Source organism: Pelophylax lessonae, assembly GCF_965119305.1.
Source record: "Pelophylax lessonae genome assembly, chromosome: 1".
NCBI lineage: Eukaryota > Metazoa > Chordata > Amphibia > Anura > Ranidae > Pelophylax > Pelophylax lessonae.
Genome location: NC_138768.1, coordinates 67,083,440 through 67,155,528, shown reverse-complemented (window position 1 = coordinate 67,155,528; position 72,089 = coordinate 67,083,440). Strand labels below are relative to the sequence as shown.

Below are 72,089 nucleotides of genomic sequence, written 5' to 3'. Positions count from 1 at the left end.
ACAGAAGCACACTAGGCCCCAATTACTATTGTTTGTACCCCTAAAAGGCTGGATGAGGAGTAGGAGGAGTATGGAACAGGCATCACCCTCAAATCTTCAGAAGTATGAGATGAACCCCAAAATCTTGGAAAGGTGGATCTCACGCGTACCAACACAGACTATCCGGCAATTTAATTGATCCCCAAAGGTTTTTATTGAATAGCGAAATAGGAAATATGATCAAAAAAAGTGTATGTATCTCACACGTACAGAAGCACACTAGGCCCCAATTACTATTGTTTGTACCCCTAAAAGGCTGGATGAGGAGTAGGAGGAGTATGGAACAGGCAGCACCCTCAAATCTTCAGAAGTATGAGATGAACCCCAAAAACTTGGAAAGGTGGATCTCACACGTACCAACACAGACTATCCCGCAATTTAACTGATCCCCAAAGGTTTTTATTGAATAGCGGAATAGAAAATATGATCAAAAAAAGTGTATGTATCTCACACGTACAGAAGCACACTAGGCCCCAATTACTATTGTTTGTACCCCTAAAAGGCTGGATGAGGAGTAGGAGGAGTATGGAACAGGCAGCACCCTCAAATCTTCAGAAGTATGAGATGAACCCCAACAACTTGGAAAGGTGGACCTCACACGTACCAATGCAGACTATCCCGCAATTTAACTGATCCCCAAAGGTTTTTATTGAATAGCGGAATAGAAAATATGATCAAAAAAAGTGTATGTATCTCACACGTACAGAAGCACACTAGGCCCCAATTACTATTGTTTGTACCCCTAAAAGGCTGGATGAGGAGTAGGAGGAGTTTGGAACAGGCAGCACCCTCAAATCTTCAGAAGTATGAGATGAACCCCAAAAACCCCAAATATCATTCAGCTCTGCTGCAGGCCACAATTTAATTTTTTTTTAACCCAAGGCTGTATATTGTATAGTGGAATAGAAAAAAAGTGTATGATTTTTGAAACCACTCAATAATAGCACATGTGAACTGAACACAGCAGTGTATGATCAGTCAGCACAGCACAGCTGAAGGAAAAACGCTGCACACAGTGCCTGATAGAAAAATACTTTTCTCCCTCCTCCTCAGTGGGCAAAAAAGATTGTGTTCACTGCACCCCAAAAATATTGTGTTCACTGCACCCCAAAAAGATTGTGTTCACTGCACCCCAAAAAGATTGTGTTCACTGCACCCCACACACAGCAAAATGGATGTGGACCACTGACACCTGCCTATCTCCTATCCCACCCCACACAGCAATATCGATTGTAGTTTGTAGAACACACTGACCCTAAAAATCAGCAGACTCTCTCCATAAAAGGATTGATAAGATCATAGATCGGGTGACTGCAAACCCCACCCCACACAGTAATATCGATTGTAGTTTGTAGAACACACTGACCCTAAAAATCAGCAGACTCTCTCCCTAAAAGGATTGATAAGATCGTAGATCGGTCACTGCAAACCCCACCCCACACAGCAATATTGATTGTAGTTTGTAGAACACACTGACCCTAAAAATCAGCAGACTCTCTCCCTAAAAGGATTGATAAGATCGTAGATCGGTCACTGCAAACCCCACCCCAAACAGCAATATCGATTGTAGTTTGTAGAACACACTGACCCTAAAAATCAGCAGACTCTCTCCCTAAAAGGATTGATAAGATCGTAGATCGGTCACTGCAAACCCCACCCCACACAGCAATATCGATTGTAGTTTGTAGAACACACTGACCCTAAAAATCAGCAGACTCTCTCCCTAAAAGGATTGATAAGATCGTAGATCGGTCACTGCAAACCCCACCCCACACAGCAATATCGATTGTAGTTTGTAGAACACACTGACCCTAAAAATCAGCAGACTCTCTCCCTAAAAGGATTGATAAGATCGTAGATTGGGCGACTGCAAACCCCACCCCACACAGCAATATCGATTGTAGTTTGTAGAACACACTGACCCTAAAAATCATCAGACTCTCTTCCTAAAAGGATTGATAAGATCGTAGATCGGGTGACTGCAAACCCCACCCCACACAGCAATATCGATTGTAGTTTGTAGAACACACTGACCCTAGACAAAGGAGTGCGCATGCTCCACCACGGCATTCAGCGCAGACTCCGAAACATGTTGTGAGAACCGGACACGCCCACCAGACCAGGACTGCCCGTGACGTCAGACGCTGCCGGCCGCCGCCATCACAAGCTCTCTGCATCTCCCCAGCTGTCCCGACTCGGAAGCCGCCTGAGCTCAACCTCGGACTCCTCCCGGACGATCGGACGCTACAAGGGCACAGAGAAGGCGACCAGCCACCTGACCATCCCACGGAGGGCAACACAGTGTCCACTTTACTCTACCACAGATGTGAGTTTTCCCTTACCCAGCCTGTTGCTAACTAATAAAACTACTTTTTTATACAGCACTCCAGTGGCGCTTCTCCCCCTCATTCCTTATGCACACTACGAGCCGCTTCGCTCAGCCGGATAGCAGCCCTGAGTGCTGCCCTGCCCAGTAACTGTTTTTATTTCCCCCTCCCCCCACTCATCCACCGGGACAAGTGGATTCTACTTCCCAGTCCCCTCCCCTTTGCACCGAGGACAGCCTAACATCGACCAGCACAGAGACTGGAATATCTCACCCCATCCCAAGGCTCCTCCAACGTGCTTCCCCTTTTATGTGCCAGTATCCTACCGCCTCTTATCCGACTGTCAACCCCCACCACCTGCCACTACAGAGAGTCGCACCCCCTGTGAGCGCTGATTTACATATATTTTTACTAATACATTTGTAGGCATGGCTGGGATGGCTTAGGCACACCAGTTAGAAAAAGAGCAAAAGGTTGGGACTTTGTGTGAGAGACATGACCATGACAAGGCTGATAGGGCAGAGTATAACATTTATTGTTGTATACATATATCAGATAAATATAATGTACAGGACAACACATATTGTATGGCATATATAAAAACTGACATGGTGCAAATAATAAATAAACCCCAAGCCAGCTTAAAAGAACCAGCATAGCAATGGACAATCATGTAGGTAGTTTGAGTAAAATCATAACATCTGTAACTGACGCGTTTCGTGGACTTAGTATTGCCACTTCTTCAAGAGTAGGTGTATGATCCATATCTATAGACAAAAAAAAAATATAAGAACATTGCATGACATGGTGGCTGTTAAAAGCTGAGAGGGGGAGGGGGGGAGAGGGAGGGGATAGCCCCCGCAGTCCCACAACTTACATGGTAGCCCCGGCAATAGCTGGCAAAGATGGCAAGGCATAGACCCAAATGCCTCCCACGGGAGCTGAGGACGCAGAGGGTCAGCGGCAAGGGCGAATAGCGCCACACACAGGAAAAATTGTAAATTGAAGAAATTGCAGTAATATAAGTAGTAGCGTATACCTGTATCAAATGAGTAAGAGAGTATGTTGTATATGAAATCACATGGTATTACTTATATTGAATCAGTAAAAGATGGAAGATTGAAGCAAAGTTTTGAAGAATATGAAAAGAACTGTAAAGTAGAAAAAGAAGATTATAATATTATGAATAGTGGCGTGTGACTATATCAATTGAGTAAAAGAGTATGTGGTATATGAAATAACATAATATTGTTTGTATAATGTCAGTAAGAAATAAGATAGTAATTGACTATAGTATGTAATAAAAAATTAAATTACAAAAAAAGGGGGGTTAAATTGTGTAGAAGTGGACTGTGAAGTGAGTGAAGAGAGTTGTGCATGAAATGTGGAAGAAATTAAATTGAATAATGTAAAGATTATGTATGTGGATAATAAGGTGTAAATGTGAGAACCAAGAGAATAAGGATACGAGTAAAGAAAGAAAAGGAGTGGAGTTGAAGACCCAAATAGCCAAGTGCCTGAAGGAAAACCAGCAGTGTGCATAATGATAGGGGGGATGTTGCAAAGTGCAAGACAACTAATGATGGTGGAAAATGGACATGAAAAGGTGAGTACCAGAGAATGAAGTTTAAGGGAGTGAGCCTTGCTTCCGCCAGAGACCGCCGATCCTGTAGCGTCCAGCGTCACGTCGGTGCATATGAATGGGAGGACCCGCGGGAACGGCAGGCAGTGCCGACCGTCCGGCGGGCTCCCTCTTATACACTAGGATGTGAAGCAGTCGTCGGCATGTCGGCGCCAATAGTGACGTCACACGCCGGCGCAGGACGTGGCGCTGATGCGTGGTGGCCCCGCCCACCCGGTCCCCCGTACTCAAAGGAGCCTGGGGAGAGGGGGAGGACATACAGCACGCATCGCAGCTCCCGGGAAAACAAAGGGGGAGCCATACCAGCCAGACAGCAATGTCAGGGCATCCATGCCAAACAACATAGGTAAATCACTAATCAGCAATAGATGACAATCATATATCCAAAGAATACATATATCTCAGACATAATAAAAATTATATAAATCAGCCTGTCCGTATGACTCCAGTACATAGAGCCCTCAACTGGTCCAGAAAAAGTCTGTAATGACACAGTATATGAGGCTAGGGGACATAAGCCATCGTACACAGTCAATGCACAAAAAAAGGGGCAGAGGTGTGTGGTCCTGTCAATAAAGAGTCATGTCTCTCCATCCCTAATTAATTGGGAAAAGGGGGGAAGGGGGCGGGACTTTAATTGAGGCGCACGGTAGGATAGGCCGTGCGTCTCCATCCCTAATTTCATGTAGAAAAAGAGCAAAAGGTTGGGACTTTGTGTGAGAGACATGACCATGACAAGGCTGATAGGGCAGAGTATAACATTTATTGTTGTATACATATATCAGATAAATATAATGTACAGGACAACACATATTGTATGGCATATATAAAAACTGACATGGTGCAAATAATAAATAAACCCCAAGCCAGCTTAAAAGAACCAGCATAGCAATGGACAATCATGTAGGTAGTTTGAGTAAAATCATAACATCTGTAACTGACGCGTTTCGTGGACTTAGTATTGCCACTTCTTCAAGAGTAGGTGTATGATCCATATCTATAGACAAAAAATACATATAAGAACATTGCATGACATGGTGGCTGTTAAAAGCTGAGAGGGGGAGGGGGGGAGAGGGAGGGGATAGCCCCCGCAGTCCCACAACTTACATGGTAGCCCCGGCAATAGCTGGCAAAGATGGCAAGGCATAGACCCAAATGCCTCCCACGGGAGCTGAGGACGCAGAGGGTCAGCGGCAAGGGCGAATAGCGCCACACACAGGAAAAATTGTAAATTGAAGAAATTGCAGTAATATAAGTAGTAGCGTATACCTGTATCAAATGAGTAAGAGAGTATGTTGTATATGAAATCACATGGTATTACTTATATTGAATCAGTAAAAGATGGAAGATTGAAGCAAAGTTTTGAAGAATATGAAAAGAACTGTAAAGTAGAAAAAGAAGATTATAATATTATGAATAGTGGCGTGTGACTATATCAATTGAGTAAAAGAGTATGTGGTATATGAAATAACATAATATTGTTTGTATAATGTCAGTAAGAAATAAGATAGTAATTGACTATAGTATGTAATAAAAAATTAAATTACAAAAAAAGGGGGGTTAAATTGTGTAGAAGTGGACTGTGAAGTGAGTGAAGAGAGTTGTGCATGAAATGTGGAAGAAATTAAATTGAATAATGTAAAGATTATGTATGTGGATAATAAGGTGTAAATGTGAGAACCAAGAGAATAAGGATACGAGTAAAGAAAGAAAAGGAGTGGAGTTGAAGACCCAAATAGCCAAGTGCCTGAAGGAAAACCAGCAGTGTGCATAATGATAGGGGGGATGTTGCAAAGTGCAAGACAACTAATGATGGTGGAAAATGGACATGAAAAGGTGAGTACCAGAGAATGAAGTTTAAGGGAGTGTGCCTTGCTTCCGCCAGAGACCGCCGATCCTGTAGCGTCCAGCGTCACGTCGGTGCATATGAATGGGAGGACCCGCGGGAACGGCAGGCAGTGCCGACCGTCCGGCGGGCTCCCTCTTATACACTAGGATGTGAAGCAGTCGTCGGCATGTCGGCGCCAATAGTGACGTCACACGCCGGCGCAGGACGTGGCGCCGATGCGTGGTGGCCCCGCCCACCCGGTCCCCCGTACTCAAAGGAGCCTGGGGAGAGGGGGAGGACATACAGCACGCATCGCAGCTCCCGGGAAAACAAAGGGGGAGCCATACCAGCCAGACAGCAATGTCAGGGCATCCATGCCAAACAACATAGGTAAATCACTAATCAGCAATAGATGACAATCATATATCCAAAGAATACATATATCTCAGACATAATAAAAATTATATAAATCAGCCTGTCCGTATGACTCCAGTACATAGAGCCCTCAACTGGTCCAGAAAAAGTCTGTAATGACACAGTATATGAGGCTAGGGGACATAAGCCATCGTACACAGTCAATGCACAAAAAAAGGGGCAGAGGTGTGTGGTCCTGTCAATAAAGAGTCATGTCTCTCCATCCCTAATTAATTGGGAAAAGGGGGGAAGGGGGCGGGACTTTAATTGAGGCGCACGGTAGGATAGGCCGTGCGTCTCCATCCCTAATTTCATGTAGAAAAAGAGCAAAAGGTTGGGACTTTGTGTGAGAGACATGACCATGACAAGGCTGATAGGGCAGAGTATAACATTTATTGTTGTATACATATATCAGATAAATATAATGTACAGGACAACACATATTGTATGGCATATATAAAAACTGACATGGTGCAAATAATAAATAAACCCCAAGCCAGCTTAAAAGAACCAGCATAGCAATGGACAATCATGTAGGTAGTTTGAGTAAAATCATAACATCTGTAACTGACGCGTTTCGTGGACTTAGTATTGCCACTTCTTCAAGAGTAGGTGTATGATCCATATCTATAGACAAAAAATACATATAAGAACATTGCATGACATGGTGGCTGTTAAAAGCTGAGAGGGGGTGAGTAGGCACACCAGTTAAACGCTTGTTGATTGGCTGTTGAAAGCCCGCCATAAAAAGCGCGCCAATGCATGCAAAACCCAGAAATAAAATGACCGAACACGGATTTTTACCCGAACATACAGTAAAGTTTTCGGGTCCGTGTTCGAGTAACAAAAATCCAATTATTCGGTACGAACACGAATAATACAGTCCGTGTTCGCTCAACCCTAGTCTTTGGTAAAAAAAAAATAACCCAAATAAGTGTGTATTGTTTAGTCTGTGTGAAAGGTATTGAGTCTACAAACTATGATATATACTTGAAAAATCAATTTCTTGAGGACCTAAAATGTCAGGACAGTACAAATACCCCCAAAATGACCCCTTTTGGAAAGTAGACAGTCCAAGGTATTTAGTAAGAGGCATGGTGGGTTTTTTGAAGTTGTAATTATTTGTCACAATTTTTTGAAAATGCAAGAAATTAAATAAAATGTGTGTTTTTTTCACCGACATTTTTTTTCCCCCTTACTGTCACCAGTGCAGTACAGCGTAATCATATAACTGGTGTGGCAGTGATCAAGGATACTGACTGGTGACAGCAAGTAAAAAAAAAAATAATAAAAATAATTTTTTATTTACATTTTTAAACATTTTATTTTCAATTTTTTTAACCAGTTGCCAACTGCCTTATAGCAGTTTTACTGCTATAGGGGTGCTGCACTGCGCAGGATCATGTATATATATATATATATATATATATATATATATATATATATATATATATATATATACGTGATCCTGCACTTCAGGTAGCAGGCATGAGTGCACATCGCTGGTGGCTCACTCCCGTTGCAATTCTATACAGTGGGAGCCGATCAGTGGGTCTCGCGGGCTCGATGTCCCCCGGCACCCGCTGATTGTCCGGTGCACAGACAGAACTTTTTTACATAGGCAGATCGCTGTACTGTCAGTAAAGAAAACATGGATCCTGTGTTCCTGCAAAGCAGGGACACAAATCCATGTCTTCCCCTAGTAAAAGCACCTCCCCAACACTACAACACCAGTTAGGCACACAGTTAACCCTTTGATCCCCCTGATGTTAACCCCTTCCCAGCCAGTGTCATTACTACAGTGACAGTGCATATTTTTAGCACTGATCATTGTATTAGTGTCAGTGGTTCCCAAAAAGTGTCAAAAGTGTCAGTTATTGTCCAATTTGTCTGCCGCAATGTTGCATTACCGCTATAAGTCGCTGATCACCGCCATTACTAGTAAAAGAATAAATAAATAATTCCATAAAAATATCCCATAGTTTGTAGACGCTATAACTTTTGCGTAAACCAATAAATATACGCTTATTGGGATTTTTGTAACAAAAATATGTAACAGAATACATATTGGCCTAAACTGAGGAAGAAATTAGATTTTTTTACATTTTTATTATTGGATATATTTTATAGCAGAAAATTATAAAAAAAAATTTTTTGTTTTCAAATTGTCAGTTGTTTTTTTCTTTTAGCGAAAAAAAAAAAAGAAAAGCAGAGGTGATCAATGTCGTATGACCACGCAATTGTCAGTTACAGTAATGCAGTGCCGTATCGCAAAAAAGGGTCAAGAAGGGGAATAAATCTTCTGGAGTTGAAGTGTTTTTTTTTGTTTTTGTTTTTTACATCCTGTCATCAGAGTAGTTCACTGTCAATACTGCCAATAACAGTGATGATCACTGTACTGTAGTTTTAACTGTCATGAATGGCTTACATTCCCGCAATGTAAATTTTAGCCCATTTTTGGGCTGCCTGTAAATGGCCGTTACGGGCAGCGGCGCTCGTAAAAAAGATGGCAGAAGGGCCGCCGCACAACTGCACATGCGCCGTTCTGAAGCCTGTCGGGCTCGGGAAAGCTCGCCTATTTCTGGCTGGGTGGGCGCATGCGCAGTGACGGACTGGTGACGGTTGGCGCCATTTTTAAAAGAAAGACAGTGAAACTGTCTCGCTGGTGCCGCGGCTAGAGAAGAGGAGGACACTCATGTGAGAACTGGGGGCAGAGAAGGAAAGTGCTGTGGGGGCTGAAGTGGGGGCAGAAAAGGACAGTGCTGTGGAGGCTAAAGGCAGGGGGCAGAGAAGGACAGTGCTGTGGGGGCTGAAACGGACAGTGCTGTGGGGGCTAAAGGCAGGGGGCAGAGAAGGACAGTGCTGTGGGGGCTGAAGTGGGGGCAGAAAAGGACAATGCTGTGGGGCCAGAGAAGGAAAGTGTTGTGGGGAAGAGGAGGACAGTGTTGTGGGGGGCTAAAGGCAGGGGGCAGAGAAGGACAGTGCTACAGTGGGTACGGAAAGTATTCAGACCCCCTTAAATTTTTCACTCTTTGTTATATTGCAGCCATTTGCAAAAATCAATTAAGTTTATTCTTCTTCCTCATGTATGTACACATAGCACCCCATACTGACAGAAAAACACAGAATTGTTGACATTGTTGCAGATTTATTAAAAAAGAAAAACTGAAATATCACATGGTCCTAAGTATTCAGACCCTTTGCTCAGTATTTAGTAGAAGCCCCCTTTTGATCTAATACAGCCAGGAGTATTTTTGGGAAAGATGCAACAAGTCTTTCACACCTGGATTTGGGGATCCTCTGCTATTCCTCCTTGCAGATCCTCTCCAGTTCTGTCAGGTTGGATGGTAAACGTTGGTGGACAGCCATTTTTAGGTCTCTCCAGAGATGCTCAATTGGGTTTAAGTCAGGGCTCTGGCTGGGCCATTCAAGAACAGTCACGGAGTTGTTGTGAAGCCACTCCTTCGTTATTTTAGCTGTGTGCTTAGGGTCATTGTCTTGTTGGAAGGTAAACCTTCGGCCCAGTCTGAGGTCCAGAGCACTCTGGAGAAGGTTTTTGTCCAGGATATCCCTGTACTTGGCCGCATTCATCTTTCCCTCGATTGCAACCAGTTGTCCTGTCCCTGCAGCTGAAAAACACCCCCACAGCATGATGCTGCCACCACCATGCTTCACTGTTGGGACTGTATTGGACAGGTGATGAGCAGTGCCTGGTTTTCTCCACACATACCGCTCAGAATTAAGGCCAAAAGGTTCTATTTTGGTCTCATCAGACCAGAGAATCTTATTTCTCACCATCTTGGAGTCCTTCAGGTGTTTTTTAGAAAACTCCATGCGGGCTTTCATGTGTCTTACACTGAGGAGAGGCTTCCATCGGGCCACTCTGCCATAAAGCCCCGACTGGTGGAGGGCTGCAGTGATGGTTGACTTTCTACAACTTTCTCCCATCTCCTGACTGCATCTCTGGAGCTCAGCCACAGTGATCTTTGGGTTCTTCTTTACCTCTCTCACCAAGGCTCTTCTCCCCCGATAGCTCAGTTTGGCCGGTCGGCCAGCTCTAGGAAGGGTTCTGGTCGTCCCAAACGTCTTCCATTTGAGGATTATGGAGGCCACTGTGCTCTTAGGAACCTTAAGTGCAGCAGAAATCTTTTTGTAACCTTGGCCAGATCTGTGCCTTGCCACAATTCTGTCTCTGAGCTCTTCAGGCAGTTCCTTTGACCTCATGATTCTCATTTGCTCTGACATGCATTGTGATCTGGAAGGTCTTATATAGACAGGTGTGTGGCTTTCCTAATCAAGTCCAATCAGTATAATCAAACACAGCTGGACTCAAATGAAGGTGTAGAACCATCTCAAGGATGATCAGAAGAAATGGAAAGCACCTGAGTTAAATATATGAGTGTCACAGCAAAGGTTCTGAATACTTAGGACCATGTGATATTTCAGTTTTTCTTTTTTAATAAATCTGCAACAATGTCAACAATTCTGTGTTTTTCTGTCAGTATGGGGTGCTATGTGTACATTCATGAGGAAGAAGAATGAACTTAAATGATTTTAGCAAATGGCTGCAATATAACAAAGAGTGAAAAATTTAAGGGGGTCTGAATACTTTCCGTACCCACTGTATGGGGGCTGAAGTGGGGGCAGAAAAGGACAGTGCTGTGGGGGCTTAAGTGGGGGCAGAGAAGGACAGTGCTGTGGGGGCAAAGAAGGACAGTGCTGTGGGAGGCTAAAGGCAGGGGGCAGAGAAGGACAGTGCTGTGGGGGCTAAAGGCAGGGGGCAGAGAAGGACAGTGCTGTGGGGGGCTAAAGGCAGGGGGCAGAAAAGGACCATGCTGTGGGGGCTGAAGTGGGGGCAGAGAAGGACAGTGCTGTGGGGGGCTAAAGGCAGGGGGCAGAGGACAGTGCTGTGGGGGCTAAAGGCAGGGGGCAGAGAAGAACAGTGCTGTGGGGGTTGAAGTGGGGGCAGAAAAGGACAGTGCTGTGGGGGTTGAAGTGGGGGCAGAAAAGGACAGTGCTGTGGGGGCTTAGAAGGACAGTGCTGTGGGGTGCTAAAGGCAGGGGGCAGAGAAGGACAGTGCTGTGGGGGCTAAAGGCAGGGGGCAGAGAAGGACAGTGCTGTGGGGGACTAAAGGCAGGGGGCAGAGAAGGACCATGCTGTGGGGGCTGAAGTTGGGGCAGAGAAGGACAGTGCTGTGGGGGGCTAAAGGCAGGGGGCAGAGAAGGACAGTGCTGTGGAGGCTAAAGGCAGGGGGCAGAGAAGAACAGTGCTGGGGGGGTTGAAGTGGGGACAGAAAAGGACAGTGCTGTGGGGGTTGAAGTGGGGGCAGAAAAGGACAGTGCTGTGGGGGCTTAGAAGGACAGTGCTGTGGGGGGGGGGGCTAAAGGCAGGGGGCAGAGAAGGACAGTGTTGTGGGGGGCTAAAGGCAGGGGCCAGAGAAGGACAGTGCTGTGGGGGCTGAAGTGGGGGCATAGAAGGGCAGTGCTGTGGAGGCTGCAGTGGGGGCAGAGAAGGACAGTGCTGTGGGGAGCTAAAGGCAAGGGGCAGAGAAGGACAGTGCTGTGGGGGCAGAAAAGGACAGTGCTGTTGGGGCAGAGAAGGACAGTGCTGTGGGGGCAGAGAAGGACAGTGTGGTGGGGGGCTAAAGGCAGGGGGCAGAGAAGGACAGTGCTGTGGGGGGCTAAAGGCAGGGGGCAGAGAAGGATAGTGCTTGGGGGGGCTAACGGCAGGGGCAGAGAAGGACAGTGCTGTGGGGGTTGAAGTGGGGGCAGAGAAGGACAGTGCTGTGGAGGCAGAGAAGGACAGTGCTGTGGGGGCAGAGAAGGACAGTGCTGTGGGGAGCTAAACGCAGGGGGCAGAGAAGGACAGTGCTGTGGGGGGCTGAAGTGGGGGCAGAGAAGGACAGTGCTGTGGGGGCTGAAGTGGGGGGCAGAAAAGAACAGTACTGTGGGGGCTGAAGGGACTGAGTAGGACAGTGCTGTGGGGGCTGAAGGGGGTGGAGAAGGACAGTGCTGTGGGGGCTGAAGGGGGCAGAGAAGGACAGTGCTGTGGGGGGGGGCTAAAGGGGGCAGAGAAGGACAGTGCTGTGGGGGCTAAAGGGGGCAGATAAGGACAGTGCTGTGGGGGCTGTAGGGGGCAGAGAAGGACAGTGCAGTGCTGGCTGAAGCCAGGGAGCAGAGAAGGAAAGTGCTGTGTCGGTTGAAGGGGGCAGAGAAGGTCATTGCTGTGGGGGCTGAAGGAGGCAGAGAAGGACAGTGCTGTGGGGGGCTGAAGGGGCAGATAAGGATAGTGCTGTGTGGGCTGAAGGGGGCAGAGAAGGACAGTGCTGTGGGGGCTAAAGGGGGCAGAGAAAGACAGTCCTGTGGGGGCTGAAGGGGACATTGAAGGACAGTGCTGTGGGAGCTGAAGGGGACAGGGAAGGACACTGCTGTGGGGGCTGAAGGGGACAGGGAAGGACAGTGCTGTGGGGGCAGAAGGGGACAGGGAATGACAATGGGGTGGGGACTGAAGGGGGCAGAGAAGGACAGTGCTGTAGAGGGAATATGAAGGTGGGGAGAGGAGGACTCTGCTGTGGGAGGGTGAGGTAAAGGGTGGCAGAGGTGGACACTGATGTGGAGGGTGAAGGGGGGCAGATTAGGACATTAATGCTGGGGGGGAATGGGGGTGCTCTGACCCCCTCCTGTACCATGTCCGCATCCTCTGACCACCTCCTTTAGTATGTCCGCAGTCTCTGACCACCTCCGGTATCATGTCCGCAACCTCTTACCACCTCCCGTATAATGTCTCCAGCCTCTGACCACCCTCAGGTAAGTGACAGCGCCGCCAGGCCAGTCTAAGGGGGGGTCACTGATGTAAGGGCTGGGTGAATACAATAATGTAAGGGGGAACAGATATAAAGGTTCCCCCCTTATAGCAGGGAATCCCCCCACCCTTACCTTAGTATAATTAATCTGCGGAAGGTGGTCTCTGGTCACCAGAGTCCCCCCTCCCCCCCCTCATCAGAGTTCCCGATATTCCTCTCTACATCATAGTCTGCAGGATTCTCCCCCTACAGTGCAAGGGGGAACTCTGCGGACCCTGATGTAAAAGGGAACTCTGATGTAAAGGGCAATGCTGCAGACCCTGATGTAAGTGGGAACTCTGATGTAAAGGGGAATGCACTGGACTCTGAAATAAGGTGGTTTCTGGTCACCAGAGTCCCCGTTTACATCAGAGTTCCCCCTTAAATCAAGATCTGCAGCATTTCTCTTTATGTCTGAGTTACACTGTAAGGGGGAATCCTGCAGACTCTGATATATGGGGGAACTCGGTGCTTGCTGCGTTTTATTAATCTGACCTTCGTGTAAATGGAGAAATATGGTTTTTGACTTTTGTTTAACTTAAACACATTGCTAATAGCACTATCTACATGTTTATAGTTTAAGTATTGATATTTTTCGGTTTAGCACTGAAAACGGCCATTTTATGTACATTTTTGCAGTGCCAGTAAAAAATTGGTGCCGTTTGTAAATTTTGGCATTCTGGCAGTAAATTTCACTCAGGGGGGGGATGGGATTTGGCAACACTGTTACTATTACCTGTTATGGGGAGGGTTAGTGGTAGTGTTATAGGGAGGGTTAGTGTTAGGGATAGTGTTAAAGGGAGGGTTAGTGTTAGGAGTAGTGTTATAGAGAGGGTTAGTGGTAGGGGCAATGTTATAGGGAGGGTTAGTGTTAGGGGCAGTGTTATAGGGAGGGTTGATGTTAGGGGTACTGCTATAGGGAGGGTTATTGATAGGGGGTAGTGTTATAGGGAGGGTTAGTGGTAGGGTAGTGTTATAGGGAGGGTTAGTGGTAGGGGTAATGTTATAGGGAGGATTAGTGGTGGGGGCAGTGTTATAGGGAGGGTTAGTGGTAGGAGTAATGTTATAGGGAGGGTTAGTGTTAAGGGTAGTGTTATAGGGAGGGTTAGTGGTAGGGGTAGTGTTATAGGGAGGGTTGTAACAAGGTTGATTAGAATTACAAGGAGGGTTAGTGCTAGGGTTACAGGCAGGGCTAGTGTTAGGGGTAGTATTATAGGGAGGGGTTGTGGTAGGGGTAGTGTTATGGGGAGGGTTAGTGTTAGGGGTAGTGTTATAGGGAGGGATAGTGTTATGGGGAGGGTTAGTGGTAGTGTTTATAGGGAGGGCTAGTATTAGGGGTAGTTTTATAGGGAGGGGTAGTGGTAGGGGCAGTGTTATAGGGAGGGTTGATGTTTGGGGTAGTGTTATAGGGAGGGTTATTAATAGGGGTAATGTTATAGGAAGGGCTTGTGTTAGGGTAGTCTTATAGGGAGGGTTAGCGGTAGGGGTAATGTTATAGGGAGGGTTAGTGGTAGGGGTAGTGTTATAGGGAGGGTTAGTGGTAGGGGTAATGTTATAGGGAGGGTAAGTGGTAGGGGTGGTGTTATAGAGAGGGGTAGTGGTAGGGGTAGTGTTATAATGAGGGGTAGTGGTAGGGGTAGTGTTATAGGGATGTTTAGTGTTAGGGGTAGTAATATAGGGAGGGTTAGTGTTAGGGGTAGTTTTTTTGGGAGGGGTAGTGGTAGTGTTATAGGAAGAGTTAGTGTTAGGGGTACTGTTATAGGGAGGGTTAGTGTTAGGGGTAGTAATATAGGGAGGGTTAGTGTTAGGGGTAGTTTTATAGGGAAGGGTAGTGGTAGGGGTAGTGTTATATAGAGGGTTAGTGTTTTGTCTTCTGCAGGTAATTATTAAACTAATTGTAAAGTCCAGTTTTTTTTCCCTATAAAAATAATAAACATGTTATACTTTACCTGCTCCGTTGCAGTGGATTTGCACAGAGCAGCCCGGATCCTCCTCTTCGCAGATATATATCAGATTTGACCACAAGATGGAGCCAGTGGTAAATTTACTGTTTTTGCAGAATCTAGAAGCAGTTCACCTTTTACAAAAGTTCCCATCATTCTTCAGTCTAAGGAAGAGAAACAGGTGCATCCTGGAAACTCAGACTTCATCTTAGAGACTGAAAGAAGGAACCAGCTATCATAGCACATGTTGGACTAAACCTTGCATCTGCTTACATCTCCGAAATGCAGCATCACTGGTGAGAAATACTTATTGCCATCTACAGCCTAGCCTATTCATTGTATCTTCTGTATGTTCATATACTGATTATATGTATCTGTATTTGTTTTTTCTTGATAGTTTCACCTGACTCTGTTTTGTTAATAAAGCTTCAAAATTACACTCAGTCTGGCTTATTGCAGAATAGGGGGGTTTAGCTGCATGTCAAGCTACACACAGGGAAACGTGTAGCAGGGACAGTGGCTGCTAAAACAGAGACTGCTAGCAATACAGCAGCTACCCAGCGGGATACACGGTGGCTACACAGAGGCCTGCTATACTGTCAGCGCAGCCACTTGCAAAAGTCAACACAGCAGTCTCTACATAGTCAAGCACCTCCACAAGCAACATGTCATAGAGTCAACCACCTTCACTTAAAACAAGGTCCCAAGTCTTTGGTTCCTCTAGATCCTCATCCTCAAGTAATGCACTCACTATTGCTCATGCAAAAGCTAAAGCCGCAAAAGCCAGAGCAGCCTTTGCTCAGCAAGAAATGTAGATAAAAAAATGAGAGAGCATGATTAGAGGCTTAGAGAGCACAATACAAAATGAAACAAGCTCTTCTAGAAGCAAACCTAGAGAAGCTTACTGTAGAGAAAGAAGCGGCAGTCACTATAGCTGAAGCAGATGCCTTAGAATTAACAGTAAATCCTGAGGGTGAACACAGTAGAATCAGCAGTGTACTCGGTCCAGAAGCTGAACCTCAAGATTCTGTACAATGCACTTCGAAAATCATCTATCAACACTCTAGGCCAAGCAGCAACAAAGACAATGTCGAGGAGACAATCCAAAGATGCTACATAGCAGCACCACAAGTCAGCAAGGAACCTCAAATCTGCAAACAAGAGGACCCCAAGCAAAGTGAAACTTCCTATGGCAGACATCTTACATGCAAGACATCAGAATCTACAAATTACTCCAAGGTAGTATTTTCCGAAATACTACCTGTACCTCGAGCCACACCAGAGAGGCAGCGGGAGATTAGGGAAGTTAACGAGTGGCTGAGGAGCTGGTGTAGTAAGGAGGGTTTCGGGTTCCTGGAGAACTGGGCCGACTTCTCAGTCGGTCACCGGCTCTTTGGTAGGGACGGATTGCACCTAAATGGGGTGGGTGCAGCCGTACTGGGTGCGAGGATGGCCAAAAAGTTAGAGGGGCTTTTAAACTAGGGAATGGGGGGGAGGGTACAGATGTAGAATTAGCCAGTGGAAAGCAAGTTTCAGAGGGCAGAAATGGGGGCATTAGCGGTAGGGTGTTCGGAGCTCCTATACCCAGGGTGGGTACGGGGAAAAATCAAGAGAGCAGCCTAAAAACATCAAATGAAGATATATGTAACCGATCAAAATTACGAGGCTTGTATACCAATGCCAGAAGCCTGGCCAACAAGATGGGAGAGCTGGAGCTGCTGATGTTTGAGGAGGACTTAGATTTTGTGGGGATAACTGAGACTTGGTTTGACAGCTCTCATGACTGGATGGCGACCATTCAGGGGTATTCCCTTTATCGCAGAGATAGAGAGGGTAAAAAAGGGGGAGGGGTATGTTTGTATATTAAGAACAGTATACAGGTAAATATGAGGGATGATATTAATAATGGAGCTATGGACGAGGCAGAATCCCTATGGGTAGAGCTTCAAAGGAAAGGCACGGTGGGGAAGGTAATATTGGGCGTATGCTATAGGCCCCCCAACCAGAGGGAGGAGGGTGAGGCGGACTCATGTTACAGATAGGATTGGCAGCAAGGATGGGAAATGTCATTATAATGGGGGACTTTAATTATCCTGATATAGACTGGGCAGAAGGAACCGCGCATTCAGCCAAAGCTCGGCAGTTCCTAAATGTTTTGCAGGACAATTTCATGGGTCAGATGGTGAATGCACCGACAAGAAACAATGCGGTACTTGACCTACTGATTACCAACAATACAGACCTGCTCACGGATATAGAAATACGGGACAACTTAGGGAACAGTGACCATAGGTCAATTGGTTTCAGTATTAATTACAGTAATAGGAAACACAAGGGTAATATAAGGACACTGAATTTCAAAAGAGCCAATTTCCCTAAACTGCGCTCGCTGCTAGAAAATATCAAATGGGATAGAACCCTGGGAACAAAGAACACGGAGGAAAAATGGGAGTGCTTCAAGAGCATACTTAACAAGGGGGTGGGCCAGTGCATTCCACAGGGAAATAAATTTAAAAGAGCAAAACTAAACCCTGGGTGGCTAAACTCCAACATAAAAATGTATATTAGAGCTAAAGAAAAGGCCTTCAAAAAATACAAGACTGAGGGCTCATTGGCAGCATTTAAGCACTACAAAGAGTGTAATAAGAAATGTAAAGACGAAATCAGGGCGGCTAAAATAGAACACGAGAGACATATAGCGGAGGAGAGTAAAAAGAACCCCAATAAGTTCTTTAAGTATATAAACAGTAGGAAAGTGAGGCCAGAGCACATTGGCCCCATAAAAGATGATAAAGGAAAAATGGCCACAGAGGACAGAGAAAAGGCGGAAGTGTTAAATAATTTCTTTTCTTCAGTCTTCACAAAGGAATCGGGGGGCTACACGAACCCCGCTTGTAAGGCCGAACTAAATAATACACCTCAGGAAGTGCCGCCATGGCTAACAGAGGATAGACTTAGAGCTAAACTAGAGAAACTTAACATAAATAAATCCCCGGGACCGGATGGCTTGCTCCCAAGGGTTCTTAATGAGCTCAGCCAGGTGATTGCCAGACCATTATTCTTGATCTTTAAGGATAGTTTACAGACGGGTATGGTGCCAGCTGATTGGAAAAAAGCCAACGTGGTACCAATATTTAAAAAGGGGCCGAGATATATCCCGGGTAACTATAGGCCGGTCAGCCTAACATCAGTAGTCTGCAAAATTTTGGAGGGGATGATAAGGGACCACATACAAGACTTTAGTAATGAAAACGGTATTATAAGTAGTAATCAGCATGGATTCATGAAAAATCGTTCGTGCCAAACCAATCTATTAACCACTTAAGCCCCGGAAGATTTTACCCCCATTCCGACCAGGGGGTATTTTGCGATTCGGCACTGCGTGACTTTAACGGACAATTGCGCGGTCGTGCGACGCTGTACCTAAACGAATTTGGCGTCCTTTTTTTCCCACAAACAGAGCTTTCTTTTGGTGGTATTTGATCACCTGTGCGATTTTTTGATCACGCGCTATAAACAAAAAAGTGCGTCAATTTTGCAAAAATAGCAATATTTTTCACATTTTTTTATATGAAATTCCCCAAAAAAAAAATTTAAAAATCAAAATTTTTTTACTTTTTCAGCCAATTTGTTTTATGCTACCTATGTTTGGTAAAAAAAATCGCAAAAAGCGTATTTTGATTGGTTTGCGCAAAAGTTATCGCGTTTACTAACAAAGGGAAAGATTTCTGTCATTTTTGTTGTTTTTTTTTTTAACGTGTAATGGCGGCGATCTGCGATTTTTTTTGCGGTACTGCGACATTGGGGCGGACAGATCGGACCCTTGACTGACATTTTTGACACTTTTGGGGTTACCAGTGACATTTCTACAGTAATCAGTGCTATATATATGCACTGTTACTGTAAAAATACACTGGTAGTGAAGGGGTTAACTTTATTTGGGAGGGAGGGGCTGTGTGTATCCCTAGGGGCGTGCTTTCTACTGTGATTGGCTGGGGCTTGAGCTGTATGGACACTGATCAACGGATCTACATACTAGATCCGAGTGATCAGTATCCTAACAGCAAGGAGAATGACAGGTGGCTTGTTTACACAAGCTGCCTGACATTCTCCCTCTCCCCCGCCGATCGCCGAGTGACCGGCTGACATCGGGTCCGCCGGTCACACGCGTGGGGGGGTCCGTGACCACGCGGGAGCGGGAGCGCGCCTCCGGGGGCGCGCGCTCGCTCCCTAGACCCTCACAAGCTAGTGACGTAGCCCTACGTCACTTTGCCTGTGAGGGGCTGACTGCCGACGTAGATCGGCGTTAGGCAGTCGGCAAGTGGTTAACCTTCTACGATGAAGTGAGCTGCCACTTAGATAAAGGTAAGCCTGTGGATGTGGTGTATCTGGACTTTGCAAAGGCCTTTGACACCGTTCCCCACAAACGCTTACTGTACAAACTAAGGAAGGTAGGTATGGACCATAAGGTGAGTACCTGGATAGAGAACTGGCTCCAGGGGAGAGTACAGAGGGTGGTGATTAATGGGGAGTACTCGGATTGGGCGGGTGTGGAAAGTGGGGTCCCCCAGGGTTCTGTCCTGGGACCAATCCTGTTTAATTTATTCATAAATGATCTAGAGGAGGGGATATCTAGTACAATCTCAGTATTTGCAGATGATACTAAATTAGGCATGCCAATATCTTCTATGCAGGATGTGGAAATCTTGCAAGCAGACCTGAACAAAATAACGGGGTGGGCAACTACATGGCAGATGAGATTTAATGTAGAAAAATGTAAAGTAATGCACTTGGGGGCCAGAAACCAGAAAGCAAGCTACTCACTAGGGGGGGAACCTCTGGGTGAGTCTAGGATGGAAAGGGACCTGGGGGTACTGGTAGACAACAGGCTTGGCAGTGGCATGCAATGCCAAGCCGCCGCAAGCAAAGCCAACAGAATACTGGGTTGTATAAAAAAGGGGATTCACTCCAGAAATAAAGAGATTATTCTACCACTCTACAAGACTCTGGTCCGGCCACATCTGGAGTATGCTGTCCAGTTCTGGGCACCGGTCCTCAGGAAGGATGTGCTGGAACTGGAGAGAGTCCAGAGAAGGGCAACAAAAATAATTAGGGGAATGGAGGACATCAGCTATGAGGAAAGACTACAAGCACTGAACCTATTCTCTCTGGAGAAGAGACGATTGAGGGGGGATATGATATCAATGTACAAATACTGTACTGGCGACCCTAGCATAAGGAACAAACTATTCAGAGAAAGGAGATACAATAAGACACGTGGCCACTCACTAAAACTTGAGGAAAGGCGGTTTAACCTTAAAGTGCGTAAGGGGTTCTTCACTGTAAGAGCGGTAAGGATGTGGAATTCTCTTCCACAAGCAGTCGTATCAGCGGGGAGCATTGATAGTTTCAAAAAACTATTGGATGGACACCTTAAAGACCACAACATACAGGGGTATACAATGTACGGTTAAAAGCAAACACACACACACATCATAGGTTGGACTGGATGGACTGATGTCTTTTTTCAACCTCGCTAACTATGTAACTATGTAATTATCCTCCAGGTCCTGCCTTCACTCAAGAATGGAATGCCAAGTACTGGGTTAAACCAGAAACTCTTAGATGGTATGATCACACCTCACCTTTCCACCATTAAAATACACAGCCAACTAATCAAGCCACAGTAGACTTTTCCAAGTTTTTTGCATGACGAGAGGTAGTCAAAAAAGGGCTTGAAAATGAATGTCTGCCCTAAAAGCTACAGAGCCTGGTGATCTTCTTTCCAAAACACTATCAGTGGCTTAGACCTGTCATGTATTAAAGAGATAGACCTCCTGATCAAACGCGCTAGGCGAATCCAGACTATAAATATAAACTACCCAGACACTGGACTTAAATTGATCTGGGATAGACTTGACGATACCTAACAAGGCTTATCAGAAATGCAGGGAACTAATTGACTTACTAATGGAACTTCAGGTAGCCAAAGCCAAAGGGGACTTACAAGGACTTGCCTTCCTTGGCACAGTCAGAGGTGTCAACCCTATTGTACAAAAGCTACCCTATAACTTACAAGAGCAGTGGATCACACATGGCTTCAAATACACTGCTCAAAAAAAAATTAAAGGAACACTTCAAAAACACATCAGATCTCAATGGGGAAAATATCATGCTAAATATCTATTCTGATATGGACTGGGTAATGTGTAAGGAAGGGAAGGATGCCACATTATTTGATGGAAATGAAAATGATCAACCTACAGAGGGCTGAATTCAAAGACATCCTGAAAATCAAAGTGAAAAAATGATGCAGTAGGCTAGTCCATTTTGCTGAAATTTCATTGCAGCAACTCAAAATGGTATTCAGTCGTTTGTTTGGCCCCCACGTGCTTGTATGCATGCCTGACAACATCGGGGCATGCTCCTAATCAGACGACGGACAGTGTCCTGGGGGATTTCCCCTAAGCTCCTCAACATACTGAGGTGCAACCTGGCAGTGTTGGATGGACTGAAACATAATGTCCCAGATGTGTTCTTTTGGATTTAGGCGACCGTGGGGGACATTCAATGGTATCAATCCCTTCATCCTTGAGGAACTGGCTGCATACTCTGCATACTCTTGCCACATGAGGCCGAACATTGTCATGCACCAGGAGGAACCCATGACCCACTCCATCAGTGTAGAGTCTGACAATGGGTCCAGGGATTTTATCCTGATACCTAATGGCAGTTAGGGTGCCATTGTCTAGCTTGTAGAGGACTGTGCATTCCTCCATGGATATGCCTCCCCAGACCATCACTGACCCACCACCTGACCGGTCATGCTGAAGGATGTTACAGGCAGCATAACATTCTCCCCGGGTTCTCTAGACCCTTTTATGTCTGTCAGTTGTGCTCAGGGTGAACATGCTCTCATCTGTGAAAAGCACAGGGTGCCAGTGGCAGAGCTGCCAATTCTGGTGTTCAATGGCAAATGACAATCGAGCGCCAAGGTGGCAGGCAGTGAGCACAGGGCCCACTAGAGGATGTCGGGCCTTCGAGCCACCCTCATGAAGTCTGTTTATGATTGGTTGGTCAGAGAAATTCATACCAGTGGCTTGCTGGAGTTCATTTTGTAGGGCTCTGGCAGTGCTCATCCTGTTCCTTGTTGCACAAAGGAGCAGATACCAATCCTGCTGATAGGTTAAGGTCCTTCTGCGGCCCTATCCAGCTCCCCTAGAGTAACTGCTTGTCTCCTGGAATCTCCATGCTCTTAAAACTGTGCTGGGAGACACAGCAAACCTGGCAATGGCACGTATTGATGGCAGTGTCTGATATGGTCTTACTATTTTCTTCTGTGGGCTCAAATAGTGGTATCCGTTGATACCAGGCGGAGAGTGCAGGATAAACATTAGGTTATTTTGCCTGCAATATTAGATTTGACCACAAGATTGAGCCAGTGGAAAATTTACTGTTTTTGCAGAATCTAGAAACAGTTCACCTTTAACAAAAGTTCCCATCATTCTTTAGTATAAGGAAGAGAAACAGGTGCATCCTAGAACTCAGACTTCATCCTAGAGACTGAAAGAACCAGCTATCAGATCACATGTTGGACTGAACCTTGCATCCGCTTACATCTCCTAAACGGAGCATGACTGGTGAGAATTACTTATCGCCATCTACAGCCTAGCTTATTCATTGTATTTTCTGTATGTTCATATGCTGATTATATGTATCGGTGTTTGTTTTTTTTCTTGATAGTTTGACCCAACCCAATTTTGTTAACAAAGCTTCTAAATGACAGTCTGGCTTATTGCAGTTATAAGGAAGGTTAGTGATAGGCGTTGTGTTATGGGGAGGGTTAGTGGTAGGGGTAGTGTCATAGGGAGGGTTGATGTTAGGGGTAGTGTTCTAGGGAGGGTTATTGGTAGGTGTTGTATTATAGGGAGGGCTGATGTTAGGGGTAGTGTTATAGGGAGGGTTAGTGGTAGGGGTGGTGTTATATGGAAGGTTAGTGATAGGGGTAGTGTTATAAGAAGGGTTAGTGGTAGGGGTAGTGGTATAGGGAGGGTTCATGTTAGCGGTAGGGGTGGTGTTATAGGGAAGATTAGTGATAGGGGTTGTGTTATAGGGAGGGTTAGGGGTAAGGTAGTGGTCATAAGGAGGGTTGATGTTAGGGGTAGTGTTAAAGGGAGGGGTAGTGTTATAGGGAAGGTTAGTGGTAGGGGTAGTGTGACATGAGTCACTTTGGGTTGGGGGCTTGTGGAACCCAGATTACTTCAGAGAGTGGGAAACTCCTTGTCCAGCTTACCCAGCCCCTGTGTCTATTAGGGGCGTTGTGTTATAGGGAGGGTTAGTGGTAGGGGTAGTGTCATAGGGAGGGTTGATGTTAGGGGTAATGTTATAGGGAGGGTTAGTGGTAGGGGTTGTATTATAGGGGGGGCTGATGTTAGGGGTAGTTTTATAGGGAGGGTTAGCGGTGTGGGTTGTGTTATAGGGAGGGTTAGTGGTAGGGGTGGTGTCATAGGGAGGGTTGATGTTAGAGGTAGTATTAAAGGGAGGGTTAGTGATAGGGGTTGTATTATAGGGAGGGTTGGTGTTAGGGGTAGTGTTATAGGAAGAGTTAGTGGTAGTGGTTATAAGTAGGGTTGATGTTAGGGAAAGTGTTATAGAGAAGGTTAATGGTGAGATAGTGTTATAGGGAGGGTTAGTGGTAGGGGTAGTGTTATTGGGAGGGTTAGTGGTAGGGGTAGTGTTATAGGGAAGGATAATGGTGAGATAGTGTTATAGGGAGGGTTAGTGGTAGGGGGAGTATTATAGGGAGGGTTAGTGGTAGGGGTAGTGTTATGGGGAGGGGTTAGTGGTAGGGGTAGTATTATAGGGAGGGTTAGTGTTAGGGATAGTGTTATAGGGAGGAGTATTGGTAGGGGTAGTGTTAGTGGTAGGGGTAGTGTTATAGGAAGGGTTAGTGGTAGGGGTAGTGTTATATGGAGGGGTAGTATTATAGGTAGGGTTAGTGGTAGGGGTAGTGTTATAGGGAGGGGTAGTGGTAGGGGTAGTGTTATAGAGATGGTTAGTGGTAGGGGTAGTGTTATGGGGAGGGGTAGGGGTAGTATTGTAGGGAGTGTTAGTGGTAGTGGTGGTATTATAGGGAGGGTTAGTGTTAGGGTAGTGTTTTAGGTAGGGGTAGTGTTATAGGGAGGGGTAGTGGTAGGGGTAGTGTTAAAGGAAGGGGTAGTGGTAGGGGTAGTGTTATAGGGAGGGGTAGTGGTAGGGGTAGTGTTATAGGGAGGGGTAGTGTTATGGGGAGGGTTAGTGTTAGGGGTAGTGTTATAGGGAGGGGTAGTGGTAGGGGTAGTGTTCTAGGGAGGAGTAGTGGTAGGGGTAGTGTTATAGGGAAGGATAATGGTGAGATAGTGTTATAGGGAGGGTTAGTGGTAGGGGGAGTATTATAGGGAGGGTTAGTGGTAGGGGTAGTGTTATGGGGAGGGGTTAGTGGTAGGGGTAGTATTATAGGGAGGGTTAGTGTTAGGGATAGTGTTATAGGGAGGAGTATTGGTAGGGGTAGTGTTAGTGGTAGGGGTAGTGTTATAGGAAGGGTTAGTGGTAGGGGTAGTGTTATATGGAGGGGTAGTATTATAGGTAGGGTTAGTGGTAGGGGTAGTGTTATAGGGAGGGGTAGTGGTAGGGGTAGTGTTATAGAGATGGTTAGTGGTAGGGGTAGTGTTATGGGGAGGGGTAGGGGTAGTATTGTAGGGAGTGTTAGTGGTAGTGGTGGTATTATAGGGAGGGTTAGTGTTAGGGTAGTGTTTTAGGTAGGGGTAGTGTTATAGGGAGGGGTAGTGGTAGGGGTAGTGTTAAAGGAAGGGGTAGTGGTAGGGGTAGTGTTATAGGGAGGGGTAGTGGTAGGGGTAGTGTTATAGGGAGGGGTAGTGTTATGGGGAGGGTTAGTGTTAGGGGTAGTGTTATAGGGAGGGGTAGTGGTAGGGGTAGTGTTCTAGGGAGGAGTAGTGGTAGGGGTAGTGTTATAGGGAGGGGTAGTGGTAGGGGTAGTGTTATAGGGAGGGTAGTGGTAGTGTTATAGGGAGGGGTAGTGGTAGGGGTAGTGTTATAGGGAGGGGTAGTGTTATGGGGAGGGTTAGTGTTAGGGGTAGTGTTATAGGGAGGGGTAGTGGTAGGGGTAGTGTTCTAGGGAGGAGTAGTGGTAGGGGTAGTGTTATAGGGAGGGGTAGTGGTAGGGGTAGTGTTATAGGGAGGGTAGTGGTAGTGTTATAGGGAGGGGTAGTGGTAGGGGTAGTGTTATAGGGAAGGGTAGTGGTAGGGGTAGTGTTATAGGGAGGGTTAGTGTTGGGGGTAGTATTATAGGGAGAGTTATGTTAGGGGTAGTGTTATGGCGTTAGTGGTAGGGGTAGTGTTATAGTTAGGTTTAGTGATAGGGGTAGTGTTATAGGGAGGGGTAGTGTTATAGGGAGGGTAGTGGTAGTGTTCTAGGGAGGGGTAGTGGTAGTGTTATAGAGAGGGGTAGTGGTAGGGGTAGTGTTCTAGGGAGGGGTAGTGTTATAGGGAGGGGTAGTGGTAGGGCTAGTGTTATAGGGAGGATTAGTGGTAGGGGTAGTGTTATAGGGAGGGGTAGTGGTAGTGTTATAAGGAGGGGTAGTGGAAGGGGTAGTATTATAGGGAGGGTTATGTTAGGGGTAGTGGTATAGGGAGGGGTAGGGGTAGTGTTATAGGGAGGGGTAGTGGTAGGGGGTAGTGTTTTAAGGAGGGGTAGTGGTAGGGGTTTTGTTATAGGGAGGGGTAGTAGTAGTGTTATAGGGAGGGGTAGTGGTAGGGGTAGTGTTTTAAGGAGGGGTAGTGGTAGGGGTTTTGTTATAGGGAGGGGTAGTGGTAGTGTTAAAGGGAGGGGTAGTGGTAGTGTTATAAAGAGAGGTAATGGTAGGGGTAGTGTTATAGGGAGGGGAAATGGTAGGGGTAGTGTTATAGGGAGGGGTAGTGGTAGACGTAGTGGTATAGGAAACATTGTGTGATGTGGACAATTGAGTGATTCTTTTTTGGTTCATAAATAGGAGGGGAACCATCTTTCCAGTTTCTAACTAAAACCGTGTTAATAATTATGTTCAGGGTTTAAAAAATAATCAAAACCTTTGTCCAACAAATAAAAATAACTTGCTATTCATTTTTCATATCCACATATTCAGTCAGCAGATGGCAATGAATTAGTCAGATGAGTGACCGTTCCCGTTTCCTCCTCCATCCTGCCTGCTCTAACCATACCATACATACAAAGTTTTCATAAGAAGGAGATACTACTGTGCCCTCTGTTCAGAAAATCCATAATGCTCTGTAATATAAGTATCATGGATGCACCCTAAAACAAGATAATATAAAGATTTTATATGAATAGCATGATATAAAATATTTTTAAATATAAACATGTAGCACTGCCCCCTTGAGGGTGCTACAAACAAAAAATTTAAATATAGACCCAAAAGCATTATAGCCTGGTAAGAGAAAAATATGGAGTCTTCCATTTCTCACCTATCCAAAAAAAGCTAGATGGTTGCCTGTCAGGCGGATGCTCCCTTTAACTAGGCTATTACAATCGGGATTGGGAAGGTCTGCCTTACAGAGGTTTAAACCTTCACAACCCTATTTAGTAGCTAGACGCACACTTGAACCCCTTGCTAGTTCTAAACAATGGGAGGCGAAGGCAGAGTTCCTAATCATGTGACCACTGTCATTGACTGCCAGAGTGATCACATGATCGGGAGCTCCTGATTATTACTAGAGATTGGACGCTGTACATGTATATATTTTTCCAATAATCCTTGATGTTACATTATAGATTCTACAAACGGAAATCCCATGTAGTTCAACCAATAGGGAAAAAAAATTATGACATTGAAATTCTCCATATACAGAACTGTATGTACAGTATCTCACAAAAGTGAGTACACCCCTCACATTTTTGTAAATATTTTATTAAATCTTTTCATGTGACAACACTGAAGAAATGACACTTTGCTACAATGTAAAGTAGTGAGTGTACAGCTTGTATAACAGTGTAAATTTGCTGTCCCCTCAAAATAACTCAACACACAGCCATTAATGTCTAAACCGCTGGCAACAAAAGTGAGTACACCCCTAAGTGAAAATGTCAGAATTGGGCCAAATTAGCCATTTTCCCTCCCCAGTGTCATGTGATTCGTTGGTGTTACAAGGTCTCGGGTGTGAATGGGGAGCAGGTGTGTTAAATTTTGTGTTATCGCTCTCACTCTCTCATACTGGTCACTGGAAGTTCAACATGGCACCTCATGGCAAAGAACTCTCTGAGGATCTGAAAAAAAGAATTGTTGCTCTACATAAAAATGACTTGGGCTATAAGAAGATTGCCAAGACCCTAAAACTGAGCTGCAGCACAGTGGCCAAGACATTGTTGTCAAGAAGTTGAGTGTACGTGATTAGCGTCATATCCTCATATCAGAGGTTGTCTTTGGGAAAAAGATGTATGAGTGCTGCCAGCATTGCTGAAGAGGTCGAAGGGGTGGGCGGTCAGCCTGTCAGTGCTCAAACCATACACTGCACACTGCATCAAATTGGTCTGCATGACTGTCGTCACAGAAGGAAGCCTCTTATAAAGATGATGCACATAGAAAGCCTGCAAACAGTTTGCAGAAGACAAGCAGACTAAGGACATGATTTACTGGAACCATGTCCTGTGGTCTAAAGAGACCAAGATAAACCTATTTGGTTCAGATGGTGTCAAGCGTGTGTGGCGGCAACTAGGTGAGGAGTATAAAGACAAGTGTGTCTTGCCTACAGTCAAGCATGGTGGTGGGAGTGTCATGATCTGGGGCTGCATGAGTGCTGCCAGCACTGGGGAGCTACAGTTCATTGAGGGAACCATGAATACCAACATGTACTGTGACATGCTGAAGCAGAGCATGATCCCCTCCCTTCAAAGACTGGGTGCAGGGCAGTATTCCAACATGTTAACGACCCCAAACGTACCTCCAAGATGACCACTTCCTTGCTAAAGAAGCTGAGGGTAAATATGATGGACTGGCCAAGCATGTCTCCAGACCTAAACCCTATTGAGCATCTGTGGAGCATCCTCAAACGGAAGGTGGAGGAGCGCAAGGTCTCTAACATCCCCAGCTCTGTTATGTCACCATGGAGGGGTAGAAGAGGACTCCAGTGGCAACCTGTGATGCTCTGGTGAACTCCATCCCCAAGATGGTTAAGGCAGTGCTGGAAAATAATGGTGGCCACACAAAATATTCACACTTTGGGCCCAATTTGGACATTTCACTTAGGGATGTACTGACTTTTGTTGCCAGCAGTTTAGACATTAATGACTGTGTGTTGAGTTTTTTTCAGGGGACAGCAAATGTACACTGTTATACAAGCTGTACACTCACTACTTTACATTGTAGCAAAGTGTCATTTCTTCAGTGTTGTCACATGAAAAGGTATATTAAAATATTTACAAAAATGTAATGGGTGTACTCACTTTTGTGAGATACTGTATGTATAGATGTATTAAAAAATAAATAAAAACAAATGATATCTGCGCTTAGTTAAGATAATAATATAAAAAAAGGCCGCCAGCATCAATAGGTTTGATTGTGCACCCACAGTAAAAATATATAGCAAAAGGGTGCAGCGCCAACTAAAATGACAAAGTCCATAAACTTAAAAGACACTTGATGTTAGAAGGGATTCCCATACCGACTGCTGTGAGCTGGAAACACACGTCACCACCGTGAGGGAAAAAGCAATCTTGCTTACCAGATCACATTGACCCTCAAGTTATAGAGAGGTCAATGAAAGCATATGGAAAGCCGAAATACAATCAATCATTTGCTAGGCCAGGTACACTATGTCCTCCACAGTGGTCCAAAGGCCAAAAATATGCTTCCAATCCAGAAGCAGTAGGCAGGACAAATAGCTTAACTCTATATTGCCATTGTCATGGTGCTTCTGAGCTGTGTTGCTTCAATGTCGCTAATGAAATGCAAGCATGTGTGTGCCTAATGACAGGTACCTGAATAACTTTTGCGCAAACCAATCAATATACACTTATCAGGATTTTTTTTACCAAAAATATGTAGCAGAATACATATTGGCCTAAAATGATGAAAACATTTGATTTTTTTATATTTTTTATTGGGAATGTTTTATAGCAGAAAGTAAAAAATATTGTTTTTTTTTTTTTTTCCAGAATTGTCGCTCTTTTTTGTTTATAGCGCAGAGGTGATTAAATACCACCAAAAGAAAGCTCTATTTGTGGGAAAAAAGAATATAAATTTTAATTGGGTACAACATCGCATGACCGTGCAATTTTCAGTTAAAATAACGCAGTGCCGTATCACAAAAAATGGCCTGGACTTTGTTATGTTCTAACAGGACTTTGTCATTTTAGTTGGCGCTGCACCCTTTTGCTATATATATGTATTACCTTACCTTATTTGTGTCATTTTCATCCTCTTCTATACTAAGAGTAGGTATGTATGTATATGTGATATATTAGATGTTTTTTGATAAGTTATTCAATGATTATGTGTCTATGTTTATTGTTACAGTGTTCTTGTGCTGAGATCCGAGGTCCTGATGAAGCAGCAGAGTTTCTCACAAAACGAGTCGACCATTTGGAGCTGATCCCAAGGCCATATGAACAATGACTTCGGAAGGCTAACTTGTGCATATGGTTTTAATAATTTATTCATGTATCTTATATACTTAAATGAGTTGTAAAGGCAGGAGGTTTTTTATCGTAATGCATTTTATGCATTAAAGTGGTTGTTAACCCACTTTAACTACTTTACATAATCCTCTCTGTACCCTGATTTTTAATGCTCCTGTCTCTGTGTTTTATAAAAAAAAAATGCTGCCTTTACCGTTTTTCATAGCGGCTCCTGGCAATCACGTGACCGGCTGACTCTCTCCTTTCTCTGTCTGACAGATGAAGTGGGCGGGGCTGAGATTCCCTTGCTGACGTCAGGCGGGGCGAGAGGAGGAGAGAGGGAGCCCGCCGTCTACGTGATTGCTGGGAGCCTCTCTGAAACACAGTAAAGGTAGAATTTTTTTCATAAAACACAGAGATAGGAGCACTTATCATCAGAGAACAGAGAGGATTATAGAGACAAATAAAAGTTTTAATAGCAGCAGGAGGGGAGGGGGTTGGGCACTGACACAGGAGCAGACAGACAGGGAGGAAGAGGGTGAGAGGAGCACAGAGGAGGACAGGAGAGCTGCGGATGACTGAGGCACGTACACTGACCACGGAGTCAGGTCTCAGCAGCCATGGTATGCTGTAGTCAGTTTACAGAGGGGAGGGTAGAAACTGGCAGGATCAGCGAGGTTTTTTAGGTGATACAGGGTGCCAAATTACACAGCACAAGCACTGTGTTGTAAACCATGCTTTAAGGGAACAGGATCTTTTTTTTTTTTTTAGGGTACCAAACCTTTGAGATAAAAAGCCTTCTGTGTGTAGCAATCCCCCTCAGCCCCCCTAATACTTACCTGAACCCCATCTCTATCCAGCGATGTCCACAAGTCCCTCGGCCGTCCGGGACTCTCCCTCCTTATTGGCAGTGACACAGCAGCGGTGCCATCTGCTCCTGCTGCTGTCAATCAAAGTCAGTTAGTCAGTCAGGAGAGAGAGAGGGAGGGGCCCAAAAGCAGCTTTGTGTTTGAATGGACACAGGGAGCTGCAGCTCGGGTGCCCCCATAGCAAGCTGCTTGCAGTAGGGGCACTTGACACCTAAAGAAATATATATAAAGTCCCACTTTCTTTGTAAATTTGGTAATTATATAAGGGATGATACCTAAATATAATAGTTAATGCTGATTGAGAGATTTTAGTTCCACTTTAAGTTTCTGATCAAAAGATCAAAAGGCAGTACAGTCCCTAACAACCAATCTAGTGCACTGCGTTAATGTGTGTTACCATGCAATGCAAAGAGTGAGCTGTGAGAACATCAAAAGGTCCAGAAAATGGAACATACACCATTTTTTGCAATGTAGGACACCATCACATGTGGTGTGGTATGTGTTGCAGTGCATTACATGTGCATTGTCTTAGTATGCTGGAATACTTTTGAAAATATATGGCACCACAATGTGTTGATGCATGTAACATGCATTATTGTGTGTTGCCATATCATGCACTTTACCACAATGCACCAATGTGAATGAGCCCTAAAAGAAGTGATACTGAAACAAGTGTGATAGTAATATAATATTTCTACTGGCAGCTGTGCTTCTTCATTCTCATAGTACATTTGAAAGTCTGTGCGGAGAAAATGTTCAAAGGGTCAGTCCATCAAAAGTGATGTTTACATTTTGGGTGGAGCCTGGTGGGCCACCTCTTGCTTTCATATGTCTTGGATGCTCCAACAGCAAGCTCTCCATGTCCACCTGGGAGTTTTGGGTGTCCCCATCCACCTTTTGTGTGGTCTAGCTTCCCCTGTTACATTATTCTTAGTTTAAAATAAAGAAAAATTCAAGGGACGAGAGTGAGCAAATCTCAAAATGGCTACAGCAGATGCGCAGCTCTGGGAACTTATGTGCAGTAATCAGGCCGTGGACATTCACGTTTTTTTTTTTGTTTATTTTTTTCAAATATACTTAACAAGAAGTAAATAAACTTTAAAATAATCTCTTATTGACCTTTAGATGCAGGCAGTGTGGAGCAACTCATCCTCACAGCATAAGCACTAAAGTCTTTCATGTGGGCTATCTCAGCAGTTTAGCTCCCCCTGCTACCTTTTTCACAGCTCCTGCTCTGAATTTTTTAGAGGCTACAAACTAAGAAAGCTACCAAGTCACTGCTGGGAGGAGGTGTCTGGGTTGCTGACCTACAGTACTTGAACAGTTCTATTGCTTCTACTGTGAACTTTAAAAACAAATGTCTCCACATTGCCTATGACTACAGAGCTGAATGAGGGCTTGTTTTAAAGCTCATTTACTGCTTGTTAAAGAGGTTGTAAACCAATACATATTTATTTCTTTTTTGTAACCTGAAAGAGAAACACATAATGAGCTAGTATGCACCGCATACTAGCTCATTATGAAATACTTACCTTAGAACGAGCCCCCGCCGTGCCGCCCGCTTACCTGTATGATGGGCGACATGTCCAGTCGCCCGTCTTCCTGGATCGCGGCATCCGGCCATCTGATTGGCCGGAGCCTCGGTGACATCACTCCCGCGCACGCGCGCAGGAGCCGACGGTCACGGCACGGGACTCTGAAGGAACGGCACCAGCGGCAGTTCCTTCAGAGCGCATGCACCAGTGATGTCACTGGCTGCATGTAAGGTAAATATCTCCTAAATGGTGCATGTTTAGGAGATATTTACAATACCTATAGGTAAGCCTTATCATAGGCTTACCTATAGGTAAAAGTGTCAGAGGAGCGTTTACTTCCTCTTTAAAGCAGGACTTTACAGGGTAGATGTGCTATTGCCAGAATGTGCAAGTATGCACTACCTTGACTTGTACATTATAACACAATTACTTTCTGATATGCTGGCTGCCCTGCTCCAGTTTTCTTCCTGGTCCAACTACTTATGGGTCTGCTGTTGGGAAGGCACCGATAATGTTACTCCTGAAGTTTCACTGTCCTGGCAGCTGGCTTGGTTCTAATCTATTTCCTATTTTTTGTTATTTTATGACTTAAGTACTGCGTTAAAAATATGGAAATTCTTGGATGTCCAAAGTTTGCAAACAGATTCACTTTTAAGTTGACTCAACTCTAATTACTCCTCAGGTAGAGAAGTATAAGAAACGCATTTTCAGCTATACACTGCATCAGTCTTTCTCCACCTTTTATACCCCAGAAGAACTCTTAAAATAGTTTTTAGATCTCCGAGAACACCTGCTAAAAGCACTTCATTGCAGGTCAGTGGGATGAATGCCCCTTATATTGGAGGTCAGTGGAAACAATGCCCTCCTTACAGTGTTTATCGTTATGCCCCCCTTACTGACAGTTAAAAGATCATTAGTGTACCCATATACTGTCTATGACAAGTGACGATGGCTCCCAAATTATACAGGTACAATCAGATAGGAGGTCAATCAGCCACAGCTCAAGGAACCACTAGCAACCTCTGGAGGAACCCTAGGATTTCACAAGATCCTGGTTGACAATGGCTACACCCAGGGTTTTTTTTCTCAGAGAATAGGTGCAGGAACTCCCCCTTTCTGGGTCAATTCTTGTCTCTGCCCCTACCCACCCCTGAGCACCGTTTCCTGATTCAACCCCCCTCCCCCCCAGCTCTTAGTGCCACCCCCTTTACAGAACAGCAAGTCCTATCCAGCAACAATTGACTCCCCAGCATCATAAGCCCCCCTCCAGGAAACCAGCAACAATTGACCTCCTCAGAAACAATAAACAACCATGCAAAAATAGATCCCCTCCAGCAACAATAGATTCCCCCAGCAGCCAGTATCAATAGACCCTCCGGCACACCCAAGAACCCCTTGCCATTAAATACAGTACCATTCAGTACTGAAGGTGCCGGAACTGCGTTCCCCCACGTTCCCGCTGACAAAAAGCCCTGGCTACACCACATAATAGTTTCTTTCAAAATGTTGTGTTTGTAAGTCTTCACTTGGTCGGAACAAGTAATTAAAGGCTTCACAATATTTTTATTTGTATTTTTATTGTGAATGTCAAAATATTTTGTGCCTACAAACTAAAAAGAATGAAATTTCCAGATAGGTGCTAAAATATAATCATGTAGTTGGAAGACCCTCCTCGACCATTATTTACAGAACAGGCCAGTAAGTCCATACTTTGGAACTATGGAGGTTGGAAAGATTGTAACATGGGAACTTACATAATTTACATAAAATATTGTTTACATAAATAAAATCTCATTTATCCGGGACAATCAATGCTTGTGGAATAGAAGCTCCTTCAGGATACAAACTGTGCCATCAATCTCAGCTTTGTGCATTGTCCTTCATCATTTGGTACAGGTAATCCAGCATCTAGAAATACAGAAAAAAAATGTTTAGCTCTGAGGCTAAAACAAGCTGCTGGTATGAATCAAAGTTATCCAACAATCACATTCACAAGATACACCAGACCATATCACAAGACAAACTATAATACTATTATGGAAAATTATACAGTTGATAATGATATGTAATCTCTATAATCCAATGAAAACCTATTTCCATTCTTATTGTTACCATTGTTTTGCATGAAACATAAACGAACAAATAGGTTTACCAATGTTTTTCCTTGGACTTCTTTTTTTTTATTTGGCATGTGTCCAAAGCTGACCATTGTGTAGGAGACCATTTGACAAAAGCTCAAAAGCAACAAAAACATGTTTAAATTGCTATGTGTGAAGGGTGGTGAAAGTTTGAACATCTGCAGGGTTTTTATTTCTGTTTTTCCAGTGGGAAGATGGCCTCTCAATTTCTGTTAAGGTGATGGGTGTCAGACAGAACAGGAAGTGAGGGAAAATCTTACTAATAGGGAAACAGACAGAGTTAAAGTGATTGTAAAGTCTCGTTTTTTTTTTTTTCAATAAAAAACAAACAAACATGTGATACTTACCTCCTCTGTGCAGTTGGTTTTGCACAGTGTACCCCCGATCCTCCTCTTCTCAGGTCCCTCTTCGGCTCTCCTGGCCCCTCCCTCCCTTTGAGTGCCCCCACAACAAGCAGCTTGCTATGAGGGCACTTAACCGGAGGGAGGGGCCGAGCCGAGGCACATCTCTGTGTATCCATTCAGACGGAGCTGTGGTTCAGCCCCGCCCCCTCTCTCTCCTTATTGGCTAACTGACTTTGATTGACAGCAACAGGAGCCAAAGGTGCCGCTGCTGTGTCTAAGCCAATGAGGAGGGGAGTCCCGGACGGCTGAGACGGTCATGGACATTGCCTTATAGAGATGGGGCTCATGTAAGTATTAGGGGTGCTGGGGTGGCTGCTACACACAGAAGGTTTTTTTTATTTTAATGCATGGAATGCATTAAGATAAAAACCTTTCTGACTTTAAAACCCCTTTAACACCTGATCTAGGTTCATACCCTTGCCTACTAAAATGTTTGGAGTTGGACTCCACAATACAGTATATGCCTTGTAATTGGGCAGTGAAAAGCACAAACTGGTTTATAATACTAAATATATAACAAGACTAGCACAGGTATAAAAATAAAAAGCTGCTAGCAATCAAAAATGAAAAACACAAACACCTTCAATGCAAAAATGATAATACTAAGATTTCAGCCCCCAAATAATATTGAATTAAAAAGTGCGGTGCTGCTCATGTGAAGTGACGCCGCCGTGATTGCTGTTCGTGGCGGTGTCCCACAAGTGAGTGGCTTTTTACTTGTTTTTTGACATTTTTTCTATGTACCTTGACTAACTTTAAATAAATGAAATGACATCTTGACATCTTGTTTATTCTGTCTGGACATCATACGGAGAGGACAGAGTGTGTGACTATCCGCCTACCGGTCGGTATAGAACCGTATGTGCATGGTGATATGATTATGTTCATCTGGTGAGTTTGCATTGTGTTTTGGGTCAAAGGAGTGAAGCACTGAAGTCTGTTCATTAATTTATTCATCAGGAGTGCACTTTTCAAAGCTGCTATGCATAAATTTATTAATTTACTACACTATGGGCGTTTTATTTTTTTCAGATTTTTCCTCATGATCTGATATGTGGGAGAGACTGAAACAGACAAGAACATTGTTAGATTCCCTTTCTGGGGGACCTGTTCAGGTATTTCTGTACCAAGATCTAAAGAAATTATTGATCTTTGGGTGAGTGACCCTCTTTTCAATTTTTAAAGGACTAAATTCATTACATCTGGACTATATGAACTTGTGCTGAATTTATTATAGGAGTGTGGTTCAATTTTTAGTTCAATTTTATTTGAGCGCTGCAATCTTAGTATTACCATCTATAATACTGTGGCTGATCCTAATGCCTGAGAGTGGTCAGAGAATGCACACATCTCACGTGTACCCTCTAACAATGTATGAATGTTTTTTTTTTTTATTACAGATACTTATATAACACTTGCAATTTACACAGTGGTTTACGTATTTATTATACATCCACATCAGTCCCTGGCTTAAGAAACTTACATTCCAAGGTCCCTAACTCACATTCTGCTGTTAGAAGTCACGGGGGCCCCATACAACCTGTATAACAGGGCCCAAACCCCCCCCCCCCCCACCTCCAAAAATATCAAATTATATTTTCACTAAAATGCCATGGCTTCCATGCTTTGCTTCTCAGCCATGGCAGAAATTATACCCTTATCGATAAATACCCATTCAGTTGAATAATGCTGCTCTGCAAGTGCCCTGCAGTCACGTGCAAAGCCTCCAGTTGTGGTGTGCTAGTGTGGGGTTAAAGCAGGTGGAGGGGAGGCAATATAAAACATTTGAACAAGTTCATAATGTTTTTAAAATTCATTTTTAGAATTTTACACTTTATTAGAAATGTATTTTTTATGTATTTTTTACAATTCTTTTTAAACTGCCCTGTTGGGGGTGGGGGGCTTTGGTGAAATATCAGAGGTCTAAATAGAGACCTCTGATGTCTCACATTTAAGATAGGGAAAGGTACTCAGGACAGAGATTCATCAGTCCCTTTCTCTGCAGCCTCAGCTACAATAGATCCAAAAAGGGGCAGCAATAAGGTAGTACAGTTGACTCTCCAGCTCAGCAGGTGCATGGGCCCCCCTTTTGAACTGATAGGGCCTGGGCCCAGTACAGGAGGGCTGGCTGTACTGCCTTATCAGCAGCCCTGTTCATATATATATATATATATATATTAGGGCCAATTTAGACAGGATACAATTAAACTACCAGCATGTCTTAGTTCGGAGTGTGGCGGAAACTGGAGTACACAGAGGAAACCCACGCAGGAACAGGAAGAGCATGCAAACAACGTGTAGGTAGTGCCGTGGTTGGGATTTGTACCAATGAGCAAATAATAGCTAGGTGGAAGTGCTAACCACTTGTTTGCATCTTATTTGCTCGATTTTGATCTAGTAAATATACCATTGGAAACATTTAGTTATATCTGTTTTTTTGTGCAAATAACCTGTTGACTTTGTCAAAAATTCAGAACCGTCTCTTGTCCTCTGCAGACTTCCTGTATTATCTCAAAGAGTTTGTTTAACACTTCTAGTTCTTATCTTAGGAAACACAAATTAGTACCCATACTTTGAAGACAGATTTAATTGTGATGAATTGAGTAGTTGTGTAAAATGCTGTGTTTTCAGCTTACAATACGAAATTAAGAGCTGGGAGCAATTTCTGGCAGATCAACAGGTATTTTTCTGTACTTGTATGGTCTTTAAAAGGAATTAACAAGGGTTTCATTCTGCTGTTACATAGGCTGTAAAGTTAAAGTGTATGTAAAGGCTAAGCATGTGTTTGGTGGCCACTATCACATGCTCAAATTGGAAAAGTGGGAAATCCAAAATGTTTCGAGCTGTCACCAGAGCAAGAGCTGAAGATAAAACATCAGTGACCATCAGTGGCCCCTATCAGTGCCCATCACCTGTTTGCAAAACTTAATAACAAAATATGAAAAACATTTTGTTTTTTTCCAAAATTTGGGCATTTTTTGTTTGTTTAGCAAAAACCCAATTCTGATTTAATACCACCAAAAGAAAGCTCTATTTGTGTGAAAAAAAAGATAACAATTTAATTTGGGTACAGTGTTGCATGACCGCGCATTTGTCATTCAAAGTGTGAGAGCGCTAAAAGCTGAAAATTGGCCTGGGCAGGAAGGGGGTATACGTGCCCAGTAAGCAAGCTTAAGGTTAAGGATGTTGGGTAGAAGGGGGTCAACACGGCCACCTGCATAGTGAATTTTGGCTAATTCATCAGGGTCCAGCCAAAGTTTAGCGTGGGGGGGGGGTGATGTTTTTTATTACAGGAGGGTCCCTTTTAAGTCACTGACCTCAAAGAGGTAGGCAGAGCATGAAAGTCAGAGTAAAGTTAGGAGATCTTATCTTCATATTTTATCTGCATCATTGACAGTATTAAAGCAAGAAGGTCAGCGTGATACCTGGTAAACCAGCATTTTCACAAAGAGCGGTCAGCAATGTCAGCCTCTATGTTTCTCTTATAAAAAGTTTTCTTTAAAATGGAATTACAAATTTAAGAGAGTTTAAGGGATTTCTTATGGCATAGTGGAAAGAGGCTAAAACCTCTGTCAAGTTGTTTTCTTGGTGTTACCATTGGAGGAGAACCAGTTCCACTTTAAATATCAATAAACCCCCAATATAAAGAAGTCACTCAGGGTTTTCCACAAATCATTTGTCTAAGCGAAGCAAAATAGTGAAATATTTGATGCAATTTATAGTGTAGGGTATCATGGATTAAGTAAGGCAGAATGGGTCTCTAGGCAAGCTAGCAGATTTGTCCCACCAAACTTTTTGATAGACAATGATAAGGACTGTAATAGGCACAAAAGAGCTTCCCCATATTATTATTATATTATTATTATACAGGATTTATATAGCGCCAACAGTTTGCGCAGCGCTTTACAATGTGAAGGAAGACAATACAGTTACAATACAGTTCAAAACAGGAGGAACTAGAGGGCCCTGCTCGTTAGAGCTTACAATCTAGAAGAATGCATTGTTTGTATTGGCTTTGCTTCATTACAGATGGCAAGTCATTTTTCAAGTTTGAAAATGACTAGCTAAACCTTTTCTAGACTTGCCAGGCTTCACAAGTTTGTCACACAATTGCAGCAAGTCTGCATTGCATGACTCCAGATCAATTTTCTTTGCAAACATTCTGCAAGTCTGCTGCAAGTTCTGGTTCATTTATGCTGTGCAATAGTCCTCCCACCACAGGGGTCACTGTGACTTGCAGAGCTCTTGCTGTAGACTCTTGCTAGAGACTTACCATGCAAATTTGCTACAAATTGGATAATTGTCAACTAGAACGTGTGCTTCAAACTTTTAACTTGCCAGTGAAAATGTGCAGCAAGTTAACAAGACTTACAATTCAACACTGCCACAAATTTGTGGCAAGTTAGCCTTGCTATCCGGGATCCAACACCAACTGTCTACAAGTACCTTCTCCTTATATGCAGTGACAAGCAGGTTCACAGCTTTGATCAACTGCTTTATCTCCCTGTTTTACTTCAGGACCATGAAGGTTGTAGTCGAATCCCCCCTAAATCCACCGGGCTCTAAGTTTCTGCCTGGGTTACCTTGTGGAGGATTCTTGTGAATGGTTCAATATAGTATGTAATGTATTTTTTGCTTTTCTTTTTCACAGGAATTATTTTTTTTCTTTTAAAGTAATGAAAGGGTCATATAACGATACCTAGAAAAAATTCTTACTATTATTATTTTTAATATTACTATTATTATTTTTTTAGTGCAACGCCCTGTGTTTAAAAAAAAGGTCTTGGTCATTACAGTGTAATAAGTGTAATCCCCATATCATCTCAGGGAGAGCATACATTTTTTTTTACAAAGATACCCATGCGCTGATGCAGCCCTTATGCCATCTGCGTTACATATGCACCAATGCAGCCCTCACGCTATCTGCGTTACATATGCACTAATGCAGCCCTCACACCATCTGCGTTACATATGCACCAATGCAGCCCTCACGCCATCTGTGTTACATATGCACTAATGCAGCCCTCACACCATCTGCGTTACATATGCACCAATGCAGCCCTCTTGCCATCTGTGTTACATATGCACCAATGCAGCCCTTATGCCATCTGTGTTGCATATGTACCAGTGCAGTCCTTATGCCATCTTCGTTAGATTTGCACCAGTGCAGCCCTCACACCTTCTGCGTTACATATGCACCAATGCAGCCTTTATGCCATCTGCGTTACATATGCACCAATGCAGCCCTCACGCCTTCTGCGTTACATATGCATCAATGCAGCCTTTATGCCATCTGCGTTACATATGCACCAATGCAGCCTTTATGTCACCTGCGTTACATATGCACCAATGCAGCCTTGTGGAGGATTCTTGTGAATGGTTCAATATAGTATGTAATGTATTTTTTGCTTTTCTTTTTCACAGGAATTATTTTTTTTCTTTTAAAGTAATGAAAGGGTCATATAACGATACCTAGAAAAAATTCTTACTATTATTATTTTTAATATTACTATTATTATTTTTTTAGTGCAACGCCCTGTGTTTAAAAAAAAGGTCTTGGTCATTACAGTGTAATAAGTGTAATCCCCATATCATCTCAGGGAGAGCATACATTTTTTTTTTACAAAGATACCCATGCGCTGATGCAGCCCTTATGCCATCTGCGTTACATATGCACCAATGCAGCCCTCACGCTATCTGCGTTACATATGCACTAATGCAGCCCTCACACCATCTGCGTTACATATGCACCAATGCAGCCCTCTTGCCATCTGTGTTACATATGCACCAATGCAGCCCTTATGCCATCTGTGTTGCATATGTACCAGTGCAGTCCTTATGCCATCTTCGTTAGATTTGCACCAGTGCAGCCCTCACACCTTCTGCGTTACATATGCACCAATGCAGCCTTTATGCCATCTGCGTTACATATGCACCAATGCAGCCCTCACGCCTTCTGCGTTACATATGCATCAATGCAGCCTTTATGCCATCTGCGTTACATATGCACCAATGCAGCCTTTATGTCATCTGCGTTACATATGCACCAATGCAGCCTTCACGCCATCTGCATTACATATGCACTAATGCAGCCCTCTTGCCATCTGCATTACATATGCACCAATGCAGCTCTCAGGTCATCTGCGATTCCAGCAGATAATTAATGTACCGTGTTAAAAATGCACAATATGATTTTACAATACTGTGAGCGGATAAAACTATCTAGGGCAAGCATCCATATTATACACAGAGAGAAGGATAATTGAACAAATCACTAGAGACTTGTCTATTGGCTGCCTATCACATAAACATGTACACTCAGTTCACCTAAATAAAGAGTTCCATATTTATGGAGCTGAATGAATGGAGAAGGAGGGAACACATGGAGACTTACCTAACCCTGGCTTATTTTGGGGTAAGAAATAATGATGTGAGCTTTAACCTATCCAAACACACCGAGAATCATTTTTGGGTGACAACCATCTTGTAATATGGCAAGCTTTAGTCTAGACCAGCCTTTTTCAACCAGTGTGCCCAGGCACCCTGGGGTGCCTTGAGGTTTCTTCAGGGGTACCTTGGCAAAATATCTAAAAATTGTCCAAAAAATGTATACAAGCTGGCATGTGGACAAAGGCTGCCTTTTTATTTACACTAAGTTACAGGTTTTCATTGTGCGCCATCACAACCTTCTTGCTGTCAGCGTCCTAACGACCAATGGCATCATCAGTTGATAAAGAGGATGTCAGTCACCTGCACATCATCCTTGTTTGACCCTCCCCTGCCCCTCTCCATCAGCGTTGGGGGTCACATTAGCTGAGTGATGGAGAAAAACTGAGGAAGGAGAGAAACATTGGAATACTGGCCAGAACCAATTTGCAAAAATTAGTATTTGCTTTGGAAAAATTAATCACCTCTAATGTTGGGTGACCTACTTAGACTTGTGGATGTTGCTGCATTATGTAAACTTATTAAAATAGCTTTTACATTTTAGAATTGGGTGCCTCAAGACGGTCTATAATTTTTAAAGGGTGCCTCAAGATTGTCCATATTTTTTAAAGGGTGCCTTGACTGAAAAAAGGTTGAGAAACACTGGTCTAGAGCAGCCTTTCCCAACCTTTTCAACACAGAGGAACCCTTGAAATAAATTTCTGGTCTCGGGGAACCCCTGATAAAAATTAAAAATCTACAACTCATGACACATTAGTGTGACAGTTAGTGGGAAGAATGCTCCTTACTCTTGTCATCATTGGGAAGAATTACCCCCCTACAGATAGCTAAAAGCAACAATGGTGTCATTGGGAACTTATCTGAGAGGCAGAAATTCCCCTTTTCTCAAGGAATCCCTAGCAACCTCAGAAGGAACCCTAGGGCACCACGGAACCCTGGTTGAGAAACCCTCCTTTCCTTTAAAGGTTGTGACCTGCTATATATATTTAGCAGTCATTAAACAAAGTAATTTGATAACTGTATAATTGTGGACACTCAATACATTTTATCAACATGTCTGTTTTGCAGCTGTGAGGATGCAGACCATCACAGAGAAAAATGATTATTATTATTTTTTTTTTTTTTAGAAACATTTCAGCAGTTGGTATTTCTTTCAGTGAGAAAGGAATATTAACAGAGCATTAACTGCTCAGCAAACGATGCACTTATTCCTATGATCTTTACACAATTGATTTACAGACTTTTTCCTGGGTCTCTCCCTTCTCTATATGCACTATGTATTTCTTGTATTTGCTTTCTATAGTCTCATTATTTTTTCAGCCATACATAGTATGCTCCTCTTTTTACTTTTTCAGGTAGAAAATGATTTTTCTATCATTCATTGACAGACACAGCTCCATATTCTTCTTACCATTGGTATACACCCACTTACTCTGCTGTAGGCATTCAGTTTTTTCTGCCTAGTCAGGAGTCAGACAGTGGTACACACTTATTCACTTAATGGTCAGGTTCCACCTTTCCCTGTAAAGGCCCATTCTACTAGGGTGCTTAGTGCTTCTCGGGCTTTTCACCATCAGGCGTCAGTAATAAAAGTTTGCAAGGCGACAACTTGGTCGTCTCTGCACACGTTCACAAAATTCTACAAAGTAGATGTGTTATTTTCTTCTGACACTGCTTGCAACAAAACTGAATTCCCATAGCAGAGTGAGTGGGTGTATGCCAATGGTAAGAATATGGAGCTGCGTCTGTCAATGAACTTCAGAGAAAAGGATTTTATGGTAAGTCAAAAATCCAGTTTTTCCTACCACATGTCAACAGTTTATGTTTCAAGGGTGAACATTAATATTGTTCCTTGGGGTTAGGTTATGCAAGCTCTGGCCAGATCTATTAGGAGCTCACACAGAATTTCACTATGCTCTTCTGGGGAATGGGGAGGCAGGGGAAAGAGTGGAAGGTGAGCATAAATAACCAGAGGAGTGGGCAAAGACATGAACCCACATGTTTACTTTAAAGTATAAAAACTACCAACATCCAGGTGCTACCAGCTTGTAAATGAGGGTATGTAGCTGAGAAAAGGAGTAAATAAAGGTCATTAACCCAGCTGCTCTTTGGATTACTTTAAAAACTTGTCAACCGCCTCCTGTACATTTACTGCGGCACGGAGCCGCTTACAGGCAAAGTGACGTAGTACTACGTCGCTTGCCAAAGAGCCTGTAGGGGGCGAGCGCGTGCCACCAGAGGTGGGCTCCCGCCCCCACTCGTTCCCTGCCTCGCCAGCGAGAGTGACCGGTGGCTCCGATGGCCGCCGGCCACTCGCGATCTCCCGCAGGAGAGGGAGAAAGACAGACGGCTGATGTAAACACAGCCATCTGTCATTCTTCCTTAGATCATCACAGAGGCTATGCGATCCTGCTGTGTAGGATCGTATGTCTCTGTGATGATCTAACAAGCCACGTCCCCTGACAGTTAGAATCACGCCCCTAGGGACACACTTAACCCCTTGATCATCAATAAAGTTAACCCCTTCCCTGCCAGTGTCATTTTTACAGTAACAGTGCATATTTATAGCACTGATTACTGTAGTAATGTCACTGGTGCCCCCAAAAGTGTCAAAAATGTCAGTCAGGGGTCCGATCTGTCCGCCGCAATGTCGCAGATCGCCGCCATTACTGGTTAAAAAAAAAACAATAAAAATGACATAAATCTTTCCCGTAGTTAGTAAACGCAATAACTTTTGCGCAAACCAATCAAAATATGCTTATTGCGATTTTTTTTACCAAAAATATGTAGCAGAAAACAAATTGGCCTAAAATGTTAAAAAATTTTGATTTTTACATTTTTTTTGAGAATTTCATATAAAACAATTTGAAAAATATTGTTATTTTTTCAAAATTGGCGCTCTTTTTTTGTTTATAGCGCAAAAAATAAAAATCGCACAGGTGATCAAATACCACCAAAAGAAAGCTCTGTTTGTGGGAAAAAAAGGACGTCAATTTCATTTGGGTATAGCGTTGCACGACCTTGCAACTGTCCGTTAAAGTCACGCAGTGCCGAATCGCAAAGTAGGGCCTGGTCTTTGAGCAACCAAATCTTCCGGGGCTGAAGTGGTTAAAGTATAACTAAAAGCAAAACCTTTTTTTTTTAGTTTTGGGTAGAGGGGAAGAAGGATTACAACATCTATTAGGTTTTTATTGCTGTCTTTGCCATCATTAGGGAGATTCGCCGTCTCCATTTGTCCTGTTTACCATTTTCATTGAAAGTGAAAGTAAAAGAAAACCCCAAATTTTGGGTTGTCCCTAAAAAAGTAATAGAGGGGAAATCTTCCAATGGGGACACTAGTTCTGGTGACCTGGGGGTCCCCAAGGAATTCCCTTAATTTCCAAGGATTTCCACACACTTCCTGTTTGGCTATGGGACAGGAAGTGAAGGAAATCTCCGCAAAGGGACACTGATGGTGAAAAAAAAATCTGGAATATAATCCTCCCATACTCTATCGAAAATGAAAAAAAATTAGTTTTGCCTATAGTTCTACTTTAACCTCCCTGGCGGTATTCCCGAGTGTGGCTCGGGGTCGGATTTCACTGCCATAAGCAGTAACCCCGAGCCACACTCGGGGTACTGCCAGGGAGCATCGCTGGATCCTTGTAGAGGTTACTTACCTTGTCGCCGGGATCCAGCAATGTGTTCCTTCGGCATACTGTGGCCGGATCTTCCGCCCGATGCTGTAGAGCCCCGGCTTCCGTCTCCTGCGATGTGACGCTCGCAGGGGGGTGGAACCGGCGGCAAATTTGAAAAGTTATACACACAAACACACTGATTTCATTACAAAATAAAATAAACTGATATTAGTTTGCCCCCCAGTGTCCTTTCCTGCAGTTTTACTGTACTTTATATACATATATATATACTTTAACTTATTTATAGTTATTTATTATATTATAATTTTTGATTTTGTGTTTCAAACTTTATCATACCCGAGATGTTATAAAGAAGAACGCACAGTAAAAATAAATTATATGTAAATAGTTTGTTTGGGCTGCTTGTCCTTAAGAATTACTAGCAAAATAATGGTACCGCTTTCAGCACCTAAAATCGGAAAGAATCATACCGCCAGGGAGGTTAAGTTATATATACATTAAAACATTTACCTCTTTGTAGTTAACGTTGTCTTCGGAATCATAGCTCTTCCTGTTATAAGGGCTCACATCTCTCATTGGCTGGGAAATTCTGTTGTCACTTGACTCTATCATTCTCAATAAGGTAAGGAGTGCTTCTTTCCATTGTGCTCCATTCATTGGCTTATCCCCTTCCAAGTACCCAGTTGCTGAAGCCCTCTCCCCTCCATCATACAGATAAGGATATTCTTCTATACTCTTTTTGCCCATTAAGTGCCCTGGAGAAGAAAAAAGAAGACATAAAATAAAATAAAAATCTGTAAAAATTTGATGATAGCACGCTCATTTTATTTTTTAGATAATATAAAATGTTTTATTCAAATGTAGTTCAGCTCAATTACAATTTGATATTTCAGTTTGGTATGGTTGCTAGAAAGGTGAAATTTAATGCATAGTTAATGAGGTTGAAAAAGACATCAGTCCATCCAGTTCAATCTATGATGTGTGTGTGTTTGCAGTTAACAGTACATTGTATACCCCTGTATGTTGTGGTTGTTAAGGTGCCCATCTAATAGTTTTTTGAAACTATCGATGCTCCCTGCTGATACGACTGCTTGTGGAAGAGAATGGAAGAGAATTCCACATCCTTACCTCTCAGACAGTAAAGAACCCTTTACGCAGTTTAAGTTTAAACCGCTTCTCTTTAAATTTTAGTGAATGGCCACGTGTCTTTTTAAATTCCCTTTCACTGAATAGTTTGTTAACTATGCTAGGGTCGCCAGTACGGTATTTGAACATTGATATCATATCCCCTCTTAAGCGTCTCTTCTTCAGAGAGAATATGTTCAATGCTTGTAGTCTTTCCTCATAGCTGATGTCCTCCATTCCCCTAATTATTTTTGTTGCCCTTCTCTGGACTCTCTCCAGTTCCAGCACATCCTTCCTGAGGACCGATGCCCAGAACTGGACAGCATACTCCAGATGTGGTCGGACCAGAGTCTTGTAGAGTGCTAGAATAATCTCTTTATTTCTGGAGTGAATCCCCTTTTTTATACATGCCAGTATTCTGTTGGCTTTGCTTGCAGTGGCTTGGCATTGCGTGCCATTGCTGAGCTTGTTGTCTACTAGGACCCCCAGGTCCTTTTCCATCTTAAATTCCCCCAGAGGTTCTTCCCCTAATGAGTAACTTGCATTCATATTTCTGGCACCCAAAGGCATTACCTTACATTTTTCAACATTATACCTCATTTGCCATGTATTTGCCCACCCCATTATTTTGTTCAGGTCTTCTTGTAAGGTTTCCACATCCTGTGAAGATGATATTGCCCTGCCTAGCTTAGTATCATCCGCAAACACTGAGATTGTGCTGGTTATCCCATCCTCCAGATCGTTTATGAATAAATTAAACAGGATTGATCCCAGACAGATCCTTTGGGGGACCCCATCTTCCACACATGACCAATCTGAGTACCCCCCTATTTATCACCACCCTCTGGACTCGCCCCTGAAGCCAGTTTTCAATCCAGGTACTCACCCTATGGTCCATACCTATGTACCTTACTTTGTACAGTTAGCGTTTGTGGGGAACTGTATCAAATGCCTTTGCAAAGTCCAGATACACCACATCCACAGGCCTTCCTTTATGTAGATGGCAACTCACTTCTTCAAAGAAGGTTAATAGATTGGTCTGGCAAGAACGATTCTTCATGAATCCATGCTGATTACTACTAATGATACTGTTTTTATTACTAAAATATTGTATATAGTCCCTTATCATCCCCTCCAATAGCTTGCAGGCTATTGATATTAGGCTAATTGGCCTGTAGTTCCCAGGGATATATCTCAGACCTTTTTTAAAAAATGGTGCCACGTTGGCTTTTCTCCAATCAGCTGGCACCATTCCCGTCAGTAGACTGTCCTTAAAAATTAGGAACAATGGTCTGGCTATCACCTGTCTGAGTTCCTTAACCTCCCTGGCGGTATGATTCTGTCAGGAATTCTGTTCCAAAAGCGGTACAATTCTTTTCATGGAAATTTGGCGTTATGTATTATAGGCCTACAATTCTTAGTAATTACTGACTTAAACCTGACCAAAACAAGTCTCTAGTAGACATCCCAGATGTGATAAATTTGAAACACAAACAAGTGAATTATAATCGAATCAATAATATTATTTTATTATTTAATATATAATATATATAATAAAATTATATTATTGATTAGATTATAATTCATGCGTTATATATTATATATATATGTGTGTGTATACATATATATATATATATATATATATATATATATGTGTGTGTATATATATATATATATATATACATATAACGCATGAATTATAATCGAATCAATAATATAATTTTTATATATATATATATATATATATATATATATATATATATATATATATATATATGTGTGTGTGTATATAGGTATATATATATATATATATACATATATATATGTGTGTGTGTATATAGGTATATATATATATATATATATATATACATATGCATATATATATATATATATATATATATGCATATATATATATATATATATATATATATATATATATATGCATATATACATATATGCATATATATATATATATATATATATATATATATATATGCATATATATATATATATGCATATATATAATATAAAATGTGTTATGTGTTTTGTGCAACGTTTTTTTTTTTTTTTTTTTTTTTTTTTCCCTCCCTAGTTCCGCTCCCATGCAGCATTGCTGCTGCAGGGAACGGAACTAGGAAGTCCTCCTACCGACAGACGAGCGGCGGAGATCTCACTGGCGGTCACAGCAATGAGAGCTCATCGCTGGATCGCCAGGATAAGGTAAGAGAAGCTCCGCTGCGCTCTCTGCACGCTCTGCCCATTGACCCCGAGCGTGACTCGGGGATACCGCTAATAGCAGAAAATTCCTACCCCGAGTCACGCTCGGGGATACCGCTAAGGCGGTTAAAGCGGAGTTCCACCCTAGTTATACATTTTTTTATAAAAATACCCCCGGGACAGTCAGGGCTAGCACATTCCACAATGGATAGCCTCTGATCTGTCCCGGGTTGCACTTACCTTTCAGGAGAAATACTTACCTTGAAATTGTCTTCTCCAGCGCTGCCATCTCGGGTGTGGGCAGCTTGAAGCCAGCGCGATCCTCTTCCGCGTCCTCTTCGGTCCTCTTCCTCCTTCTTCGGTCCCACGATGCACTGCACCGGCCCCGACGTCACTTCCGGGTCGCGCGCGTCATCCCTCCACAGCTTCTGGGCATGCCCAGAAGCTGTTTAGAAGGGAATGACGCGCGCGCCCCGGAACTGACGTCGGGGCCGGTGCAGGCGCAATGATTCCTGGGAGCGATGACGTTCAGCTCCCAGGAATCATTGCAAAAGCCAGGAAGTGACGAATCGCCGTGGCCGCCGAGGGGAGGAAGAAGGAAGTAAGGTGAGTATATTTTCTCTAAAAGGTAAGTGAAAAAAAAAAAAAATTGCGATTATCCATTTGTTTTTCAGGTGACCGGGAGCGAGAAGATGGAGGTAAGTATAAATTTCGGGTGGAACTCCGCTTTAAGGACCCTCGGGTGTAAGCCAGTGACTTATTTATGCTAAACATGAGGGTGCTTCCTGTGACGTGTTATTAACTTTAACATTACAGTCTAGGTTACTGTATCCCCCAATTATTTTGTGAAGAATGAGGAGAAGAATTTATTTATAACCTCTCCTTTCTCTCTATCCTTTATCATCCTTTATGGAGCCAATATGTTCTGGCCTCACTTTCTTACTATTTTAATACTTAAAGAATTTCTTGGGATTTTTCTTACTCTTTTCCGCTATATGCCTTTCGTGTTCTATCTTAGCCTCCTTGATTGTGCTCTAATATTTCTTATTGCATTCTTTGTAGTGCTGGAATGCTGCCAATGACCCCTCTGCTTTGTATTTCTTGAAGGCCTTTTCTTTTGTTCTTATATGCATTGTTACTTTGGAGTTTAGTCACCCATTGTTTATTTTAGCTCTTTTAAATGTATTTCCTGTTAAAATGCACCGGCCAATACCTTTAATAAGTATGTTCTTAAAGCATTACCATTTTTCCCCAGTGCTCTTTGTTCCCAGGATTCTATCCCATTTAATATTGTCTAGCATAGAGCACAGTTTAGGAAAATTGGCTCTTTTGAAGTTCAGTGTCTGTGTATTAACCTTATGTTTCCCATTTCTGTGATTTATACTGAAACTAATTGACCTATGGTCACTGTTTCCTAAGTTGCCCCTTATTTCTACATCCGCAATCAGGTCTGTATTATTCGTAATTAGTAGGTCTAGTAACGTATTGTTTCTCTAAATTAAAATGCTTTTACCTTGGTTTTCCCACCTGCAGTTCAACCCAACTTCTGCACCATTACACAACCAAATAATGGCATCTCAGATAGCTTTCCTATAATGCAGAATAAATAAATAATTATGGTACCTTGCCATAGGAGTCTCCAAGAGATGTAACAATTCAGGTCATTGATCTAAGTGCTGAATGTCACTTTTAGGTGGAATTGGAACTAAACTGAAAGCTTATTGTGCTATCCAGTTTCTGTAAATTTCAGAAGACTTTGCTTAGTGCAATGTCTTGGTATATTGGGTGCACCTATCTATGTGTTGCTCAGACATCTTTGATGTATATGGTCTGTTTGACAGAATTGCCAAAATTATAGTTTTATTATTACAAACAATCTCTATTTCTAATGTGCTGACATATTATGCAATAGTAAGCATATTGCAAATTAACAAAAAAAAAAAGTATAAAAATAGAACAGAAACAAGACAAAGAAAGAAAAGAAGAGAAGAGAACCCTTTCCTATGCTTTAAAAAGTAAGGAACACTAGCAAGATAATAGTTAAAAGGGTATACAGTGTTAGGAAGGCATAGGGGTTTATTACTCAGTTACTTGAGTAGAAACATAATTGTCAGTTATGCACACAGGGGTCCTGTGTTCCTTTTATTTAGGAACATAGGTCTCTGTGTTCATGCAGAAAGCCCACCCACCTCACAGTTAGAACGCACCCCCTAGGGACACACTTAACCCTTTGATTGCCCCTGGTGTTAACCCCTTCCCTGCCAGTGTCATTAGTACAGTAACGGTGCATATTTTTAGCACTGGTTACTGTAGTAATGTCACTGTGTGTCAAAAGTGTCAAAAATGGCAGTTAGGTGTCTGATCTGTCCGCCCCAATGTCGCAGTCCCGCTAAAAATCGCTGATCGCCGCCAGGGCCGCCATCAGGGGGGTACAGCCAGTACTCCTGTATGGGGCCCGGGCACATAGGGGGGCCCGGGCAGCAGGAGGATTGGTGGGGAGAGGGATCAATGACAGAGCAATGCACTGTCAGCCTCTTCCTCCACAGGCTGAAAGCCGGTTTCTCTTTGTCTCCCTGGCTTTTAGCTGTTTGTCCCCGCCCACACTCAGAGCTGGGACACGGAGACGGCAGTCTAGAGAAGTGGTGGAGTCATGGAGAGGTAAGACCTGGGAGGAGGTGCGCTGTGTGGTGCTCTGTGGGCTCTCCCCTCCTGTCTGAACAACACTCGTCCATGCAGCATAAGAGACAGGATCGCTCTTACATTGCATCGCACTGTACACACACACACACACAGTTTGATTACCGCCCCCCTACCTCCTCCATGGGCTGCTCATCTCCCGACAGCAGGACATGGGGGTAGGGGGTGGTAATCAAACTGTGTGTGTGAGTGTACAGTCCGATGCAATGTAAGAGCGATCCTGTCTCTTATGCTGTGTGTTGTTCAGATAGGAGGGGAAAGCACAACACAGTGCACCCCCTCCTGGCATAGTAGTGGTTTCTCCCTGTCGGTTTGGGGGGCTTACAGAAATCATAATGGGAAAATAATTTATGCCTGGGATGTTTGAGGGATTGGCAGCTCCCTTTGATAGAAAGTGTATTGGGGATTTGGTAGAAGGAGGAATGGAGGGGGGGGGGTATGTCCTTGTAGGAGGGTTTGGGGGATCTGAGCAAGAAGGGGGGATTGGAAGTAAAGTTTGTGCTAGGAGCAGGGCTGGGGGATTTGTGCTAGGAGGGGGGAATTTGTGCTGGGGGGGGGTGGGGTTGTGAATTTGTGGAGGGATTTGGGGGGTTGTGCTGGGAGGGATGATTGGGGAGGGATTTGTGCTTGGAAGAGAGATTGGGGTGGGGGGGGGTGATATTATAGTTTTGATATTTTTGCCGGAAGTGGGGGGGGGCCCTGTCAGGTAGGCTGTATGGGACCCTGGGATTTCTAGCGGCAGCCCTGATCGCTGCCATTACTAGTAAAAAAAATAAAATAAATAAAAATGACATAAATCTTTCCCCTAGTTTGTAGATGTGATAACTTTTACCCAGTCAATATATGCTTAGTGGGATTTTTTTTTTACCAAAAATATGTGGCAGAACACATATTGGCCTAAAATGATGAAACAATTTGATTTCTAAATGTTTTTTTTATCGAGAATGTTATATAGCAGAAAGTAATTTTTTTTTTTTCAGAATTGTTTATAGCGCAAAAAATAAAAATTGCACAGGTGATCAAATACCACCAAAAGAAAGCTCTATTTGTGGGGAAAAAGGATGTAAATTTTATTTGGGTACAGCATTGCACGACCGCCTAATTGTCAGTTAAAGTTATTAAGGGGGTTAATCCTTCCGGTCCAGAAGTGGTTGAATTAAAATGTTTTCAATTCATCTTGAATTCAGAAACCAGAAAAGAGACTGGCAGAAAGGGGCAGCAGGTCTGGGGGGCGGTAAAGGTAGATAAGTCTTGCCACCACTGAAATATTTATATTGACATAAAAAAATATTAGTGGCTTTAGGATAGCTGGTATAAACCAACTGAAAAAACAGTGGAGCTATTCCCCAAAGCAAATACCATTTGTTTTCTACTTATATGATACAAATGAGCTATGTTAATCCCCTAAGTAAATCATTCAAGCAGACCTGCATTCACACAATAGGGTTGATTTACTAAAGGCAAATAGACTGTGCACTTTGTTAGTGCAGTTGCTTCAGAGCTTAGTAAATGAAAAGAAGCTCTGCAGATTTAAATCATCCAATCATGTGTGAGCATGCAAGCAAAGCATTCTTTGCAAAATGAAGCTTCACCTCATTTATTAAGTTCTGGAGTACCAGCACTTGCAAAGTGCACAGTTAATTTCCCTTTATTAAATCAACCCCCATTGATTCATGGTCAGCATGAGTGAGACTATAGTAAAACTTTAATATTAATTCCAACATATGTTGTCCCATCATGAGAATTGCTTAAAATATACAAATTAGGTACTAGGTAAACATACATATTATTTTTTTTCCAGAGTCTCCTTTCCTCAAACATTACACTTTTAAAAGTAAAGTTAACTACTGATTTAAAAACTGAAAAAAAGAATCCTTGTTTAAAATCTCCTAAAAAAAACACCCAGCCGTTTATATGACTGCAGTGAACATAATGATTTTGCACATATGTGATATTGTGTTAATAAATCCCAATGAGCTTCTATATAATTTCTATTTTAATATGTGTTTTAAAAGTCATAACATGATATGCAATGATGTCCAATGTAGCTATGCATGTTTTTGACTTACATCTGACATTAAAAAAATGATCGTGTTTTATTTTATCAATTTATGTGTTAGAATAGGTACATTTTTTTTTTCTGGATGATTTTTTGTTATATTTTTTATTTTAAAATATGTTCTATAAATCCTGCATCATAATAATAATAATATTATGGTGAATTCAAACTATTTATTTTCACATGAGAGAATTCCAAAGGCATGCTGAAAACTGACATGTCTATGCCGACATGTCTGTTATTATTTTTCCTTCTTCCCTTGTCTTGTGGGGAGGGGGCTGTTTTTTTACTTTTTTTTTTTTTGTTTTTTTTGTTTTTAACCATTTTTTTACATTAGCTTGCAGCCTTTGACGATTTTGGAAGCCCCTCTGTAGCAGGAGTACAAGTAAATGAAGTACTGTTGTCACCATGTTTCAGTTTTCACCCAATATTTACTTGTAATGTTTGTTTTTTATATTACTTTATATCAGTGTGTGAAGTATTATGTAACAATGTAAATCTATAAATGAAGCAAAAACGAAATGACTCGATGTATTACTAAGTATCCGATAGAAATCAAAGCACAGCTATCCTTGCAATATATCAATACAACTACAAGGTAATCAGCAATAACCGGAATTATTATTATTATATAGGATTTATATGTCAACTGTATTAATGAAGGGGGCCAGCTAATAAACTTTATGAACTTTTTGCTACATTACCGACCAGCTTGGTTGGGAATCTCAAGGTATACATGTATGCCTGAACCAAAAATGTAAGTATTACAGTTGTTAAAAAACAATAAAATCAAGAGAATGACTGCAATATGCAATTGCTTCATACGAACCTACAATGTCATCGTATTCCCTCCTATACAATCTATAGGAAAGGCAGAGATAATATAGTATATACTGCAGAGCTACACAAGCTGAGGACTGGGCTAGGAGAGTCAGCCTTCCGCAGTCTGTAATGCTGGGCATAATATATTATTTATCATCCTTTCGTGTGAATTGCTCATGCCCTGAAATGTTTGCCTTTGCCTCATTCTGCCAGCTGAATTCCTTTGCATTTGGAAGTTTAATTTGCAATTGTACCGATGTAATAATCTGTACAGAAGCAATACAACAAAATGATTACTGCGTTGTAATAGTGATCTTTTTTTTTATTTTTATTTTTTTTGTTAATAGTGATTATCACTCTCAGGGAATGGGTTGGCAATGTAAAACATTTGCCAGTGCTGTCATATTATGCCATTGTAAAGTATGACTTTATCAAGTGGTATTCACCATCAATATATCAATAAATATAATACATAAATAATAAATGTATATTATTAGTACTGGCAGGGCAGGTATATTACTTATGGAGTGCCACAGGTTCTGTACAGGGTTGTGACTAGGACACCTTTTTCACGTCTTGCTGGTTAGTTGAATTCCAGCCTTACCTTCCTTTTCTGCAAGGTTTAGCACTGCCTTTGATTTACAAAATCATTCTTTTAATAAAAGGTGAATTATTATTATTATTATTATTACTACTACTACTACTACTTCTACAAATAATAATAATAATCATCATCATAATAAATATTGTTATCAATTATAACGATAACAATAATAATAACAACAACAATAATAATAATAATAATAATAATAATAGTGAATTCCACCCCAAAATGTCTCACAATGATATCCTGCCATTGATTCTCAGGCGAATGTGTCCAATGCAACGCTTAATTGTGGTATGGTGCTCTATAGCGTATGTCCCAGAATGTAAGCAAATAAGTAGGGTAGGGAGCCCAATATTATTTTCTGCATTGTGGTAGTTGGCAGACGTCACCATGGGGAAAAAAAAAAAAAAACACTGGCCCCCCAAAAATCAAATATTAGTTTTAGGTGGAGCTGTTCTAATTTTATAAAAAAAAAAAAAAAAAAATATATATATATATATATATATATATATATATATATATATATATATATATATATATATATATACACGATTTTTTTTTTTTTTACTGTAAATCCAGTAAACGCTTAGTACAGTCCTGTCCAATGTAAATATTGGATGATGATTGGCAGAGTAATAGACTGGAACTTTTCATATCAAGTTTTATTTAAACATAACCTAGCAGGCTATTAGATATAGGTAATGAACAATATTCTTTGTCATAAACTATATTTGTACATGGCAGTGCACGTTTTAGATCAGTGCAGTATCCAGGTTTCTATTTAAATACGTAATAAGTATATAATTAATTAATAAATAATTAATTAATTTAAAAAATAACCCCATTATATTTACAGCCCTAAAAAAAGGAAAAAAAAAAAAAAACGAACTAACTAAATACGTTTCAGCAAAAAAGAGCCAAGAACAATAATGTGCTTCAAAATACTCTACATCATACTAACCAATAAAAAATGACCTCTTTACTAAGTGACTGGGAATACACCTAAACTGAATGGCTGCTGTGCTGTGTACATTGTCATTGTTTAAACACCTCTGAGATGCCCCTAATCTGGATTTAGACAATCTATTGGTACAGTGCACTGAAATCAGCATGCTGGGATTTGTGGTCCTATGAAAGGCAAAAGTTTGCTTTCAAAGATAAAGATCAGCTTTGCACACCTTTAAAGCATGTTGGTGTAGCAGTGTTATGGTGGCCACATTAAACTTTGATTTTTATCATCTGATCAATGTGCCATTCAATCTAAATCATCAGATCCACAAATATATGAATAGACATAACTTCCTTTCTAATAGATTAGATATTTAGATTTGATCTGAGTCTTTTGGCCAGGGTGGAACATTATTGATCGGTTTGCAGCGATGACAACATTGAGATACTTTGTTTATGAATAAGAGGTCAGATTATGGGATTAAATATTTGAAATAGGGATATAATCGACACTTCACAATCATAAATTAAAATGGTATCTTAACTATCAATAGAAATCCACTTCCCTATGTGTGGCATATTGATCAATTAGGTTGTCCAATATAGATCAATAATCTCAATTGGAAGAGATCAATCACACAAAAAAAGAAAAGATTGAAACAAGTATAGCCACCATTATATAAGTGTTGAGCCAATAATGCTGATAGACATTGGACAACAGATCCCAGGATCCTGCTGCAGACTTAGAATGACCTCCATTGTAAAGATGCAGAGTTTGGGAGCCACTACATACAACAAGGTCACCAGCTAAACAACTGACAGACATAATAGTCAATTAGGCATGCTAAAAATAGGAGTAACATAAATAAATAAAAATCCTCATGGAACTGTGTCTTCTCCAGCTGGAATTTAATCATAATTCTACTAACCACAATGTTAGCAATGTATATAATTCTAAAATGGATCTTATTATACTGCTGGGATTCTGCATAATAAATACCTACTACATACCTTTAATGGTTTAAAATGATATGCAGGGGCACTTCTTTACTAAGGAGATGATCTAAGAATGTCATTTTCAATATGGTCTAAAGCTGGCCAGACACTATACAACCTGATTGTACAGTCTCTGTATAATCTGCATTATGGTGGCCATGCATGTAACAATCTGATCAAACTATTGTTTACAGAATCACATTAATAAATTATCAAACAGATGCAATGGGGTTTATTTACTAAAACTGAGTGCAAAATCTGGTGTAACTCTACATAAAAATCAATCAGCTTCCAGGTTATATTGCCAAAGCTTTGAACAAGCTGAAGTTAGAAGTTGATTGGTTACCATACACAGCTGCACCAGATTCTGAGTGCACCAATTTTGGTAGATCTACCCCATTGTGCCATTCATCAATTTTGAACAATAAAGATTGATTGAAAATATGGCCATCAATCTCAATAGGTTCCGTATATTGTATTTGCTTTGCTTTTCATTTCCAGGGACATATGGCAAAACCCCAGGGCTGTCCCTGAAAATCTGGGATAGCTAGTCACTAAGGCTTACCATATGCTATACAATCTAAATGTAAAATCTTTAGACCTACCATCAATTATAATGCAAGGGCCTTCCTGATTTGACACTAATTGAATCAGTTGTTTATGCTTGTCGTTATATGGTATTGTTTTGGTAACTCTTAGGGCTTGTTCACATTTTCAGCTGTGGGTCAGTAAAAGTAGGTGGTTGAGCCATGGTTTTATTTCACCACCGACCACTCCCTTTAAATCCACACAGCAGCCAAAGGAGGTTGCAAAAATGATACCCCCTGTTAGTTTTGGTGGACAATGCTGTTGCTGAACACAACCCATTGAAGTGAATAGGTCCGGCTACAACCGTGTGCAATGCACATGGCTGGAGTGTGGTGATGCTAGCTTTTAAGGGTTAAAACATATCATTTACCAGCTGCCTGTCAGCCACCTTCTGAAAAGCAATCCATTGTGGATCCCTTTCTCAGAGGAGTGGCAAGGGCTTCCGTTTATATAAATGAGCCCTCAAGGAGGTTGTACGGAGATTGTACAATCAGATTGTATAGTGTATGACCAGTTTTAGGCTTCTTTCACACGGTCCGCCTCCGTAGGCGGATCCGTGCTGCTCAGCGGGGGATTGATACACTGATCCCTGCTGAGCAGGCAGGTGACAGCTCCCTCTCCGCTCTGTGTGCAGCACTGAACAAGTCCAGTTGAATGTGACTTATTATCACTACTAGATATACCATGACCTGTAAAAATAAGAACCCGACCTGACATGTTTTCTCTCAGAAGGCATCAACTGGGAATGAGGGCTTCTGAGAGGAAACGCGTCGGGTCGGAGCCAGTAGTGTGACGTCAACACGCACTAACTGTTCTGCAGGCGGCTGTGCACAATTGATGATTATCATGTTGTAAGTGCATTTTTATTTTTAATAAACAAACTTTGATACATTAATGCACTATGAGCTCTCTGCATTGCTTTTATCACTAGTACATGCTGTGCGAGATCTGAGCTTGGATCCATCTCCTGAAGCCAGCTGACAACCTAACATATCATAACCTATCAACCTATTACCTATTATAGGTGATCTTATGTATGCACATATGATCTCTTTGTGGGATCATCCCATCTGGTGGTGAGGCACATGCACTTAGGATTTATTTTTTACACAAGGACATTTTTCACCATAATTCACATCTGGGAAGTTGCAACCACACATTAATTATATGCAAACAGAGCACAAGAGATGCCAGAGCACCAATTATTTTTTATGGACTTTTGGAACACCTGTCCAATTTAGTTTTATTAATTGGAGTAGGTTTTTTAACCATATGCATGCTGACATTTACGTATGATTATAGCACAGTATACAAACACTTTGTATTGTGGCACATAGCACATAGCAAAAAAGTGACAATTTACAAAAGGAGATATATAATGAGGCACTGCTACTGATTAATTAACACAACAGGTAATTATCACTATAGAGGGTATACATTCAATCTTAAAAATGAGTGACTCATGAGTGACTTTTTAAGATTGAATGAAGTGTATACCCTCTATAGTCATACTTACCTGTTGTGTTAATTAATCAGTAGCAGCGCCTCATTATATATCTCACTTTTCATTTAAGTATTAACACTTAAATTGAAGGCAGCTCTGCATAAGACATAGAAATTCAACCAGGGGAGGCGCCGTACTCCTTACATCTTCTTACACAATTTACAAAAGGAACAATGAAACCTTTAGTGGACATTATACAGCCCAGTGGGGAGATAATGTTCCTCTGTTCACTCCCCCAGGTATTTAAAAGCAATCAACTAGAGATTCCCAAAATTTCCGACATGTTTTGCGGTGAATCCGCTTCCTCAGGGGAATGGGAGAAGGACTAGAGAAAAGAAAACATGGGGAGGTGTTGCCTTGATGCCTTCCTGTTCTGGCCTGGCCAGTTTTGCTCCTCTGCAAGGTTACACTGTTGTTTATAACCATTTGTGTTCAACCATTGCTTGGTCCCCTTGGGACAAGCTTCAATACTGTGCTCTTTTGTCAATATTTGTGCACATTGTTTGTATCACAATTATGGTTTACATGTTTTCTTTTCTCTAGTCCTTCTCCCATTCCCCTGAGGAAGCAGTTCACCGCGAAACATGTCGGGAATTTTTAGAATCTCTAGCTGATTGATTTTTACATACCTGGGGGAGTTAACAGAGGGACATTATCTCCCCACTGGGCTGTATAGTATCCACTACAGGCTTGGTTTTTCTTAAATTATATGTGCTCCTTTTGTAAATTGTCAATTTTGTATGTAAATTACATTTTGATATATTTTATATGTGCTTTTGGTCTGTTTAACTGTCCAGGGACAGTACCATGAAAATCCCCTCTCTCTGCACATTGTATCTGGTTCTTTCTTGTTCAGTATTTGGGATGTAGGTACCTTTAAAACCAAATAATTAACCTATTAATTTTTCCCTGAAGCAATCAATTTTTTGCTACATATCACTTTATACACAGAGTAGATTACTATTTTTTTTTTTTACAATATTGTTTGTTAAATAGACTTTGAGATCTAGTTTTATATCTTATTTTTAAATCAATTGTCACACATATTTTGGATCACATTTGAGTTAGAAACAGCGCATCGTATGGATATATAATATATAAAGTACAAGTGTCTCTGCGTTCAGTCCCTGTGTCCGTGGGATTGCGCTACTGCGCATGTGCCCCACGGACAGCCGTTGGGACTTGGAGAACAGAGACTTCAGGCGGCCGGGCGAAACTGTTGAATCGGCGGGTGTGCGCGGGCACGCGGTGGGTGGACTTACTTCTAAGTGGCAGCGGCCGTTACAAGTGGCGACGGGCGAGTGATGTAAAATAAAATCGCAGAACATAGACACGCTATTAAAGGGACACTTATAAGCAAACTGACTTTAGTAGCAAAGTACGCCTTACTGGAACAAGTCTGTTTTTACAATTGTTTGACCACATATGTTCTAGCGCCCATTAATTTAACGGGCTTAATGTCTAGTATATAAATAAGACCCTTTCCAGATAGCCCCAAAAACCTTTACCCCGCTAAAGCCCTTAGACCTTACAAATAGAAGAAATGACACTTACCTACAGCCCAGTGGCTACCCCTGGGAGACATTTTGGAGAGTGAAGCTGGGTCAGGGTGCTGTTGGGAAGGAGCAGCCTCTGAGTGGACCTTGAAGAGGATGAGAGTGCAAAGGATGAGAGAGAATAGGGTGCGATATCTCCAGAAGACCAGAACTCTTTCCATCATGGAGCTCTATGGGAGGGAGCTGTCCGAGGTGCTGAACTTGAGAGCTGACACTGGGTGTGCTGTCTATGGTGCTGAAGATGATAGCTGAGCTGTCTATGGTGCTGAAGATGAGAGCTGAGCTGTCTATGGTGCTGAAGCTGTGTACAGGCGTTGCCAGTGGTCTATGTGAGGTTAGACTGGGAATGTGGGCAGCCTTCTTCCTCTCTGGATCCTGTGCAACTCTTCTACCTCCTCCTCTCCCAGCAGCATTTATAAGTGAAGGAGGGATGTCTGTTGTCAGAATTCATCAGACTGGCACCTCCTCCACAAGTACCTTCCTGACCTCACCTAGCCACTGACCTGGTATCCACCAACACTCTGTCTGAGTCATGTATGCCAATATCACCTACAGTTCTTGTCAATCAAATCTCATTGCTATTTGTTTCCAGTAATAAATCTTCCTCTGCTGCTTCTTTCCTGTTACAAACTCCAGTGTGTTAATTCTCACACCTTTCACCAAATCTTCATCATCAGTGTTTGCACAGCGTGCGTAAAATCAGCGCTACGGTGAATGAATGAGGAGACAGCTGACAAGTGACACTATAGATACATGACATTTTATAATTAAATTAGTTCAGCTGACTTGCAAGAATCCCATATGGCGTGTAGAGAGTTCTTATCTCTGCACACATTCTTCATTCTGCTTATTGTCAGAGCCAAATGTCAGGTAAGTCAATATTTCTACAATGTTATATTGCTTTTGTAGAGCACGCGGCAGAAAGGTACTAATAAAACACTTGATGTTGGCAGCGATTTGGTAAGAGCTTTTTCATAAGAGGGGAAACCTAAAAACAGTTTTTATATATTTATTATATGTATTGATACAATACCAGCAGCGTTTTACATATTGCACATTCACATCAGTTTCTGAGCTCAAGAGCTTGTAATCTGAGGTTTATATTTCACATTAGAGATGAGCTGAATTACCCTGGGTTAGGTTCAGCAAACTCCAGAGAAGTTTGGGTGCTGAACTCCTCTGAAATCAATGGGAGTCAAATTTGTCAAATTAAAAATGCTCACTTTCAGGGCAAACAGGCAAAGGGCTGTAAAAAAAAAAAAAAAAAAAAAAAAGCTTGGGGGAGCAGAAATTGACCTGGGGAACAAGCACCAATGCAGATAGAACTTTTATTTTACAGAATATCATTCAGCTAGGAGCAGTGTTTTTTTTTTTTTTTTTTTTTTATAGCATTTACAAAGGAAAAATGGTTTTAAATTGCCAGCAAATGACATTTCCCTGCTGGCTTCTTCTTTTTTTTTAAAGTGGCATACAGCCCCCATCTAAAGGTCTCACGCAGTAAAAGTGATCTACTAATGTGCTGATAATTCAAACTGTATCATTTATTTTTTGTAAATGTCACTTTTGCTGTAGCACATTCTACATCAAGAATGAAGATTAACATTTTAGAGTCTGGTATGGATTTTTTAAGGGGCTACCCCACACAAAAAAGGTCCCTTGGGAAATCTATACCAGACTCCTTCAGTCTTGTGTGAATTTTAACTCCCCTTCTCAAAAAAAAAAAAAAAAAGAAGCATAAAGTCCCAATAAAAATCCATACATTAATATCCAAACCCTAATTCTGAGCAGGCAGCCTGGTTGGCCAGGAAAGAGGAGGGGACAAGCATACACCTCCCCTCCCGAACCATACCAGGCCACATGAGGGACAGGGGCCTCTTCCCCACAACCCTGGTGGGTGTGGGGGGTCTGTGGGGCTTTTTAGAAATAAAGGGGCCCCCAGATACCACCTTCCCCTTCAGGAATGAGTAAGAGGTACATAGTACCCATATTCCTATCCAACAAAAATAACGTAACCTATAAACAAAGACACCTAAACATTTTTGTTGTTACTTAGAAGTCATCCCTGAGCTGTCCATTGCCATTGCCATATTTGGTTAATGTCATTGCCCAAATATGGCCAGTGACCATGTGGTTGGGGGATTCTCATCCATGTAAGCCAATATGCTAGTGACATCAATGTATGCTAGGGATGCATTGAAAATAAGTTTTTATTAATAGAATCAGTAGAATTACCACCTATATATATGATGCTCAGCTCCTGACAAGTGGGGGCCGAACTGGCAAACCAGGGTTCAGAATGAACTGTTAGCTCATCCCTACTTTGCATGCATATATATTAGGGCCAATTTAGACTGACAAAAAGGAACCAGAAAGTCTTCAGAGTGTGGGGTGAAACCCCTGCAGAGCTAGGGTGAACATGCAGACTCCTTTCAGATTGTGTCCTGGTTGAAATTTAAACCAAGGACCCTAGAGCTGCAAGACAGGGATACTAAGCACTAAGCCACTGTGTAGTTATAGTATATACATGGTCAAAATGTAAAATCATGTATTCAGTTTTACATTGCATCAATCATTTTTAGCCTACTCTTATTAATATGAATGATCTTAGTAGACACTGCTGTGGCCCACATTTCACAGAGTCTGCCTTCTGAACTATAGAGGTGCTGAGAGGAGGAGTTTCAAGAGGCGGGGTCAGTACAGGAATCACTGCTTGCAGGCAGCAAGGTACCATGGGATATATAGTCCATAGAAATGGAAAGTAAACAGTAAAAGAGAAGCATACTTAACCAGGTTGAAAAAACACTAGTCCATGTAGTTCAACAATTTAATAAAAAAACTCACATACAAATAGAAAACCTCCATACACACAATCCTATACCTACAGTTGATCCAGAGGAAGGCAAAAAAACAAAAAACAAAAAAAGCATTATCCAATTTGCCCCAGGGGGAAAAAAATCCTAACTAATGACCCATGAAACAATTGAATATTCCCTGGATCAACTACCCCTGTCATTATTACCTCTAAATATCTATACACAGTTATATTTTGTGCATTTATGAATGCATCCAGCTCTTTTTTAAAGCAATCTACTGAACTGGCCAGAACCAGCTCTTGGGGAGTTTATTCGACATTTTGATATTTCTTATTGTGAAGTAGCCTTTCTGTATGTGAAGGTTAAATCTCGCTTCCTCCAGACATAAAGAGTGCCCCCTTGTCCTCTGTGATGATTTTGAAGTTAATAACTCAACACCAAGTTCACTATATTGACCACTTATGTATTTACACATGTTGATCATATTTGCCCCTTTATCTCCTCTTCTCAAGAGAGAATACATTTGGTTCCTCTAATCTTTCCTCATAGCTGAGCTCCTTCATGCCTCTTATCAGTTTGGTTGCTCTTCTCTGCACTTTCTCCAGTTCCCTGATATCCTTTTTGTGAACTGCTGCCCAAAACTGAACTGCATATTCCAGATGAGGTCTTACTAATGATTTGAATAGGGGTAAAATGATGTCTCTTTCTCTGGAGTTAATGCCTCTTTTGATACAAGAAAGTTGTAAAAGCAAAACAAAAGATTTTTTGCTTTAGAAACTGCAGATTGTCATTGCATGCTATTATTAAGTCTCTGATCTACCAGAACACCCAGATCATTTCTCCACCATCCAGGAACTTGTGGAAAGAGACAGCCAGCAGACAGGCAGCACTCACAACATGAAAGGAGATCTTTCAAGTAAGCTCATGTTGCATTGTCAAATATAACTATTGTTTGTAATATCACAACTCTGGCGTTATAAGATTAAAGTATATACTATGATCATAGAACTCACTTAAACACTAACCATAAAAAGTTTTAACTTTAACCACTTGCTGACCGTAGAAAAACATTATGCCAGTGGTATAATTTTTTTACAGCTGGTGCTGCTCAGTAAACATGATTTGGGTGGCTCTACAGGTACCTAATCATTTTTACGGTGATGAAAAGGAAGATCCTAACCCCCTTCCCCCCATTCCTTCGGTGAGCCTGGGACCGCGGTAATGAGCCAGGATAGCTAGATACAGAGGATATAGCAGGGGTCTCCAAACTTTCTAAACAAAGGGCCAATTTTTTGCCTTTCAGACTTTAGGCGGTCGGACTGTGGCCTTTGGGAGTAGAAAATATCCTAACGTCAGTGGGAGTAAACAATGCCATCATTGGTGTCAATGGGAAGCATAATGCCTCATTGTTGGTGTCAGTGAGAGGAATAATGCCCCTCCGTGGTGTTAGTGAAGGAAATAGTGTAGCATCATTGTTGTCATCGAGAGGACTGTGCCCCATCGCTCGTGTCAGTGGGGGGCATAGTGCCATCCCAATGATTAAGCTCTGAAGGGGAGAGTGAAATGCATTGGGGGCTTGGCCTGGTTGGAGCCCAGGCTAAGGTCGCTACACACCACTGATCGATGGGATCATTCTGATGTGCGACCACATAGAGATTTACTTTGGGAGGAATAGTGTACGTTGTTGTCATTGTAAACAATAGTGACCCATCATTGGTGTTAGTGGAAGGAATAGTGACCCGAGGCCAGAGAAAGGCAAGCAAAGGGCCACGTTTGGCCCCCAGGCCAAAATTTGGAGACCACTGATATAGAGGAACATCTGTTCCCTGATCTCCTCTATAACTAATGAACCTTGAAGTGATGATGAATTACCACCTCTGGTTTCAGAGCTTACATTAGCTGTATCAGCCTGGGAAGAGGCTACCCAAGCATCAGCTCTGCCTGATTAGCTGCTTTGGAGGGCAGAAGAAACAATGGGGGACTAATAGATCCTTGTTGTCTCTATAAAGAGTTCCTATCACCTACCCAAAGCTATCACATACAGGGCTTGTTAGCCCCCTTGAAATACCAATACATATAGTTGAAAAAAATGTTTTAAAAGTTTTAAAAAATAAATGAAAAAAATTACAAATGATAAAAATTGTAAAAGCACCCCTGTCCTCCCTACAGATACACACAAATGCAAACAAGTGACAGCAATCATTCTAGGATCATCATCACAATTAACTCTACAACGATAACCTGTAAAGGTTTTTAAAGCACAACCTATGAAAAAACGTAGGTACCATAGCTTGACAGTAGCCGTAGCTTCACAGTAGTAGTAGCTTGGAATATTATTGGGTCAGCACTGATGATTTTTCACCTTTATGGATATATTTTGAAGTAGCAGCAGTGACTAGTATTATACATATTGGTTTTAAGAATTTTATTATTTCAGAGTGTGGTTAATTTTTGTATTTATTATATTGTGTTTGTGTGCATTAAAATTAATTTTAGTGTATTTTTTAACTGAAAATTGTGTTTGATAAACAGCTGTACAACATCTGTTTATTGTGTAACATAAAAAATGTCACCAGTCACCATTTTTTCTCCAGGGCCTCAGCTTTCAGAAAATATATATAACACTTGGGGATTCTAAGTAAATTTCTAACAAAAGTGTTGGTTTTAACGTGTGTGAAAAATTAAAAAAATTGCCCTGGGCAGTGGCGGTACAGTGGTTAATGTACTCAGATTAGTTAACGATGATTGGGTTTTATCAACTTCTGCACTTAGCACATTCATTTTGCTTTTTTTTTTTAACGCTCGTTTACTAAAAGGGAATTACAGTGTTTATATATATATATATTTTTTTTTTTTTTTTTGTAGACTCTTTGTTTCTATGTGTAATGTGTACTATTATATGACAACAGGCTTCAAGTCACATGATGAACCTCATAAGCAGTGTTTATATCCAAAAATGGGGTATTTAGAATAGTGATATAATTTGGTAGCACTGTCAAATGTGCTATTGAATAATTTAAAGTCTAAAGTGCAATTGATTTTTCAGTTTCAATTAGCTACACACATTCCAGGTGCATAAAAACAAAAGCTGCGCAGTCTTCCAGTTTGTTTACTTTATAAAATAAGTATTATTTATTTTATTTTTTTGCTGTCCAGTCCACTGTCAGACAAAATACATGTAGTACTTTCTCCCATGTTTTTATGTGCTTCCTGACTGTAGGCGTGAGTTCCCCCCACTCTCACCCCCCTGGCCATCCAACAACATAGCCATGAAAGAGACAGCGGCTTCATAAGGGAAATGAAGGGGAAGGTACTTGCCAATTCCATCTTCAGCGGCTTCATAATGTCTGCTTATCCCTGCTTTGGGCATTTTCCAAAGACAAGCGGCTGCAAGAGGTATGCAGAGGGAGAGGGGGCGTGTCAGCTTCCCACCCTCCGCGTTCCTCTTGCCAACTCTTGTCTTGAGAAAGTGCCCAGAGGTCTGATGTGCCTCCTGCTGTGTCAGAGCCAAAGCTAATCAGCTTTACTGATTGCAGTGTCGTAGGCCTGACAAGTGCCAGGGCAATATCATCCAGTGCCCAGGGCAAAGATGCCCATCTGCACCCCCCCCCCCCAAATGGAGCAAGGGCAGAGCCAGTAGCTGCATGTGCAGCACACCAAAACATTTGTGGCGAATGCGGCATGCACCAGTAATACTGTTATTTTTGTGATCGCTGTGACTGGTCGCCTCTCCTGCGCATACAGTCCATCACCGCACCCTCCACACTCCTCCCATATGCATCCTACCCACTAAAACAATTATTTACCCTTATTATGACAGTGGGGAGTATATGCCAGAGAGCAGTATAGAAGGGATGATGGCAGGCAGGGATAGAAGTGTGGATAGTAAGAAGGTACGCAGTGTGTGTGCTGGAGAAGAGTGCAGAGAGTATGCACAGTGGTGACTGTGGAGTGGTAACTGTGGGGACTGAGGACTGTTAAAGTATAAGTGAAATCTTACCTTGTAATAAAACCCATCCAGTTTCAAATACAAATGAAAGACAACATATTTGTGAATATACTGTATATAAAGACCACAAAAATACCTTTTTTTCTTTTTTTTAAATTTGATAACATAATCTCTGTTCTAAGCTGCATAAGGAGATTTGAGAGGTGGGAGTGGAGAAATAACACCACACTGGTCTTCCCAGTGAATGGCTGTGAAGTGTGGGGGGGGGGGGTGTATGAGCACAAGTATTGGCCATTGGAGAACAGCCAGAAAATTGATCACAATGAGATGGATGTGCTTTTATGCCCAGCGTGGTCATTTTGCAATAGAAAAGCAGGGGGGCTGGCAGTCACTAGGTATTTAACACAAGGGAAGAAATGCAAAAAGAAGAGGATATATGCTTTAACACAAGTACATAGAACAACAGACACATATCAATAATATGAAATGTTGGGATAACGTATTCTTCAAGAGGGAGTGTGTGTGGGGAGGCTGGAGAGGGATGATTGTCAGCAGAAAGGATATATGCAGGCAAAGATGACTAGAGAGTGATTTCTGATAGAGTGGGGCTATGGGTGTGAGGTGGCTTTGGGGGTCTGTCTGTTGATGGGGGGGAAATCAGTTGGGGAGAGATGTCTGTGGGGTAGCCATTGAGGCATGTCGGGGAGGAGGGAGGTGGAATGAACATGGAATGAAGCAATCTGGAAGGTGTTAGGAAGTAGTTAGGAGTGATGTCTATCAGCTGAAGGTGCCAAGCAACCTGGGAGTGATGTAAGCAGGAGGAAGGGGGGGGGGGTTGAAGTTGACTGGAGAATGATAGCTGTCAGCTGGGGGTTGGGAAATGGCCAGTGAACAATGCTTGTCAATTTGAAGTGGAAAGTGACCAGGGAGTGATGTAAACTAGGGAAGTTGGTGATAGCGATGTGTACCAGCTTGGCATGAAGGTGGGAAGAGGCCAGGCCAGGGGGTGATGTCTGTCAGCAGGGGGGTGGGTTAAGAGGGGAAGTGATAACAACCCAGTGATGGACATGAAATGGGGGATGTGTGCCAGATTTTGGGGTTGGAGGGTGGAGTATGGAAAAGGCAGCAGGGTGATATCTGTCAGCTGGGAAGTGAGGGACATATGAGTAGATCAATGGTCTCTGAGCTCAACACTACAGTGGCTACTGGGCAGAGGAGTAACTTAAGCTGGCTGCAGCAGCACACAGCCCCAATGTCTACCACCCTCCTGCCAACTCCCTAGCACACTCATCTACTCCCAACCTTTCTACAGGTTCAGCCCAGCTACCCAGCACCCCTTCTCTGGTAGTAGAGCCTTTAGATATAGAGGTAGAATCTAGAATCTAAATCTCTAAAATCCTTGTATTTAAAGAGGAAGTAAACCCACCTCTACAACTTGTAACTATAGGTAAGCCTATGATAAGGCTTACCTATAGGTACTGTAAATATCTCCTAAACATGCACCGTTTAGGAGATATTTACCTTACATGCAGCCAGTGACGTCACTGGCGCATGCGCTCTAAAGGAACGGCCGCTCGTGCCGTTCCTTCAGAGTCCCGTGCCGTGACTGTCGGCTCTCGCGCGTGTGCGCGGGAGTGACGTCACCGCGGCTCCGGCCAATCAGATGGCCGGATGCCACGACCCCGGAAGACGGGCGACTGGACATGTCGCCCGTCATAGAGGTGAGTGAGCGGCACGGCGGGGGCTCGTTCTAAGGTAAGTATTGCATAATGAGCTAGTATGCGATGCATACTAGCTCATTATGTCTTTCTCTTGCAGGGTGAAAAAAAGAAAAAAAAAATTCGAGTTTACAACCTCTTTAACTGAAACTAGCACTGGAGCTTAGGGGGCACTGAGCGTGGTATGGCAAACTTAGGAGGCAGAGCAGGTGCAAAATTTCTTCTGGCATAGAAAGCCTCCTACAGCTCCAGCACTGACATTTCACAGGCCCAATCGGCCAAGGAAGGTGCCTCAGCCCGCCGCCAATGCCTGGTGACTACAGAGACCGAACTGCTGTAAGGAAATGCTGAATTAAGCACTTTTTTACCTGCTTTTAGGTACCTGGCAGGATCGACAGTAATCCGGGGGTTCGTTCAGGAATTTATCTCCCACCAGCTTAACATATAAGCATAAGATTTTATCCCAAAAAATTTATAATTTTTGGGATTTAATGCTTGCTGACCGCACTATAGCTGAATGACGGCTACAGCGCAGTCGTCTAGTTCTGGGACACCATCATATGAAGACTTCCTATGATCACGCTTGCCGTGCGCCCGCTGCTGGGCGCGTGCAGTGCTCTCTGTGATCATAGTGTCTTCCCGACACTGCTAATCACAGATTGAGGTAAAGAGCCAATCAGCAGCTCTTTACCACATGATCAGCTATGTCCAATCACAGCTGATCATGGAGGTAAACAGATGCTGGTTATCGGAACATCTTTCCTCATGCTGACAGCATAAGGAGAGGGGAAATTAGTTGATAACCAGCTTCTGTAAAAGGGACATCTACACTGATAATCAGAACACTGATAATCTGCCCTGATTAGCAGTGCAGCCCCACCAGTGCTGCCAATCTGTGCCCACCAGTGCTGCCAATCAGTGCCTACCAGTGCTGCCAATCAGTGCCAATTAGTTCACATCAGTGCCTTCTCAGTGTCACCTATAAGTGACAACTATCAGTGCCCATCAGTGCAGCCTATCAGTGTCTATTAGTGCCCATCTATTAGTGCCACCTATCAGTGCCCATCAGTGCTGCCTTCCAGTGCTCATCAGTGCTGCCTATCAGTGCCGCCTCATTAGTGCCTCCACATCAGTGCCCACCAGTGCAGCCTCATCAGTGCCCATCAGTGCTGCCTCATCAGCGCACATCAGTGAAAGAGAAAAATTACCTGTTTGCAAAATTTATAGTTTTTTTTTTCGTTTCATCATTTTTAGTCTTCTTTTGTTTATTTAGCAAAAAATAAAAAAACTGTGGTTATTAAATACCATCAAAAGAAAGCTCTATTTTTGTAAAAAAAATGATAAAATTTTTATATGGGTACAATTTTGCACGACTGCGCCATTGTCATTAAAAGTGGGACAGCGCTGAAAGATAAAAATTGGCCTGGGCAGAAAGGGGGTAAAAATACCCAGTTGGCAAGTGGTTAAACATATTTTTTAAATGTACATAATATATTCCTGAATCTGATTTGAACAATTTATCCTTTTTGTAATCCCCAACACAGCACCTCAAGGAGTGGAAGGGTCGGCACTATGAGCCAATCAGACTCTGCTACTTGCACATGTGCTAACCAGGAACATTTGAAAGGAGGATAGAGATGACTTCATTAATCATCTCATTTGCAGCTGTTTTTTCACTGTCCAATTAGAGACAGGGCAAGGGGGTGAACAAGCCACATGTTTAACTGCAGAAATGTGAGGTCACAGGCTGGCTGTACTGTCTGGCAGGACTGGTTGAACAGAATTAGAAATCCTTTGCTGGGTAAAGCAGCTCACATATGAATTTTAAATGTGTGTTTAGCTGTTTGAGCAGAAAGTGCTGATTAAATTTAATGAGATCTAAAGCTGAGCCAAGGGCAAACATGCGATCAATAACAAGTCAAAAACTCAAGGCAGGCATTAAAGTAGTAATGCAGGAGGTCCAGGCTCATGGCAGGCAAGAAAAGGGAATGAGAAAACATGCTGGAATCATAGCCACGTTTTACAGGTTCCTCATAAAGGAAGACCATTCTGCTCAGACACAGACACACTGTAATGAGCTGAATTTGTGCTTGTTACCTGATGACATCACAGATACACTATATTACCAAAAGTATTGGGACGCCTGCCTTTACATGCACATGAGCTTTTATGGCATCCCAGTCTTAGTTCCTAGGGTTCAATATTGAGTTGGCCCACCCTTTGCAGCTATAACAGCTTCAACTCTTCTAGGAAGGCTGTCCACAAGGTTTAGGAGTGTGTCTATGGGAATGTTTGACCATTCTTCCAGAAGTGCATTTGTGGGGTCAAGCCCTGATGTGGACGAGAAGGCCTGGCTCGCAGTCTCCACTCTAATTCATTCTAAAGGTGTTCTATCCAGTTGAGGTCAGCACTGTGCAGGCCAGTAAAGTTCCTTCACCCCAAACTCGCTTATGGGTCTTGCTTTGTGCACTGGCGGGCAGTTATGTTGGAACGGGAAGGGGCCATCCCCAAACTGTTCCCACAAAGTTGGGAGCATGAAATTGTCCAAAAGGTCTTGGTATGCTGACCCCTTAAGAGTTTCCTTCACTGGAACTAATGGGCCAAACCCACCCCCTGAAAAACAATCCCACACCAAATGATTTGGACCAGTGCACAAAGCAAGGTCCATAAAGACATGGATGAGTGAGTTTGGGGTGGAGGAACTTGACTGGCCTGCACAGAGCCCTGACCTCAACCCGATAGAATACCTTTGGGATGAATTAGAGTGGAGACTGCGAGCCAGGCCTTCTCGCCCAACATCAGTGCCTGACCTCACAAATGCGCTTACGGAAAGAAGGGTTAAACGTTCCCATAGACACACTCCTAAACCTTGTGGACAGCCTTCCCAGAAGAGTTGAAGCTGTTATAGCCACAAGGGGTGGGCCAACTCAATATTGAACCCTACGGACTAAGACTGGGATGCCATTAATGTTCATGTGTTCAGGCGTCCCAATACTTTTGGCAATATAGTGTACACTAGAATAGGCTGTGACTGCACTGCAGTTCATTATTTCAGCCAGCAGATGGCATGAAAGCTGTCGGTGATTGCGCACACAAGCAGCTAATTTAGTGCTATACAATGCATACAAAAAATATTTGCATATATAAAGATTAATTTATTAAATTGGCCTGTCAATTTTTTTTTCTATGGAAGCCAAGGTCATATTAAAACACTAAAATGTATTTCTACTTTTTAAGCCAAATTTGGATAACATCTACTTTATATTTGTTACTTGATTCCATTCACATAGCATAAAGTTGTATTAAACCCAAAAGCAAACATTTATTATTTCTGCTTACCAATTCAGATGTGATGGCTGCATTCAATTTCTGTTTTAGGCTTTCTTTCTTCTATTATCAGCTAGTGATTCCGTCAGCAAGTCTCTTGTTTTTCAAAAGCACAAGCTCTCCAACAGAATGTATCACTTTACATGGGATAGACAAACCATTTACCACTGACAGGGGTACTTAAATGATCAGCTTTTATTAATTTATGTAAAACCCTTAGCCCAACTGGGAAAAAAAGTGTTTGTTGGAACTAGTACATTTAACACTATCCCCCCCCCCCCCCACCCAGACTGACAATTCTGCTGTCTGCTGTGCCTCCTGTGCTCATTCCGCTTGAGTTTTGTCTCATTAATACCGGAGGTGTGTTACTGGCCAGATCACCAGAGCAAAACAGACAGAAAAAAGGCAAAGAAAACTGATGCAACCACC

The 72,089-nt window shown here is 42.5% G+C and overlaps 1 protein-coding gene across 1 annotated transcript; it reads right to left on the bottom strand.

The window, feature by feature from the left end:
- Positions 1 to 33,665: 33,665 nt before the first annotated feature.
- On the bottom strand, positions 33,666 to 60,248 carry GRP (gastrin releasing peptide). Its single transcript, XM_082270013.1, has 3 exons — positions 59,852 to 60,248; positions 45,245 to 45,489; positions 33,666 to 34,015 (listed from the first exon to the last, which is right to left on the bottom strand). The coding sequence occupies exons 1-3, from the start codon at positions 60,015 to 60,017 to the stop codon at positions 33,968 to 33,970; spliced, it is 459 nt and encodes a 152-aa protein (XP_082126139.1). The 5' UTR covers positions 60,018 to 60,248; the 3' UTR covers positions 33,666 to 33,967.
- Between the last annotated feature and the right edge of the window lie 11,841 nt (positions 60,249 to 72,089).

Bases quoted from the DNA above. Each gene is read 5' to 3' on its own strand.
- GRP (XM_082270013.1), bottom strand. From the start codon at position 60,017: ATGATGGAAAGAGTTCTGGTCTTCTGGAGATATCGCACCCTATTCTCT. The intron at 45,490-59,851 runs GTAAGTGTCATT...TTTCTTCTCCAG, and splicing joins GGGTAGCCACTGGGCTGTAG to GGCACTTAATGGGCAAAAAG. The intron at 34,016-45,244 runs GTAAATGTTTTA...CTGTATTTCTAG, and splicing joins ACAACGTTAACTACAAAGAG to ATGCTGGATTACCTGTACCA.